The following is a 72,089-nucleotide window of genomic DNA, read 5'->3' as shown; positions in this document are numbered from 1 at the left end:
ACACCACCTCTTGAAATCACATGTCCAAGAAAACTAACCTCTTCTAACCAAAATTCACACTTGGACAGTTTAGCAAATAACTTCTTTTCTCGTAGGACTCCTAAAACCACTCTCAAATGTTCAGCATGCTCTTCTTCAGATTTCGAATACACCAAAATATCGTCAATAAACACCACAACAAACTTGTCTAGGTACGGATGGAAAATCCTATTCATATACTCCATAAATACCCCAGGCGCATTAGTCACACCAAAAGGCATTACAGAATACTCATAATGTCCATACCTTGTTCTGAAAGCAGTCTTCTGAATATCCTCAGTTTTCACACGTATCTGATGATACCCCGATCTCAAATCTATTTTGCTGAACACACTCGCACCAACCAACTGATCCATCAAATCATCAATCCTCGGCAAAGGATACCGATTCTTGATCGTCACTTTATTCAGTTGCCTGTAGTCCACACACAACCTCATAGTACCTTCTTTCTTCTTAACCAATAACACTGGTGCACCCCACGGTGACACACTCGGACGAATAAATTTCTTATCCAACAGATCTTCCAGCTGACTCTTCAATTCAGCTAACTCAACAGCAGACATACGGTACGGAGCCATCGACATCGGCCTAGTACCAGGTACTAAATCAATCGAGAACTCAACTTCACGCTCTGGCGGTAATTCATTCACTTCTTCAGGAAACACATCAGGAAAATCACACACCACGGCTAGATCGCAAATCACCAGTTTATCTTTAGCCTCCAAAGTCGCTAACAGCATAAACAACTCTGCCCCATCTGCTACTGCCTCATTCACCTGCCTTGCTGATAGAAACAAACTATCTCCTTCCTCAATCTTAGGAAAGATCACAGTCTTATCAAAACAGTTGATATAAACTCGGTTAAACACCAACCAGTTCATACCCAGGATAACATCAATCTGCACTAGTGGAAGACACACGAGGTCCATCACAAAGTCTCTACCAAAAATACTCAAAGGGAAATTTAAACAAACTGAAGTAGTAGTCACTGAACCCTTTGCAGGAGTATCAATCACCATACTCCCATGCATCTCAGATATCTCTAATTTAAGTTTCAGAGCACAATCCAAAGATATAAAGGAATGAGTCGCACCTGTGTCAATAATAGCTACAAGAGGAAAGCCATTAATATAACACGTACCTCGGATCAAACGATCATCTGCAGAAGTCTCAGAACCCGATAAAGCAAAGACCTTGCCTCCCGACTGGTTCTCTTTCTTCGGCTTAGGACACTGTGGGCTAATATGACCCACCTCTCCACAGTTGAAACAAGTCATAGTCTTCAACCGGCACTCTGCGGCCAAGTGACCACCTTTGCCACACTTGAAACACTTCTTCTCAGCACTGGTACACTCATGGATACGATGTCCAGCCTGACCACATCTGTAACACTTAGCAGGGGCACTGGAGTCTCCCCCACTAGGTCTCTTCATCCCACTCTGTCTCTGGAAACCTTTGCCAGCTGCATACGGTTTCCCACGATCATTCTGATTCTTGCCTTTCCTATCAACCCTCTGCTGATAGCTCTCCGCTCTGGCCTTGGTATCCTGTTCAAAAATCCTGCAACAGTCAACCAAGTCAGAAAACACTCTAATCCGCTGGTACCCAATAGCCTGCTTGATCTCGGGACGTAACCCGTTCTCAAACTTCACACATTTTGAAAATTCCCCAGTAGCCTCATCATAGGGAGTGTAATACTTCGACAGCTCAGTGAACTTAGCAGCATACTCGGTAACAGACCGATTGCCCTGCTTCAATTCTAAGAACTCTATCTCTTTCTTTCCTCTGACATCCTCTGGAAAGTACTTCCTCAGGAATCTCTCTCTGAACACCGCCCAAGTGATCTCAGCATTCCCAACAGCTTCCAACTCAGTGCGGGCAGCAACCCACCAATCATTTGCTTCCTCTGACAGCATATGCGTACCGAACCTGACCTTCTGGTTATCGGCACACTCAGTCACTCGGAAGATCCTCTCGATCTCCTTCAACCACTTATGAGCACCATCTGGATCGTATGCTCCCTTGAACATTGGAGGATTGTTCTTTTGGAACTCACTCAGTTGACGAGCAGCTCCCAGTCCCACAACATTCGGATTTCCTCCAAGTACTCCAGCTAGCATACCCAGAGCCTCAGCAATCGCAGCATCATCTCTACCTCTTCCAGCCATCTCTATTCTGAAAGCCCAACAAGCTAAAACAATAAGTACTGATAGGGTTACACAACACCTATCACGTACAGGGAAACAGAATAATTACGACTCGACTCGACCGACTATGCTCTGATACCACTAATGTAACACCCTTCTAAAATACCCCAATAATTAATTAAAACAACAAATATTAATCAAAGTAGATATGCAATTTAAGGGTGTCACACTTGACACTTCACACCATTCATCAAAATAGTTTGTCATGCTCATTTATTAATCAAAATAAGACATTGCACAATACGTAGCGGTTAGAAATCTAACAACATACAAGCCATGTAACACATTACATGTAAAGTTGTTCAACAACCAAATGAAAACAAGTAAAACATCCCGTCCCGATGTTACATCTACCAGAGCATGACTCACTAATGAACTACGCTAGAAACCAATCACTAGCTTCTACTCAATCACTGCTCGTTACCTGAAAACATAGTTGTAAGGGTGAGTTCCTCAATCGATATAATAAGCATTATAAAATATCATGTAATGCTAAGTAAATTAACACATTTCATCACCCTAATCAGATCACACATTCAGTAACGGCAACACCAACTCATAATCCCAATCATATTCAACACAAACACAAAACACACGTATAATATTGGAATACATCCATTCATATTATACGCCATACATACATTATGCAATGAGACTCCATGCAAGTCCAAGAAAACTCCTTATCTCAGAAACTGACTTCGGAGCTTCCCACTTGGATACCGCTTCTATCTTAGAAGGATCAACAGCAACACCACCTCTTGAAATCACATGTCCAAGAAAACTAACCTCTTCTAACCAAAATTCACACTTGGACAGTTTAGCAAATAACTTCTTTTCTCGTAGGACTCCTAAAACCACTCTCAAATGTTCAGCATGCTCTTCTTCAGATTTCGAATACACCAAAATATCGTCAATAAACACCACAACAAACTTGTCTAGGTACGGATGGAAAATCCTATTCATATACTCCATAAATACCCCAGGCGCATTAGTCACACCAAAAGGCATTACAGAATACTCATAATGTCCATACCTTGTTCTGAAAGCAGTCTTCTGAATATCCTCAGTTTTCACACGTATCTGATGATACCCCGATCTCAAATCTATTTTGCTGAACACACTCGCACCAACCAACTGATCCATCAAATCATCAATCCTCGGCAAAGGATACCGATTCTTGATCGTCACTTTATTCAGTTGCCTGTAGTCCACACACAACCTCATAGTACCTTCTTTCTTCTTAACCAATAACACTGGTGCACCCCACGGTGACACACTCGGACGAATAAATTTCTTATCCAACAGATCTTCCAGCTGACTCTTCAATTCAGCTAACTCAACAGCAGACATACGGTACGGAGCCATCGACATCGGCCTAGTACCAGGTACTAAATCAATCGAGAACTCAACTTCACGCTCTGGCGGTAATTCATTCACTTCTTCAGGAAACACATCAGGAAAATCACACACCACGGCTAGATCGCAAATCACCAGTTTATCTTTAGCCTCCAAAGTCGCTAACAGCATAAACAACTCTGCCCCATCTGCTACTGCCTCATTCACCTGCCTTGCTGATAGAAACAAACTCTCTCCTTCCTCAATCTTAGGAAAGATCACAGTCTTATCAAAACAGTTGATATAAACTCGGTTAAACACCAACCAGTTCATACCCAGGATAACATCAATCTGCACTAGTGGAAGACACACGAGGTCCATCACAAAGTCTCTACCAAAAATACTCAAAGGGAAATTTAAACAAACTGAAGTAGTAGTCACTGAACCCTTTGCAGGAGTATCAATCACCATACTCCCATGCATCTCAGATATCTCTAATTTAAGTTTCAGATCACAATCCAAAGATATAAAGGAATGAGTCGCACCTGTGTCAATAATAGCTACAAGAGGAAAGCCATTAATATAACACGTACCTCGGATCAAACGATCATCTGCAGAAGTCTCAGAACCCGATAAAGCAAAGACCTTGCCTCCCGACTGGTTCTCTTTCTTCGGCTTAGGACACTGTGGGCTAATATGACCCACCTCTCCACAGTTGAAACAAGTCATAGTCTTCAACCGGCACTCTGCGGCCAAGTGACCACCTTTGCCACACTTGAAACACTTCTTCTCAGCACTGGTACACTCATGGATACGATGTCCAGCCTGACCACATCTGTAACACTTAGCAGGGGCACTGGAGTCTCCCCCACTAGGTCTCTTCATCCCACTCTGTCTCTGGAAACCTTTGCCAGCTGCATACGGTTTCCCACGATCATTCTGATTCTTGCCTTTCCTATCAACCCTCTGCTGATAGCTCTCCGCTCTGGCCTTGGTATCCTGTTCAAAAATCCTGCAACAGTCAACCAAGTCAGAAAACACTCTAATCCGCTGGTACCCAATAGCCTGCTTGATCTCGGGACGTAACCCGTTCTCAAACTTCACACATTTTGAAAATTCCCCAGTAGCCTCATCATAGGGAGTGTAATACTTCGACAGCTCAGTGAACTTAGCAGCATACTCGGTAACAGACCGATTGCCCTGCTTCAATTCTAAGAACTCTATCTCTTTCTTTCCTCTGACATCCTCTGGAAAGTACTTCCTCAGGAATCTCTCTCTGAACACCGCCCAAGTGATCTCAGCATTCCCAACAGCTTCCAACTCAGTGCGGGCAGCAACCCACCAATCATTTGCTTCCTCTGACAGCATATGCGTACCGAACCTGACCTTCTGGTTATCGGCACACTCAGTCACTCGGAAGATCCTCTCGATCTCCTTCAACCACTTATGAGCACCATCTGGATCGTATGCTCCCTTGAACATTGGAGGATTGTTCTTTTGGAACTCACTCAGTTGACGAGCAGCTCCCAGTCCCACAACATTCGGATTTCCTCCAAGTACTCCAGCTAGCATACCCAGAGCCTCAGCAATCGCAGCATCATCTCTACCTCTTCCAGCCATCTCTATTCTGAAAGCCCAACAAGCTAAAACAATAAGTACTGATAGGGTTACACAACACCTATCACGTACAGGGAAACAGAATAATTACGACTCGACTCGACCGACTATGCTCTGATACCACTAATGTAACACCCTTCTAAAATACCCCAATAATTAATTAAAACAACAAATATTAATCAGAGTAGATATGCAATTTAAGGGTGTCACACTTGACACTTCACACCATTCATCAAAATAGTTTGTCATGCTCATTTATTAATCAAAATAAGACATTGCACAATACGTAGCGGTTAGAAATCTAACAACATACAAGCCATGTAACACATTACATGTAAAGTTGTTCAACAACCAAATGAAAACAAGTAAAACATCCCGTCCCGATGTTACATCTACCAGAGCATGACTCACTAATGAACTACGCTAGAAACCAATCACTAGCTTCTACTCAATCACTGCTCGTTACCTGAAAACATAGTTGTAAGGGTGAGTTCCTCAATCGATATAATAAGCATTATAAAATATCATGTAATGCTAAGTAAATTAACACATTTCATCACCCTAATCAGATCACACATTCAGTAACGGCAACACCAACTCATAATCCCAATCATATTCAACACAAACACAAAACACACGTATAATATTGGAATACATCCATTCATATTATACGCCATACATACATTATGCAATGAGACTCCATGCAAGTCCAAGAAAACTCCTTATCTCAGAAACTGACTTCGGAGCTTCCCACTTGGATACCGCTTCTATCTTAGAAGGATCAACAGCAACACCACCTCTTGAAATCACATGTCCAAGAAAACTAACCTCTTCTAACCAAAATTCACACTTGGACAGTTTAGCAAATAACTTCTTTTCTCGTAGGACTCCTAAAACCACTCTCAAATGTTCAGCATGCTCTTCTTCAGATTTCGAATACACCAAAATATCGTCAATAAACACCACAACAAACTTGTCTAGGTACGGATGGAAAATCCTATTCATATACTCCATAAATACCCCAGGCGCATTAGTCACACCAAAAGGCATTACAGAATACTCATAATGTCCATACCTTGTTCTGAAAGCAGTCTTCTGAATATCCTCAGTTTTCACACGTATCTGATGATACCCCGATCTCAAATCTATTTTGCTGAACACACTCGCACCAACCAACTGATCCATCAAATCATCAATCCTCGGCAAAGGATACCGATTCTTGATCGTCACTTTATTCAGTTGCCTGTAGTCCACACACAACCTCATAGTACCTTCTTTCTTCTTAACCAATAACACTGGTGCACCCCACGGTGACACACTCGGACGAATAAATTTCTTATCCAACAGATCTTCCAGCTGACTCTTCAATTCAGCTAACTCAACAGCAGACATACGGTACGGAGCCATCGACATCGGCCTAGTACCAGGTACTAAATCAATCGAGAACTCAACTTCACGCTCTGGCGGTAATTCATTCACTTCTTCAGGAAACACATCAGGAAAATCACACACCACGGCTAGATCGCAAATCACCAGTTTATCTTTAGCCTCCAAAGTCGCTAACAGCATAAACAACTCTGCCCCATCTGCTACTGCCTCATTCACCTGCCTTGCTGATAGAAACAAACTATCTCCTTCCTCAATCTTAGGAAAGATCACAGTCTTATCAAAACAGTTGATATAAACTCGGTTAAACACCAACCAGTTCATACCCAGGATAACATCAATCTGCACTAGTGGAAGACACACGAGGTCCATCACAAAGTCTCTACCAAAAATACTCAAAGGGAAATTTAAACAAACTGAAGTAGTAGTCACTGAACCCTTTGCAGGAGTATCAATCACCATACTCCCATGCATCTCAGATATCTCTAATTTAAGTTTCACAGCACAATCCAAAGATATAAAGGAATGAGTCGCACCTGTGTCAATAATAGCTACAAGAGGAAAGCCATTAATATAACACGTACCTCGGATCAAACGATCATCTGCAGAAGTCTCAGAACCCGATAAAGCAAAGACCTTGCCTCCCGACTGGTTCTCTTTCTTCGGCTTAGGACACTGTGGGCTAATATGACCCACCTCTCCACAGTTGAAACAAGTCATAGTCTTCAACCGGCACTCTGCGGCCAAGTGACCACCTTTGCCACACTTGAAACACTTCTTCTCAGCACTGGTACACTCATGGATACGATGTCCAGCCTGACCACATCTGTAACACTTAGCAGGGGCACTGGAGTCTCCCCCACTAGGTCTCTTCATCCCACTCTGTCTCTGGAAACCTTTGCCAGCTGCATACGGTTTCCCACGATCATTCTGATTCTTGCCTTTCCTATCAACCCTCTGCTGATAGCTCTCCGCTCTGGCCTTGGTATCCTGTTCAAAAATCCTGCAACAGTCAACCAAGTCAGAAAACACTCTAATCCGCTGGTACCCAATAGCCTGCTTGATCTCGGGACGTAACCCGTTCTCAAACTTCACACATTTTGAAAATTCCCCAGTAGCCTCATCATAGGGAGTGTAATACTTCGACAGCTCAGTGAACTTAGCAGCATACTCGGTAACAGACCGATTGCCCTGCTTCAATTCTAAGAACTCTATCTCTTTCTTTCCTCTGACATCCTCTGGAAAGTACTTCCTCAGGAATCTCTCTCTGAACACCGCCCAAGTGATCTCAGCATTCCCAACAGCTTCCAACTCAGTGCGGGCAGCAACCCACCAATCATTTGCTTCCTCTGACAGCATATGCGTACCGAACCTGACCTTCTGGTTATCGGCACACTCAGTCACTCGGAAGATCCTCTCGATCTCCTTCAACCACTTATGAGCACCATCTGGATCGTATGCTCCCTTGAACATTGGAGGATTGTTCTTTTGGAACTCACTCAGTTGACGAGCAGCTCCCAGTCCCACAACATTCGGATTTCCTCCAAGTACTCCAGCTAGCATACCCAGAGCCTCAGCAATCGCAGCATCATCTCTACCTCTTCCAGCCATCTCTATTCTGAAAGCCCAACAAGCTAAAACAATAAGTACTGATAGGGTTACACAACACCTATCACGTACAGGGAAACAGAATAATTACGACTCGACTCGACCGACTATGCTCTGATACCACTAATGTAACACCCTTCTAAAATACCCCAATAATTAATTAAAACAACAAATATTAATCAGAGTAGATATGCAATTTAAGGGTGTCACACTTGACACTTCACACCATTCATCAAAATAGTTTGTCATGCTCATTTATTAATCAAAATAAGACATTGCACAATACGTAGCGGTTAGAAATCTAACAACATACAAGCCATGTAACACATTACATGTAAAGTTGTTCAACAACCAAATGAAAACAAGTAAAACATCCCGTCCCGATGTTACATCTACCAGAGCATGACTCACTAATGAACTACGCTAGAAACCAATCACTAGCTTCTACTCAATCACTGCTCGTTACCTGAAAACATAGTTGTAAGGGTGAGTTCCTCAATCGATATAATAAGCATTATAAAATATCATGTAATGCTAAGTAAATTAACACATTTCATCACCCTAATCAGATCACACATTCAGTAACGGCAACACCAACTCATAATCCCAATCATATTCAACACAAACACAAAACACACGTATAATATTGGAATACATCCATTCATATTATACGCCATACATACATTATGCAATGAGACTCCATGCAAGTCCAAGAAAACTCCTTATCTCAGAAACTGACTTCGGAGCTTCCCACTTGGATACCGCTTCTATCTTAGAAGGATCAACAGCAACACCACCTCTTGAAATCACATGTCCAAGAAAACTAACCTCTTCTAACCAAAATTCACACTTGGACAGTTTAGCAAATAACTTCTTTTCTCGTAGGACTCCTAAAACCACTCTCAAATGTTCAGCATGCTCTTCTTCAGATTTCGAATACACCAAAATATCGTCAATAAACACCACAACAAACTTGTCTAAGTACGGATGGAAAATCCTATTCATATACTCCATAAATACCCCAGGCGCATTAGTCACACCAAAAGGCATTACAGAATACTCATAATGTCCATACCTTGTTCTGAAAGCAGTCTTCTGAATATCCTCAGTTTTCACACGTATCTGATGATACCCCGATCTCAAATCTATTTTGCTGAACACACTCGCACCAACCAACTGATCCATCAAATCATCAATCCTCGGCAAAGGATACCGATTCTTGATCGTCACTTTATTCAGTTGCCTGTAGTCCACACACAACCTCATAGTACCTTCTTTCTTCTTAACCAATAACACTGGTGCACCCCACGGTGACACACTCGGACGAATAAATTTCTTATCCAACAGATCTTCCAGCTGACTCTTCAATTCAGCTAACTCAACAGCAGACATACGGTACGGAGCCATCGACATCGGCCTAGTACCAGGTACTAAATCAATCGAGAACTCAACTTCACGCTCTGGCGGTAATTCATTCACTTCTTCAGGAAACACATCAGGAAAATCACACACCACGGCTAGATCGCAAATCACCAGTTTATCTTTAGCCTCCAAAGTCGCTAACAGCATAAACAACTCTGCCCCATCTGCTACTGCCTCATTCACCTGCCTTGCTGATAGAAACAAACTATCTCCTTCCTCAATCTTAGGAAAGATCACAGTCTTATCAAAACAGTTGATATAAACTCGGTTAAACACCAACCAGTTCATACCCAGGATAACATCAATCTGCACTAGTGGAAGACACACGAGGTCCATCACAAAGTCTCTACCAAAAATACTCAAAGGGAAATTTAAACAAACTGAAGTAGTAGTCACTGAACCCTTTGCAGGAGTATCAATCACCATACTCCCATGCATCTCAGATATCTCTAATTTAAGTTTCACAGCACAATCCAAAGATATAAAGGAATGAGTCGCACCTGTGTCAATAATAGCTACAAGAGGAAAGCCATTAATATAACACGTACCTCGGATCAAACGATCATCTGCAGAAGTCTCAGAACCCGATAAAGCAAAGACCTTGCCTCCCGACTGGTTCTCTTTCTTCGGCTTAGGACACTGTGGGCTAATATGACCCACCTCTCCACAGTTGAAACAAGTCATAGTCTTCAACCGGCACTCTGCGGCCAAGTGACCACCTTTGCCACACTTGAAACACTTCTTCTCAGCACTGGTACACTCATGGATACGATGTCCAGCCTGACCACATCTGTAACACTTAGCAGGGGCACTGGAGTCTCCCCCACTAGGTCTCTTCATCCCACTCTGTCTCTGGAAACCTTTGCCAGCTGCATACGGTTTCCCACGATCATTCTGATTCTTGCCTTTCCTATCAACCCTCTGCTGATAGCTCTCCGCTCTGGCCTTGGTATCCTGTTCAAAAATCCTGCAACAGTCAACAAAGTCAGAAAACACTCTAATCCGCTGGTACCCAATAGCCTGCTTGATCTCGGGACGTAACCCGTTCTCAAACTTCACACATTTTGAAAATTCCCCAGTAGCCTCATCATAGGGAGTGTAATACTTCGACAGCTCAGTGAACTTAGCAGCATACTCGGTAACAGACCGATTGCCCTGCTTCAATTCTAAGAACTCTATCTCTTTCTTTCCTCTGACATCCTCTGGAAAGTACTTCCTCAGGAATCTCTCTCTGAACACCGCCCAAGTGATCTCAGCATTCCCAACAGCTTCCAACTCAGTGCGGGCAGCAACCCACCAATCATTTGCTTCCTCTGACAGCATATGCGTACCGAACCTGACCTTCTGGTTATCGGCATACTCAGTCACTCGGAAGATCCTCTCGATCTCCTTCAACCACTTATGAGCACCATCTGGATCGTATGCTCCCTTGAACATTGGAGGATTGTTCTTTTGGAACTCACTCAGTTGACGAGCAGCTCCCAGTCCCACAACATTCGGATTTCCTCCAAGTACTCCAGCTAGCATACCCAGAGCCTCAGCAATCGCAGCATCATCTCTACCTCTTCCAGCCATCTCTATTCTGAAAGCCCAACAAGCTAAAACAATAAGTACTGATAGGGTTACACAACACCTATCACGTACAGGGAAACAGAATAATTACGACTCGACTCGACCGACTATGCTCTGATACCACTAATGTAACACCCTTCTAAAATACCCCAATAATTAATTAAAACAACAAATATTAATCAGAGTAGATATGCAATTTAAGGGTGTCACACTTGACACTTCACACCATTCATCAAAATAGTTTGTCATGCTCATTTATTAATCAAAATAAGACATTGCACAATACGCAGCTGTTAGAAATCTAACAACATACAAGCCATGTAACACATTACATGTAAAGTTGTTCAACAACCAAATGAAAACAAGTAAAACATCCCGTCCCGATGTTACATCTACCAGAGCATGACTCACTAATGAACTACGCTAGACTCCAATCACTAGCTTCTACTCAATCACTGCTCGTTACCTGAAAACATAGTTGTAAGGGTGAGTTCCTCAATCGATATAATAAGCATTATAAAATATCATGTAATGCTAAGCATTATATAATCAGATCACACATTCAATAACGGCAACACCAACTCATAATCCCAATCATATTCAACACAAACACAAAACACACGTATAATATTGGAATACATACATTCATATTATACGCCATACATACATTATGCAATGAGACTCCATGCATGCGGTACCGACTATTCGTGAACATATAGTTCAACCTCACCGATCAAATCCAGATACGGCTACCAAGCTCACTAGTCCCACTCATTTGAGACCTAGTGACTCACATCACTAATTCCTCACCATGGGAATTAGCTACCACCCCAAGGGCTATGCTATGCACGCTAAATCACCTAGCATGCAAACATCAACAACAATCCACAATAACTCACTCACTAATTCCTCACCATGGGAATTAGCTACCACCATAAAGGCCATACTATGCACACTAAATCACCTAGCATGCAACCATCAACAATCCACAATGGACATATGCTCACACTCTAAGCCATAAACAGTCCATTCACAATAGCATACATAATAGATATATTCACAACATTATGCACACCATCATACATCATCAATACAATTATCATAGAATCATATTATGTCATGCCACATAATCAATCACAGTATTAGCACACTCTACTAATACCTACACTGCTCAAAACAACGGGAAATTGATCCCTCCTATATCATACACCAATATAGGCCAATCATCAATTGTTCACAATATTTAAAATATCAGTTTTTCTACCTTTCGAACAGTGTTAACCGGTTAACGCCCTGGGTTAACCGGTTAACGCAAACAGAACACGCTTCCTGGCACATTTTAACAGTGTTAACCGGTTAACACCCTGGGTTAACCGGTTAACGCAAGACAGACAGCAATATTTCACAATTCATAACAGTGTTAACCGGTTAACACCCTGGGTTAACCGGTTAACGCAAGACAGAAAGTTGTTCCTGCGCTAACACGAAGCAGAATGCAGAATTCTCCGCATTTTCCGCCGTTGGAGGACTTCCGGACCTCCGATTCCAATTCCGTAAAAAGCTACACGTTCGGAAAATCACAACTCACCCAAATATAGATTCAATTACAGCCTTAACATAACTTATTCATCACAATTTTTCAGCACTCATCATCCCAATTAGGGTCAATTCAACGGCTTATCACTACCCATTACATGTTAACCCATAATACCCATTAAACGACGATAAACCCCCCCTTACCTGAGTTAATCCGGCAAATCTTCTTTAGCTTCAAGCTTTTCCTTTCTTCAACCCTTGCTCTCTTGCTCTTCCTCTTTGCCCTTTTCTCACTTTCTGTCGCTTCTCTGGTTTTCACGTGAAAAACCCTTTTTACCAAATGGAACTCTTATATATATTCCAACTTTATTATTCCAATTTATATTATTCCAATAATATTCCAATTATTTAATTAAATTAATAAATATACTATTAACTTAAATTAAATAATTATCATATTTTATCGGGGTGTTACAGGTATCCCAGGTGTTCCTCCCTTTCTGCTCCCTATTATGACTTTTATCCCCTGTGGAGTCAGATTTCCCTGAGTGGAAATATACCTTTTAGGTCTTCCTCATATGTTTCGGAGTTTTGGTATCTCTCACTCTTATACCGGTTTTAGATATTCATTTCTTCCCGAGCATGTTGTATCTTTGACCCTTATGTCGGTGTTCAGATCACATGTCTCATTGAGCTTGTTACCCAGTAGCCGGTAACACCTCATCTCGTTGCTTCCCCAGGAGGGTCTTTTTAGACATCCCCAGCGATCTTTGGGTCAGCCTGAGTCTTTCCATTGGTTTATCCCCTCTGGAATTCTGCTCCCCAAACCTTGTGGCGTGCCCTGCTCACGCATTTCTTTCTTATCCCCACAGGAGTCCCCAAGATGTTTGGTCCCGCGGAACATTTTGCTCATGTGGATTGTCGGTGTCTCATGTTTGTCTTTACTCCTTTGTGGATACATATCCCCACAGAGTGTTACCCTTTTGCATACATACATTTGCATCATGAGGTCTCTTAGGGACCAAAATTCGTCTCTTTGTTATTATTTAAGCCCATTCTACCTCGTCGAGACGAAGATTTTAACCTTCCCTTCTCCGGCTAGAATGACCTTAAATAGGGGCATCTGTAAGACCCAAATTTTGTCCCTAAGATCCCTCATGGCATCATAACATTGCATTTGCATAGCCTCAAGGATCTTTGAGCATCTTGGTTCCCCTTGCCTTTGGGTGGGACTCTTTGTGAGTGGTTTGTGATCACCAAGCATGCTTGAATTGTATATCATTGCTTTTGTCATTTTTATTCACTAACCAAAGCACAAAAATATGTTACTAACATCTTTTCATTTGTAGCTTAAGCAATCACCAGGTCAAAAGCTTCAAGGAGGTCACTGGTACAAATGCATGGCCAAGAGGAGATGATAGCAAGCATGGTAATGGTTCCCAAAGATCTCATCCATCAAATATGCCCCCCTAATATCCCAATTCATCATGTTTGATCAAAGTAAGTCAAAGGGTTTAAGGTTTGTTCCCCAGAGAAACCCTAATTCATCTGTGCACCACAATGCCTTGCCCTCTCAATTCTTCAACCTGAAGGCGCCTGAACCTCTGCTGAATTGAATCCCCACCCTCACACCAAAGGAACTCTCTCTTTTCTCTAAAAATTTCAGATCTAGAATTCAGTTTCCTCGACTGTTTTCTTTGATCTAAAAGTTCCTAGACCTCTTCACCTTGATCCATAGAACTTCTGTTTTAGCAAGGCAAGCAAGGTTTCAAGCTCAAATCACCAGAACTCAAACTTGAACTCCAACTGGTATTTGCTTCGATTCTCTTCATCCTTTGACCTATTGGCTGTGATTTTGTGTTGGCTGAGTCCTCTCAATAGAGGCATCATGTTTATGCTCTTAATTTTTGCAATTCATTGAGTTCATGATGAACACCAGAATTTTCAACTTCTGATTTCTCAAATCATAGAGATCTAGAATTAAAATGGATGGTATAGGGATGATGTACATCGTCCCAGCTTTCTATTGATGTATAGATCGCACGTTTTTGTTGCCTTTTTCATTTCTACAACTTGGCCGGAACCTGGGAAGCTCACCGGAGAAGACGGTGGCTCCTGTGGCTTCATCATTGCCAGTTTAAATCCTGGCCGTCTGATCCATTCTCCAGATTGAATCTCGTCCCTTGTTTGTTATGACTTTTAATTGTTTCACGTGTGCACGCATTGAATTGGATCTACCATACACGCGCGCTTCCTGGCCTCTTGATTTGCCAGCTCAATTAATGAGCTTAGATCAGACGGTCCACGCTTTTTCCAATTTCTATTTTCTGTTTTATTTTCCTTTTATTTTCTTTAATTCCATTTTATTTCAAAAATTAATATCTTCTTCATTTTTAATCCAAAAAATATGGGACCAATTGCGTTATTTCCCAAATAAATTCTAGTTTCTATTTCTGATTCTTAATATTTTTTATTTTGTCACTTGATATTTTTTTGGGAATTTTCTCTTTTCTGGTTATTTTTAATTCATTTTAAATAGTTTTTTATATTCAAAAAATGCAAAAATATTTTCCTAACCTATTTGAATGATGATGGATCTATGAAAAATATTCTCATCAATTTTTGAATTGATTTGAGATTTATTTGAGATTTTAGTTCAATTAGGTTATTTTTATTCATTTTTTATTGATTAAAAATAGTTTCTGACTTTTAAAAATGCTGAAATTTTTTGTCAAACTTTGTTTGACCTTGTTGGACTTAGGATACATCATTTGGACCTTTCAAGGTTGATTTGAAGTGATTTTGAAGTTTGACCTTTCTTTAATATTTTAATTCAAGTTTATTTTTAATATTAAAAAAATGCCAAAAATATTTTATTCTTTTCTTGACTTCCAATCTTCATCTCACTTCTGTTTTTGATTGTTTAACCTTGACTTTCAATGTTATTGGTCAACATATGAGGATTGATACATTTGATTCCATTTAATGCATTTTATTTTGTCATTTCCTTTTCTCTTATCCATCTCCTTCTTCTTTTTCCTCTTCTTCTTTTTTCTATTTGATCAATGAGTTGAAGGTTGATAAGTTAGCATTGATTAGAGGGATTTAACCTTCCTTGATTCAAATCTAATTCATCTTGATCAATTGATCAAGTGAATGGCTTTGCATTAAGGAAGGGTTGTCTTTTAAATCATGCATAAGGCTTAAACCAATACAAGATCAATTCTCTTCTCCTTTTGGCATGGCAAGTTGTTGGGACTTGGTTCACTAATCAAGACTCCTAACTTGTGTTTGTTGCCTACATTATTATTGACCGGCCTCAGATAGTTGTGACTTCTACATAAGTTCAATTACGATTGTTTAACATAGCGCTAAATTTGCCTTATGGCACACTAACTACTAACACTAACTATTGAAAATTAACATTTACTTAATGCAATTTACTTTATGCAATTTACTTTAAGGCAATTTACTATTCTTGCACATATTACTCATTTGCTTTTCCCTTTGCTCATTTGAGCACATGTTTATGTTAATGCCATTTGCCTTTTGCTCACTTGAGCCCATAACTGTGTATATATTATTTTGCTTGTGTTTTGTTTTAATTGTGGTGAACCAAAATGCAAAGAAATGGACTTAGTTTCTAGGACTTTCCCTATGCATAAAAATGGAGAATTGGACTTAGTTTCTAGGACCTTCCTTATGCAAAATTGGAGTGAAAGGATCTTAATGATGAAAATGGAATTAGAAGGACCAAGTCTCTAAACTCTCTCTTGTCCATTCTTGTTTTACTTCATGGAACTTTTGATGTGTGTGCTTTTGTGCTAGGAGTTTCCATTTGAGCTTAATTGGAGGACCATTGCCATGTTCATCTAAGTGGAAGAAACAAGATGCATTGAGGATCTCTTTTGAGACTTGTCTGATTGCTTATACTTTGTGGTTGCTTATTCCAAAGGATGTGAGCTACTTGGATCATCAATATGATCTCAAAAGAGGGACTCCTAGTGTGGTTTTATTTCTTTCCCTTTCCCTTTTATTTTCCTTAGGACTTAGCCATTCTTCTTCTTCTCTCCACTCTAACCCAGGCTAAAACTCTTTGTGCAAACATTTAACCATTATTTTTTTTAAACATTAGAAACCTAAGCCTTATGCTTTTGATTTTTCAACTTTCTTTTCATAACACTTATTTTGAATTGAACTTTTAAGTTAACTTTGACCATTTTTGTATATACTTCTAATTGGTGAATATAACCCATTCAAATTCTTTTTTGTGGTTCCAATGGCCACTTCCTTAATCAAAATTTTTCATAACCTTTATCTATTAGGTTTGAGTTATCCTTGTGGTAGATGTAATACTCACCTATATCCTTAATGATGGACAATGAGTCTTCCATGCTTATTATAGGGTTAACCCCTCACTAGCATATTGAAGCTATCCTCACATGGTGGATTTGTGGTTTGGTTGAGTTTTCTCCCTTTGATAACAAAAGACCTTAAGGCTTTTGGACCAATCAATTCACCAACTTGTTTTTGAGATTTTTACCCCGAACTACGAGGTTTTGATCCTAATCTTTTTTAAAGACGGTACGTAGGCAATGGGTTTATCCATCCAAACATAAAATGTAAACAACTTGTACATTCTCTTCTCATCTCTTCAATCATGTTAGCACAAACAAAAATTTCACAAAAGCAACAACTTTCACAAGTATGAAAAGGGCTCCCTAGGAGTACCTAGGATGTTTTGGGTGCCTAACACCTTCCCATTGCATAACCAATCCCTTTACCCAGATCTCTGTTCCTTTTACTAGTTTTTGTTAAAACTTTTAGGTTTTTGTTCGCTTTCTAACCATTCCTTTGGATAAATAGAAGTGCGGTGGAGACTCGACTTGTATGATTTACCTTGGATTTAGTCAATATCTCTAATGGTAACGAATACCCCGCTATAGGAAGGACCTCTTTGGTAAGAGTGCTGCTGAGTTGTGCCTCGTGTCCAACATGAAGATCCCTATTAAATTCAAAGTACCTGACTTGAGAAGTATAAGGGAAACACATGCCCTCTCAGCCATCTTGTGATGTATGCTCGCAAGATGTCAACCCAAACTGATAATGACCAATTGCTCATCCACTATTTTCAGGACAGTTTGTCCGGTGCCGCTCTCCGGTGGTACATGGGTCTGGAAAGTTCGAACATCCGCTCTTTCAACGATCTTGGTGAGGCCTTCGTCAAGCAATATAAATACAATGTGGATATGGCTCCTGATAGGGACCAGCTGAGGGCAATGTCCCAGAAAGAGAAAGAGACCTTCAAAGAATACGCCCAGAGGTGGCGCGAGTTGGCAGCTCAGATAGTGCCACCCCTTGAAGAGAAGGAGATGACCAAGATCTTTTTGAAGACCTTGAGTTCATTTTACTATGAGAAGATGATAGCCAGTGCTCCCTCAAACTTCACCGAGATGATGAATATGGGAATGAGACTGGAAGAGGGGGTCCGTGAAGGACGTTTGACTCGAGAGGAAGGCTCTTCAGCAGAGGGATATGGAAGCTTTGCAAAGAAGAAGGAGGGAGAGGCACATGTTGTGTATTCCCATGTCAAGAGAAGACCCTCTGTGAAGAGGAAGATTGCTCGCCCAGTCAACAACCAGCATCAGGTGGCTCATATAGCACCTGTTTTCAGGGAAGCTCAGCATTATCAACCACAACCATCTCAGCAATATCAGCAACAACAACAACGTCCACAACAGCAGGCCTACCAGCCTCGAAACAACAACAACAATGCTAGCACTAGCTACGAGAGGAAGAGGGTCACTTTTGATCCCATTCCGATGACTTATGCTGAACTCTATCCATCTCTGATTGATAGAAACTTAATTACTCCGCGATACCCTTCCGCTGTACCTGCTAACCCCCAGTGGTGGTACAAGCCAAAACTTCATTGCATATATCATTCTGGTGCTCCCGGACATGATGTGGAAAATTGTTATCCCTTGAAGACCAAGGTGCAAGACCTTGTAAGAAGTGGGATTTTGTTTTTCGAGGACGTAGGTCCGAATGTGAATAAGAACCCATTGCCCGAGCATGGGAAATCTGTCAATATAGTCCAGGGCTGCCCTGGCAAGTATAAAGTCAAATATGTCAGTCATATTCGACAATCGCTGGTTGAGATGCATCGTTTTCTATGTGACTATAGCCATTATGAGCATGACCACGATAGGTGTCGAGTTTGTTCTGTTAATCAGAGAGGTTGTCGCCAAGTGCGCAAGGATGTTCAAGAAATGCTTGATGAAGGAGTCATTGAGATCCTTCAGAACAGAAATGTTGACGAAGATTCCGGATACTCGAGCCTGTTGTCATCAAGTATGATGGTAGCAAGCAGAAGGTTGCTCCTGCTCTGACTATCAAGCCAGCCGGACCTGTACCGTACTCCTCCGAGAAGGCGGTTTCTTATCGCTACATTGCTGTAGCAGTGGAAATGGGAAAGAGGTGTCTTTACCCTCTTCATTTGTCGTTGATATTACTGACGTTAGTGGCTTGACCCGCAGCGGTCATGTTTTTTCGGCCCCGCCGAAACCTCAAGCTGATGTTCAAGGAAGTGTTGATACTGGTTTTGTTGAACGCCCAATTGGGAATGCTACGAGCGCTCCGAATCCGGCACTTGTTGCTAAGCCCTCCTCTACGTTGAGAATTCTTGCTTCTGCTGGCCCGAGTGGCAATATGAGAGAAGATTGCGATGAGATCTTGAGGCTCATCAAAAGAAGCGAGTACAACGTTGTAGATCAGCTTCTACAAATGCCATCCAAAATATCTGTGTTATCATTGCTATTGAATTCAGAACCACACCGAGAAGCTCTGCAGAAGGTGTTGGATGTGGCGTACGTAGATCACGACATCACGATAGAACAATTTGACAGTATTATTGCAAACATCACCGCTTGTAACAATTTAAGTTTTTGTGACACTGATCTCCCCGAGGAGGGAAGAGACCACAAATTGGCATTACATATATCGATGAGCTGCAAAGATGATGCCATGTCCAATGTGCTGGTGGACACTGGGTCATCATTGAATGTATTGCCGAAGTCCACTCTTACGAAGTTATCATATCAGGGGCCTCCCATGAGGCAGAGTGGAGTAGTTGTGAAGGCTTTTGATGGGTCTCGCAAAACTGTGATTGGTGAGGTTGATCTTCCAGTCAAAATTGGACCAAGTGATTTCCAGATTACCTTCCAGGTTATGGACATTCACCCATCGTATAGTTGTCTCCTAGGCAGACTATGGATTCACGAGGCTGGCGTCGTGACATCCACCCTACACCAAAAACTAAAATTTGTAAAGAATAAGAAGCTGGTGGTGGTAGGGGAGAAAAGGCTCTCCTGGTAAGCCATTTGTCTTCCTTCTCTTATATAGATGTTGAGGATGAAGTTGGAACTCCGTTCCAAGCTTTATCTATTACTAAACCTGTTGAGAAGAGAACTCCTTCTTTGCTTCCTACAAAGATGCAAAGTTGGCCATTAAGCATGGTGCAACTGCCGGTCTGGGGCAAATGATTGAGTTGGAAGACAACAAGTCTCAGGCTGGCATAGGCTATTCTTTTTGGGTCTTCAACAAACAAGGGTTGTTCAAGAGTGGTGGATTTATCCACACCGGTCAAGACGAAGAGGCTACTGCCATTTTGGAAGAAGACGAAGAGGATTCTGGCAATTTCATCATCCCTGGAGGGGTCTGCAATAATTGGGTCGCTGTAGATATTCCAACAATTATCCATAAGTCGAAGTAATGTTCATTGTGTTTAAAAACCCTTCTCCCATGCCAAAAGAAGAAGTGATGACATTGTTGGCACATAAATACAATGATGTTTTCATTCAATAAATTCATGTTAAATGTTTGTTTTTCCAATTATTTTCCCTTTTTGCTTTTGCATAAAATTGGTGATCACATAAAACCCTAAAAAAATAAGACTAAAATCAATCTTTTCATCTGCATAATGATTTGCTTTGTTTGAATTCTAAAGTCTCTTTTATATCCAAAATCATTATGCAGGTTGATCAAACCCATTGAACATAATGATCCAACACCATCTCCCAACTTTGAATTCCCTGTATTTGAGGCAGAAGAAGATGATGTTAAAGAGATTCCTGACGAGATTACCCATCTACTTGAGCATGAAGAGAAGATCATTCAGCCGCATCTTGAGAATCTGGAAGCAGTCAATTTGGGGTCTGAAGATTGTGTGCGAGAAGTGAAGATTGAGGCACTCCTGGAAGAATCTGTTAAGAAGGGGTTGATTGAGTTGCTACGAGAATATGTTGATGTCTTCGCTTGGTCATATGAAGACATGCCTGGTCTAGATACAGATATTGTGCAACATTTCCTGCCTTTGAAACCTGAGTGCGTGCCTGTAAAGAAGAAGCTCAGAAGAACTCATCCCGATATGGCAGTAAAGATCAAGGAAGAAGTTCAAAAGCAAATTGATGTGGGGTTTCTGGTGACTTCTACGTATCCTCAATGGGTGGGCAATATTGTTCCTGTGCCTAAGAAAGATGGAAAAGTCTGAATGTGTGTGGATTATAGAGACTTGAATAATGCTAGTCCGAAAGATGATTTCCCTCTACCACACATTGATATGTTGGTAGACAATACAGCTAAATTCAATGTCTTCTCATTTATGGACGGATTTTCCGCATATAATCAAATTAAAATGGTACCCGAGGATATGGAGAAGACAACATTCATCACACTTTGGGGAACATTCTGTTATCGAGTGATGCCCTTCGGTTTAAAGAACGTCGGAGCCACGTATCAACGAGCCATGACTACCTTGTTTCATGATATGATGCATAAGGAGATCGAGGTATATGTTGATGATATGATCTCTAAGTCAAGAACGGAAGTTGAACATGTAGAGCACTTGTTGAAACTGTTTTAGCGTTTGCGGAAGTATAAGCTTCGTCTGAATCCCAACAAGTGTACATTTGGAGTCCGTTCCGGTAAGTTATTGGGCTTTATCGTTAGTGAAAGAGGTATTGAGGTTGATCCTGCCAAGGTCAAAGCAATACAAGAGATGCCTGCGCCTAAAACTGAGAAGCAAGTCCGAGGTTTTCTTGGCCTCTTGAATTATATTTCCAGATTCATATCACACATGACTGCCACATGTGCACCAATATTCAAGCTCCTCCGGAAAGATCAGTCTCATGATTGGACCGAGGATTGCCAAAAGGCTTTTGATAGCATTAAAGAGTATTTGTCTGAACCTCCGATTTTGTCTCCTCCTATGGAAGGGAGACCATTGATTAGGTATCTGATAGTTCTTGAAGACTCAGTGGGTTGTGTCCTTGGTCAGCAAGACGAATCGGGAAAGAAAGAATATGCTATCTACTACTTGAGTAAGAAGTTTACTGATTATGAGTCTCGATACTCAATGCTTGAGAAGACATGTTGTGCTTTGGCATGGGCTGCTAAGCGCTTACGCCAGTATATGTTGAATCATACGACTTGGTTGATATCCAAAATGGATCCAATCAAGTATATCTTTGAGAAGCCTGCTTTAACAGGGAGGATTGCCCGTTGGCAGATGTTGTTATCTGAATATGATATTGAGTATCGGGCTCAGAAGGCTATTAAAGGTAGTATTTTGGCTGACCACTTGGCACATCAACCGATTGAGGATTATCAGTCAGTTCAGTATGACTTTCTAGATGAAGAGATTCTGTATTTGAAAATGAAAGATTGCGATGAGACTACCCTCGATGAAGGGCCAGAGCCTGGTTCCCGATGGAGCATGTTGTTTGATGGCACTGTAAATCAATACGGAAATGGTATTGGGGTAGTGATTATTACTCCTCAAGGCATACATTTTCCTTTTACAGCAAGGCTAACTTTCAAATGCACGAATAATATGGATGAATATGAGGCATGTATCATGGGATTGGAGGAATGCATTGATCGTAGGATCAAATATCTTGATGTTTATGGTGATTCGGCCCTCGTTGTTAATCAGATTAAGGGTGAATGGGAAACGAATCAGCCCGGCCTCATCCCATATAGGGATTATGCGAGGAGGATTTCAACGTTCTTTACTGAGGTTGACTTCCATGATATTCCTCGAGATGAGAATCGGATGGTAGACGCTCTTGCTACACTTGCTTTGATGATTGTGGTCAGACTTTGGAATGATGTCCCCAATATCACTGTGATGCGCTTGGATAGACTAACTCATGTATTTGCAGTAGAGGAGGTGCAAGATGATAAGCCATGGTATTATGATATCAAGTGTTTCCTTCAGAGCCAGATTTACCCGCCTGGGGCATCTGTGAAACATAAGAAGACTTTAAGGAGATTGTCAGGCAGTTTTTACCTCAATGGTGATGTGCTTTATAAGAGAAATTTTGACATGGTTCTGCTCAGATGCGTGGATAGACACGAAGCAGACTTGTTAATGACTGAGGTCCATGAAGGTTCATTTGGTACTCATTCCAATGGACACGCCATGGCTAGAAAAATATTGAGAGCAGGCTACTATGGGCTGACAATGGAGTCTGACTGTTGCAAATACGTGAAGAAATGCCATAAGTGTCAGATTTACGCGGATAAGATTCATATTCCTCCGACACTTCTGAATGTGATTTCATCACCGTGGCCTTTCTCCATGTGGGGAATCGACATGATTGGCATGATAGAGCCGAAAGCATCCAACGGTCACAAATTTATTCTCGTAGCAATTGATTACTTCACCAAATGGGTGGAAGCAACATCATATGCAAACGTGACCAGGCAGGTGGTCGTGAAATTTATCTAGAATCAACTCATATGCCGGTATGGTGTGCCAGATAAGATCATTACTGATAATGGATCTAACTTGAACAACAAGATGATGAAAGAGTTGTGTAGCGAGTTCAAGATCGCACATCATAATTCTTCATCTTACAGACCCAAGATGAATGGGGCTGTTGAAGCTGCTAATAAGAATATCAAGAAAATTATCCAGAAGATGGTTGTTACGTACAAAGATTGGCATGAGATGCTACCATTTGCTTTACACGGATATCGTACGTCTGTCCGCACTTCAACAGGGGAAACCCCTTTCTCTCTTGTTTATGGCATGGAGATTGTGCTCCCAGTAGAGGTGGAGATCCCATCAATGAGAGTTTTGATGGAAGCCAAGTTGACTGATGCTGAATGGATTCAGAGTCGTTATGACCAGCTGAATTTGATAGAAGAGAAGAGATTGACGGCCATGTGCCATGGTCAGTTATATCAACAAAGGATGAAGAAAGCCTTTGATAAGAAGGTCAAGCTTCGTGTGTTCCGAGAAAGTGACCTTGTGGTCAAGAAAGTCTTGTCTTTCGCGCCCGATTCCAGGGGCAAGTGGACTCCAAACTATGAAGGTTCATATGTTGTTAAGAGAGCCTTTTCAGGCGGTGCATTGATACTTTCAACTATGGATGGAGAGGATTTCACTCGTCCTGTGAATTCAGATGCAGTCAAGAAATACTTCGCCTAGAAATAAAAAATAATAATAAGCTCGCTAAGTTGAAAACCCGAAAGGGCGACTTAGACAAAAATGAGCGTCTCGGTGGATTGAAAACCCGAAAGGGCGATCCAGGCAAAAATTAGAGACATAAAAAAATGAATATATGTATCCCGCTAGATTGAGTACCTCACCCTGGGGCAATCTAGGTGAAAATAGGGATTTGGCAAGTAACTGCATCCTGACAAGATTTTGTTCTACAAACTGTCATCCGTCAGAGATTCTCGCTCATTTATCATCAACCGAAGTTTCAAATACATCGGATTCAGAGTTGGTGGAGAAATGGTCATTATGTTCAATGTAGCCCTTTCCAATATATATCACCATTTTCAAATTTATAAAGATCTATGGAGTCTTGCCATTTGCAGACTACCATTCCATCAAATAAATTTTGAGCCTTTATCCAATTATTTGCACTCTTATTTGTTTCTATTCAACAAATGTTTGCATGTTTTAATTGAGAAATATCATTGTTTTAAGTTTTCATAATTTGTTCTTTAAACAAAGTGAACATTCACAATGATGAAGGGATACTGGGGATGTCTTCAGTGCTCTCCCAAGGATGGTAAGATTCTCGACAGGGTAAGACATTTGTTCATATTCCTGGCATGTTTGTATCCTCTTCCTCCGAAACCTTTTTGTGGTTTCCTCTCCCGAGCAGAAGATATGCAACTCCCTTTTCTCCTCAGCAGATGAAATCCTGGGTAGGGATAATATTTGGATGACCCTTGGAAGTTTCTAGTTGGTGTTTTATCCCCACAAGGATCCATCATCTCCTTCGATAGTTTCCCCAGTGAAATCGTCATGATCATGTTCTCAACAGGAATGACTGATGCTCATTCCCCTGCAGAGACCATTGTTGTCCTGGCTTTCTCTCTTGAGATGTAGTACCGGATGTTGTTTATGGTTCATTGGACCTGTTTGTGTTAGAAATGTCTGTTTGTCAGCATTCATCATACATAAACCATGCATATATGCATAGTGATAACATTCTAATATTCATGTCTCATTATTTTCCATATATCTTTGTTTGTTATCTCTTGTTTGAGGGTATTATGTTTCCCCAAGCAGATGTTGGTGATTGATCTCTCCATATAGAGTCAGCCCCATAAGCAGAAAGTGTTTATCCTTTCCTCCATAGTCCCCACAGAGTTATGTCCTTGTGGATGATGGTCATTTTTGTTTCCTCCCAACAAATATACAAGGAGGGAGTTCCCCATTGAGTTATATCCTCATAGGGACAAGCCTTGTTTCATCGTGCCTATCTAGTTTGATCCTAGACTGGCTTCTTATGTTTACTTCCTGCACTTCCCCGTGGTCTATATGAATAGTTGCTCATTAACCGGTAATTATCCATCTTTTCCCCTGCGGAGTTTGTGGTTTTCTACCCTCATACCGGTAGTTGTAAACCCTGTTTTATCCCCTGGCAGAGTTAACCTTTCTGTTCATCCTAACCGATGACGGTTACTTTTCCGTGGTTTTCTACCCAGTATTCGATAGATATAATCCCCTCCTTGACGGTTATCTTCATCCAATATTCGGTATTGATATTCCTTCACCCCTTTTTGAGCATATCTCCCAGTAGCCGGTGATATGTCTCCTGGATCGTTGCCTCTGTCAATGTATCCCCAGTCAAGCATCTCTCATTTACCCTTTGATGGTAATGATTGTTTCTCCCATGGATTGGTCATCATTATATACCTAGTATTCGGTATCCCTATGTCTTTTACTTTCGGTCGATTTATCCTTTATTAATCCAGTAACTGTATGTGGATAATCTTCCATGCGAGTATGTTATCTACGTTCTGACGGTAATAAATAGTATATCTCATGCACTCTTTGGTCGAAGTCTTTTGTTCTTCCCCAGTCGAGTAAGATTCGTATCCCTTTTGTGGAGTCGAATGTCCATCCTATAATCGAGTTTGCTTTTAGCCCTCTTTTGGATGATGAGTGTCTTGGTATTATTTCCCAATTCACGCTTTGGTTGGTCACCTATTATATGCCCAGTAACCGGTATCTCTGGTGTTCCTTCCCCTCTGCTCCCTATTATGACCTTTTAGTCCCCCTTGTGGAGTCATATTTTCCTGAGTTGGAATATACCTTTAGGTTTTCCTCAGATGATTTTGGGATGTTTGATATCTCTCACCCTTATACCGGTCTTAGATAGTCATTCTCCCCGAGCATGTTGTTTTCTCACCCTTATACCGTTGTTTTGATCGCATGTCTCCTTGAGCTTATTACCCAGTAGCCGGTAATGCCTCATTCTGTTGTTTCCCAAGAGGAATCCTGTTTGGATGTTCCCCAGCGAGGTCCTTTAGTGGATTCTCTCCATCTGAGCCCGGACTTTCGTCTGATGTGTCCCTGGGTTGATAATTCCGCTGTATTGGCATATTCCCAATACATGCATCTTTGAGTCAGCTCAAGTCTTTCCATTTGATTTATTTCATGGGTTTCCTTCGTGTCTCTCAGCAAGCTTCAAGTCGTGACCTGCTTACGCATTTTTGTCCCTTTACTCCCCAGTAAAGTCCTTATAGTCTCTGTCCCACTTATGAATATGTTACTCCAGTGGATTTTCAGTCATTTCTCATTTCTTTCTTCCTTTGTGGACATATATCCCCACAGGGTGTTACCGTTTTCATACATACATGTGCACCGTGAGGTCTCTTAGGGACCAAAATTCGTCTCTTTGTTATTATTTAAGCCCATTCTACCTCGTCGAGACGAAGATTTTCACCTTCACTTCTCCGGCTAGAATGACCTTAAATAGGGGCATTTGTAAGACCCTAATTTTGGCCCTAAGATCCCTCATGGCATCACAACATTTCATTTGCAAAGCCTCAAGGATCATAAGCATCTTGGTTCCCTTTACCTTTGGGTGGTACCTCTTGTGAGTGGTTTGAGATCACCAAGCATGCTTGAATTGTATATTATTGCTATTCTCATTTTGTTTACTAACCAAAAGCACAAAAATATGTCACTAACATCTTTTATTTGTAGCTTGAGTAGTCACAAGATCTAAAAGCTTCTAGGTGATCCTTTGTGCAATAATATGGCCAAGAGAAGTCAATGCCTTACTCATGAAGCAACCTCAACCCATGGTCAGATACAATCAAGGGAAGTTCTTTAATTCATCAATTCATGCATATTTGAACTTATTTGAGTATCCTCAATTATCAATTCATCAAGATATGAGTTGTGGAGTTGAGAAGTTGATCAGTCAATTCATCTGTATATTTTGAAATGCACTGAGACCTAACTTTGTGTATGTTGGTCAAATGGAGATGATCCCAAAAGAACAAAATGTTCTTAAGGACCATATGAACAACTTTCATGTTCATCAAAATTTTATTTGAAGCTTGGAAGGTCATCATCCATTCCAAGACATTACAGGTCATTTTGAATGAAACCCTAATTTTGGGTCAACTTCCCAAGAACATAACTCATTCATTTTTTATGATTTTGAGGTGGGACCAAATTCATTGGAAAGCTTATTGTGTCTACTTAAAATGTTATGTTGAGCAAAATTCCAAAATCTCAAAATAAATACATGTGATAATGCAAAACATTATAGGTCACTTTGGGCCAAATGCATTGAAATGGAAAAAAGTCCAACTTCAAGTGCCCATAACTTCTTCATCAAAAATCCAAATGATGCAAAATTTAAGTCCAAATTTATTCTCTTGAAAAGATCAACAACTCTGATGTTGGAGGTTTTTTCATTTGGAGCTTACATCATCAAAACAGAAGGGCTTGAAGTTGGTTCATTTTGGCAAATTTCTCAAAGGCATATTTTGTGCATTGAACTTCATGGCCTGTTTTCATGAATTTCCACATTCCAAATGAGTTTTTGTTCAACATAACCTTTGTTCCTTATACCAAGACCTTTCCAACCATTACTCACATGCTTATGTTTGGATTTTTTAAATTGGACTTTCGAAGAGGTGAACATTTAGGCATAATTATGGAATTCATGATGAAACTTCATGCACAAGCCTTTGCCTTACCATTTGCACGTCCAAACCTCATTCATTTGTGTTCAGCATGCAAAACCAATTGAGTTTGGGCCTCACATGCGCCTGTACAGGCCCATGCATGGAGGACCCAAGCTCATGCACACACGAGTTCTCCACATCCTTACATCACCTTGTGCTATAAATAGATGCACTGCTTCATTTAATTGGCATCCCTGAATCAACCTGAAACTCTGCAGAAATCATTCCAAACCATACTCTAAAGGAATTTTGCGTTTTCACTTGAAATTTTCATATCCAATTCTCAACTTCCTTGGTTGATTATTGGGTTCTAATTCCTTAGCCTTGCCTCGTTTCCATCTCCAGAACAAGCTGCAAGCAAGTGTGTTGAAGGATCGTGCTCCATAGATCTGCATTTAGAAGGTTGATGTTCAAACTGATTTGCTTCGAAACTCTTCATTTATAACTTGTTTCTTGAGTTTTTTGGCCTGGTTGAAGTCCTCTCATTAGAGGCATTTGATTTGTGCTTTCAATTTTGTAAAAACATCAAGTTCAGTTTGAACTCCACCATTTTCTCCTTCTGATTTCTCTCCCTATGGAGATCTAGAAGAGAAACTAATGGTACAGGGGTGATATACATCACCCCAGCTTTCCAATGATATGAGGATCGCTCGTTTTCATTAAGATTTCATGACCTACAACTTTGGCCGGAATCTCCATGCTCGCCGGAGAAGACGGTGGTGTACACCACCGTCCGTTTTCCAGTTTGAATCCTAGCCGTTGATGATGATTTCCATATTGACTCATGGCTCTTGGATCTTATGACTTTTTTTAAATGCTTGTGTTGCTCAGTTGACTTAGGTACATGGTGCGCGCGCATGCCATAGTCGTTTGATATGCTAGATAATTTAATGAATTGAATCTAACGCGCCAGGATTTTTAGCATTTTTCATTTTCTGATTTAATTTTCATTTATTTTCTTTTATTTCATTTAACTTCAAAAATTCATAACTCTCTCATTTTAATTCCAAAAAATATGGGACCAATTGCATTATTTCTCTTTTTAATTCAAGTTTCTAAAAATGATTTTTAATATTTTTTATTTTATCATTTGATATTTTTTGTGAATTTTCTCTTTTCTGGTTATTTTTAATTCATTTTAAATAGTTTTTGATATTCAAAAAATACAAAAATATTTTCTCAAACTATTTGAATGATGATAGATCTATGAAAAATATTCTCATCAATTTTTTAATTGATTTGAGATTTATTTGAGATTTTAGTTCAATTAGGTTATTTTTATTCATTTTTAATTGATTAAAAATAGTTTCTGACTTTTAAAAATGCTGAAATTTTTTGTCAAACTTTGTTTGACCTTGTTGGACTTGGGATAAATTGCTTGGACTTTCCAAAGTTGATTTGAAGTGATTTTTAAGTTTGACCTCTCTTTAATATTTTAATTCAAGTTTATTTTTAAATATTAAAAATGCCAAAAATATTTTGTTCATTTCTTGACTTCCAATCTTCATCCTACTTCTATTTTTGATTGTTTGACCATGATCTTCAATGTCATTAGTCAACACTTGTTGATTGGTATATTCCATTTTATTTTAATGCACTTTATTCTTTCCATTTCCATTATCTTCTTCATCTTCTTCTTCTTCTTTTCTTTTTGGATCAATGAGTTAAAGGTTGATAAGTTAGCATTGATTAGAGAGGTTTAATCTTCCTTGATTCAAATCTAATTCATCTTGATCAATTGATCAAGTGAATGGCTTTGCATTAAGGATAGATTGCTTTCTAAATCATGCAAAGGACTTAAACCAATACAAGATCATTTCTCTTCTTCTTTTTTGGCATGGCAAGTTGTTGGAACTTGGTTCACTAATCAAGACTTCTAACTTGTGTTGTTGCCTACATTATTATTGACCGGCCTCAGATAGTTGTGACTTCTACATAAGTCCAATTACGATTGCTTAACATAGCGCTAAATTTGCCTTATGGCACACTAACTACTAACATTAACCATTAACCATTAACATTTACCTTTTGCCCTTTACATTTATGCAATTTACTAGTCTTGTACATATTATTCATTTGCTTTTGCTCTTTGCTCACTTGAGCACATGTTTATGTTAATGCAAATTGCCTTTTGCTCACTTGAGCACATAATTGTGTATATATCATTGTGTTTGTGTTTTGATTGTTGTTGACCAAATGCAAAGAAATGGACAAATGGACTTAGACTTTAGGACTTTCCCTATGCAAATTTGGAGTCAAAGAGCAACTAGGCATTGGGCCTTTAGAGTGCTATAAAAGTCAAAGAGCAACTAGGCATTGGGCCTTTAGAGTGCTATAAATGTTGAAGAAAACTTTGGAAGGACCAATTTTTAAACTCCTTCTTGTTCATTCTTTGTTTGCTTGATGGAACTTTTTCATGTGTGTGTTCCTGTGCTAGGGATTACAACATTGAGCCTAAGTGAAGAACCATTGCCATGAGCTTCTAAGATAGAGAGAGAGAGAGAGAGATCTAAGAGTCATTGAAGAACTTTCCAAGAGCTAAATTGATTGTTGATTGCTTGAGCTCACTATTGTCGCAACGTGAAAAATACAGTGTGCGAAAAAACAACCGGCGAAAGAAAATGATAGAAGAGTCGCCACCGTGCGTTATTTATCCCAAAGGAGGGAAAGGAAACTCTCGAAGTAAACCTGAAAAGAGGAAAGGAAAAGACAAGGTCTCGCAACCAAATCTTGGGTTCAGGAGTCGGTTATGCGAAGGGAAGGTATTAGCACCCCTACGCATCCATAGTACTCTACGGGATCCACTTTTGTAGTTCTTGTCTAAAGGGTGTGAGTTTATCTTATGTTGTTTACTAAAAAGGGGTTAAATGAAAATTACTCGCGCGGATGTTGCATCCACTGCATACGTATCTCATCTGAATATGAGAATTAGAGTCTTCGTAGCTCGGCTGACCTATGGGTTGGGGGGATGTGTGCTCGCTAAGACATCGCGTCTTATGCCTACGTATCTCATCTGGAATGAGAATCAGAGCAAGCCGTAGTTCGGCTAACTACGGGGTTAAGGATTATGTTTTAGGGGCGGACGACGTTACTACGCAATCTACCGGATGCTCGACCTTTGGAGATTTACTCACCTGTAGTAGAAGGAGTAAACGTATGTTTAGGAGAAGAAAAATCAATGAAGGGTTAGGGTTTGGGATGCTCATGCAAAAAGGCAGTCCTTGACGAAGGAACCGCGCTACCTACGGGGATACGAACACATACAAAACAAACATGTATAAAGTAAATGTGCCAACAAGGCAATCAGAATAAATCTCCGAAATGGTATCCCACAAGCAAAGTGGAATATCCAGCGAGCTATCCCTGCAAAAGTCATGTGAGCCTTCACAAAAACTCAACAAAAGGGTTAGTGAAACAAGATAAGGATTATGAGAAAACATGTTATGACAAACATAAGTCAGATTAGAGCAAAACAGTATGGTTTTTCATGGATAACAGTATGGTTTCAAAAACCTCAAACCCTGTGGCATACACTTCAGAAATTAAACGATTAAGCATTCAAGGCATTTTCTATACATTCATACATAATTATGAACCCGTGGGCAAAAACCTAATGAAATTCATCCATCATACCTCAAACATTCAGAGTATTCAACTTCAAAGCACAAAGGTAATGGGAATAAGGGAAAACCTGATTGGAGAGATCGATTGAAATCAAATGGCACGGCTGGATTTGCAGACCAATGTTAGGGTTGGCTTGAGTTGAAAGTGTGTGAGTCAGTATGAACCTTTCAGAGTTGCCTGGAGGTTGCTCTGAACTCTGGTAGCTCTTCTCTCACTATCTTTTTCCCTAGGGTTCTTCTCTCACTATCTTTTTCCCTAGGGTTCTTCTCTCACTATCTTTTTCCCAGACAGGGTAATAGGAATAGAATGGCCTTTTGTTTCACTAAAACTCTGAATTTATAACCTGATTTTTATGGACCTGTGGGCTCAAATGAAAGAGGTCCAAGTCCAAGATTTTTTCTTTTATTTATTTATTTATATCTTTATTTATTTATTTTTCGTTTTTCGTTTTTTTCTTTTTCGTTTTCCGTTTTTTTTTCAAAACACGTGGGTTTCGCCTAGCGAGCATGACAGCTCATGAACAAACCTTTGCTCCTTCAAGATTAACGTTTTGACTGACGAATAGACCCCTGTTGGCAGTAACTCAAGTCTTTCCCTTGTGTTGACTGATCATCTAAATAGAGCCCACAAAGTGTCCTGGATGATGTTCAAGCTTCTTGGATCCGATTCCGATTGCCATGATGAAATGCAAATGCTAAATGACCTAAAAATGAATGCATGCATGAGGTGTAAAGCGTATGCTTCCAGGGAAAATGAAGGGTAAATTTTGGGGTATTACAGTTGTCCCTATTCAATCAACTAGAGACTTGGAAAGAAGATAGCAGTGGCTTTCGTGCTTTCGAGGTATCAAGGGATTGAATACAATAAAAGCCCAAAATTTTGCACTGAAGTGAAGTGAAGTAACAATGCCTGTCAGAATCGGCAAAGAGGTGGTCTTGAAAGAAGAATCTGTCTGGTACTGTGAGAGTCAGTCTGAATACCGAAAAAGAATGTTAACCTGGATACCAAAATAAATGGTAACACAGAAATAACCATGGCCTGAATGCCGCTCATCAGTCTGAATACCGAAAAAGAATGTTAACCTAGATACCAAAATAAATGGTAACACATAAATAACCATGGCCTGAATGCCGCTCATCAGTCTGAATACTGGAAATAACTTTGATCTGAACATCGGGAGATATGAGATTGTTAATATCGGTCTGAACACCGAGAGGCTGGCCTGAATGCCACAAGTTGCGTCGACCTGAACGTCAGAAACTTCTTCGATCTGAACATCGGAAAATTGGCCTGAATGCCACAAGTTGCATCGACCTGAACGTCGGAAACTTCTTCGATCTGAACATCGGAAAACTGGCATGAACGCCACAAGTTGCATCGACCTGAACGTCGGAAACTTCTTCGATCTGAACATTGGAAAACTGGCCTGAACACCACAAGTTGCATCGACCTAAACATCGGAAACTTCTTCGATCTGAACATCGGAAAACTGGCCTGAACGCCACAAGTTGCATCGACCTGAACGTCGGAAACTTCTTCGATCTGAACATCGGAAAACTGGCCTGAACGCCACAAGTTGCATCGACCTGAACGTCGGAAACTTCTTCGATCTGAACATCGGAAAACTGGCCTGAACGCCACTTCGGTCTGAATACCGGAAACTTCATGCCTGTCAGCATCGGCAGAAATAGGGAATGATAATAGAGGCGGCGCATGGGCCAATGACACTTGCTGGGGATAACAAAGGTAAGTCATGAACAATCTTCAGTCTGAGTACTGGAAACAACTTCTGGCTTATCACTTGGGATACCGAGAATGTTTTATGCTTACATGCGTATGTTTGAATTTTTCAATGGCGTAATGCTCCATGAAAATGGAAATGCTACGCGATTTGGGAGGATGCAATGCAATATGATTTTACATGCAGGGATGCGAAATGCTAGGTAGAATGCCAAGCTGAGGCAAGGGGATCTGCTGGGGAAATGATCACCATCTTCTGGACCCTGGCAAGGCTGTTGGAGATGCACAGCGCAAAGAATTCTGTGGGGAAATGACCCGCCACACGGTGTTCTAGCAATGACGAAATACCGAGATTCTGACTGGGGAGAGAACGGCACTGAAAACCTGCTGTTGGGGAAAGCGATAGTGGTTCTGGCAACCACGATCTGCGAGAGATGACTCAGCAGGGGAAGCAAACACCGATACGGTACCGAGGTTCTGCTTCAAGTAAAAAAACCATGGATCTGGCATTGGGATTATCGATATGGCCTCGAACTCTGAGGAGCAGCCGCTTCTGCTGGGAAGATACAGTCTGGCACTGTCAACTCCGTTGGGGGTATATAGTTTGACACTGTCGACTCTACTGGGGAGTGTATAATCTGAAACCACCGCTTGGGGGGAGGTACAGTGGTGAGAACCTGCTGGGGATTGAAGAATCCAACGCTCTGATCAGCTCTGCAGGGATAAGATACCGAATTCGTCTGTCGGCGACTTCACTAGGGAAAACATTCACGATCATCTGCAGGGGATTTTAAGGAAATGCATCGAGGGTACCTGTTCTGAATAGACGATCCAAAGCACTTAAAATTTACAGCAATTTTAAATGTTTATTAAGCATGTACCTGTAAAACTCTTATGTGTCATGATGCAATGTTTATCAAAAATTCGGACGTCATTTTTGCAAACAACACAGAAAAATGAAAATGAAAACAGAGATATACTGAATAACATGATTTTATTGATTGAACGGCCTCTGAATAGGCATTTACATCAGGAAGCAATCCCTGGAAAGAGGTAATCGCACAACAGATAAAAACAGACATTAATCTAATGGCAATGTGAAATGGATTTCTATTGGGTTCCAATTCTGCTATGACTTGCTCGTCTTCAAGATCCTCCAGATGATCAGCTTTCTGAAAGAGTGATTGGACTGTTTCCTATCCTTCAAAAGTTTCCAGTCATTGACACGAGATGACATTCAAAACTACTCAGAACGCAGTCATTCACTTAATCCCTAACTTTTGCCTGGATCACCCTTTTCGGGTTTTCAATCCACCGGGATACCCATTTTTGCCTAAGTTGCCTTTTCAGGTTTTCAAATTACCGGGTGTACAATCTTTTCACTTTTAATCCCTAATTTTTTCCCGAATCTTTTTCATTTTCTTGGTTCGCCGGGATGCCCATTTTTGCCTGGACTACTCTTTTTATTGTCCAGCGGGTCTATTTCATGCGAAGTATTTTTTAACTGCGTCTGAGTTCACCGGGGAAGTGAAGTTTTCACCATCCATCGTTGCAAGCATTAAGGCCCCACCATCAAAAACCTTGGTGACAATATACGGTCCATCATAGTTAGGAGTCCACTTGCCCCTGTGATCTGTCTGAGGAGGAAGGATCCTTTTCAACACCAAATCTCCGACCCGGAAGCATCGAGGACGCACTTTCTGATCAAAGGCTCTCTTCATCCGACTCTGATACAACTGCCCATGACAAATGGCTGCCATTCGCTTCTCTTTGATAAGACTCAACTCTTTGAACCTTGTCTGAATCCATTCAGCTTCGTCTAACTTGACATCCAACAGGACTCTTAGAGAAGGAATCTCCACTTCAACAGGTAGGATTGCTTCCATACCATACACAAGGGAGTAAGGGGTTGCCCCGGTCGATGTACGTACTGAAGTATGGTACCCATGCAAGGCGAAGGGTAGCATCTCATGCCAATCTCTGTACGTAACGACCATCTTCTGCACAATCTTCTTTATGTTCTTATTTGCCGCTTCAACAGCACCGTTCATCTTAGGGCGGTAAGGGGAAGAATTGTGATGCTGAATGTTGAACTTCTGGCACAACTCCTTCATCATTTTGTTGTTGAGATTAGAACCATTATCAATAATGATTCTTTTGGGAATCCCATAGTGACAAATGATTTCTTTCTTGATGAATCGGGCAACCACATGTCTGGTGACCTTCGCAAATGACGCTGCTTCGACCCACTTGGTGAAATAGTCGATGGCAACAAGGATGAAGCGATGCCCATTGGAAGCGGTTGGCTCAATCTTTCCAATCATATCGATGCCCCACATAGCGAAAGGCCACGGCGAAGACATCACATTCAAAGGATTTGGAGGCACATGTACCTTATCAGCATAAATCTGGCATTTATGACACTTCCGAGCATATTTGAAACAATCAGATTCCATGGTCATCCAGTAATAACCTGCTCTCAACAATTTCTTAGCCATTGCATGTCCGCCGGCATGAGTACCGAAGGAGCCTTCATGAACTTCCTGCATTAACATGTCCGCTTCGTGTCTATCCACGCATCTGAGCAAAACCATGTCGAAGTTCCTCTTATACATCACATCGTCTTTGTTCAAGAAGAAACTGCCTGCCAATCTTCTCAAAGTCTTTCTATCATTGTTGGATGCCCCTGCAGGGTACTCTTGATTCTTCCGAAAGCACTTGATGTCGTGATACCAGGGCTTGTCATCAACTACCAGTTCAGCAGCAAACACGTACGCGGCCCTATCAAGGCGCATCACGTCGATCTTGGGAGCATGGTTCCAACGGATCACCGTGATCATGGAGGATAGAGTAGCAAGAGCATATGCCATCTGGTTCTCATCATGAGGTATATGATACAACTTTACTGTTGTGAAGAAAGTCAACAGTCTTCTCGTGTAATCTCTGTAGGGGACCAGAGTAGGCTGGAGAGTATTCCAATCACCATTGACTTGATTGATTACCAGAGTTGAATCTCCGAAGATGTCCAAAGTCTTGATTCTCAAATCAATGGCTTGCTCAATACCCAAGATACAAGCTTCATACTCAGCTTCATTATTGGTGCACTCGAAAGTCAGACGAGCGGTGAAAGGCATGTGGGCACCTTTCGGAAATGTAATGACAGCACCAATTCCACTTCCTCTGGCGTTGACGGCCCCATCAAACATTAAAGTCCACTTTTCGTCTGGATCAGGTCCCTCTTCAACAACTGGCTCTTCATAGTCTTTCATCTTAAGGAACATGATGTCTTCATCTGGAAAATCAAACTTCATTGGCTCATAATCTTCAACCGGTTGTTGAGCAAGATAGTCTGACAGAATACTCCCCTTGATGGCTTTCTGGGAAGTATACTGGATGTCGTACTCTGTCAGTACCATTTTCCAACGAGCAACTCTTCCGGTGAGAGCTGGCTTCTCAAATATATACTTGACTGGATCCATTTTGGAGATCAGTAAGGTTGTGTGAGACATCATGTATTGTCTCAATCGCTTAGCAACCCATGCAAGTGCACAACATGTTTTTTCAAGCATCGAGTATCTCGACTCGCAATCTGTGAATTTCTTACTCAGGTAGTAGATGGCATGCTCTTTCCTACCTGTCTCGTCGTGTTGACCGAGAACACAACCCATGGAATTGTCTAGTACTGTCAAATACATAATCAGCGGTCTCCCTGGGACCGGAGGCACAAGGATAGGAGGATTCTGCAAATACTCTTTTATCTTCTCGAACGCCCTTTGACAATCATATTTCCACCTGATAGCCTGATCTTTTCTCAACAATTTGAATATTGGCTCACACGTGGCTATTAGGTGAGAGATGAACCTTGCAATGTAGTTCAACCTCTCTAAGAAACCACGGACTTGTTTCTCTGTTCTTGGCTCAGGCATTTCCTGTATCGCTTTCACTTTGGCCGGATCCACCTCAATCCCTTTTCCGCTAATAACAAAACCCAGTAGTTTTCCAGATCTCACCCCAAAAGTACACTTGTTCGGATTAAGCCTCAGCTTGAATTTCCTCAAACGCTCAACCAGTTTCTGCAAATTCACCAAATGTTCTTCTTCTGTTTGAGATTTGGCAATCATATCATCAATATAGACCTCGATTTCATGATGAATCATATCATGGAACAGAGTCACCATCGCTCACTGATATGTTGCTCCGGCATTTTTCAGACCAAACGGCATCACGTTGTAGCAGAAGGTGCCCCATGGGTTATGAATATTTTCTTCTCCATGTATTCTGGTGCCATCTTAATTTGATTATAGCCAGAAAATCAATCCATGAAGGAGAATACCGAGAACTGAGCCGTGTTATCCACCAAAACGTTAATGTGAGGTAAGGGGAAATTATCTTTAGGACTAGCCCTGTTCAAATCCCGGTAGTCAACACACATTCGTACCTTTCCATCCTTCTTAGGTACCGGAACGATATTTGCAACCCATGGAGGATAATTTGTGACTGCTAGAAACCCTGCATCCAATTGTTTTTGCACTTCTTCCTTTATCTTGACAGCCATCTCTGGTCTTGTTCTTCTGAGCTTCTGCTTGACCGGAGGGCAACCTTCTTTGATGGGAAAGCGATGTACCACGATGTCTGTGTCAAGCCCTGGAATGCCCTGATAAGACCAAGCGAAGATTGGATTTTCAAAGTCGAAGCGAGCCATAGCAGAACCGTTATCAATAGGATCCGGTGATGTGCATTTGCATGAGTGATGGTATGTGCTTATGAGTGTGAAAGAAAAAAAAGTGGAAACTAAACAAAACATTGCCATTTTTTTTTGAAAAACTGCAAAAATAGAAAGACAGGGAACGAAATATTTGAATGCAAAAAGACGTCCTTTATTTATGATAAAAAATGCAAGTGTCACTTAGATGAGCCCTACAATGAGTCATTACGCTCTGGCGGAACGTAAGACTTGGATATGCATGAATAAACGAAGAAAATTACTCCTCTAGACAAGTGGCTTGGACAATCTCCTCAGAAGACCAATTGTTGAGAACTTCACCCGGGATCCTCGGACGCACCCAGTTATCGATGTCGCAATCACTATCCCCATCTTCATTGTTGACCGCAGAGACTAATTTGACTTCTCCTTCAACCATGTTAACGTTGGCTCCACCATGCTGGGGCATGGGATTGTTGACGACATTAGGAGTTGGTGCAAAGTTAACGGCCTTTGAATCAATGAGGTCCTGAACTACGTGCTTAAAAGCTTTGCAGTTCTCAATATTGTGGCCAGGTGCCCCAGAGTGGAAGCTACACCTAGCGTTGGCGTCATAACCCACCGGAAGCCTACCAACGGGAGGAGCCAAGGTGCGCAACTGCACAAGTTGTAGTTGTTGAAGACTAGAAAGCAACTGAGCGTACGACATTGGAAGAGTGTCGAAACGCCGGTCCATCGTCCTTGGCCTCGGTTGATAGGCGGGTCTGTTACCCGGTTGTTGTGGTTGGTACTGAGTTAGTTGACGTTGTGGTTGTTGTTGTTGTAGTGGTGTTGCAGCTGGAATGGTCACAGCCGCAACATACGGTTGCTGATGATAGTTCTGAAAGTTATTCCTCCGGTTATCCCTGTTCTGATAAGAAGATATGGCACTTGCATCCCCTTCTCTCCTCTTCTGTCCTTGAATGAACGGCTTCTTCACCCCTGATGAGGATCCACCTCCACTCTGGGTCTTGTATGTCCTCAGGTAATTCTCCACCCTCTCTCCGGTAGAGACTACATCAGCAAAATTGGAGGCATTGTAACCCATCAGGCGCTCCAAATAAGGTCCTGGCAGAGTGTTCATGAACATGTTAGCCATTTCCTTCTCCAACATAGGAGGTTGAACACGGAAAGCTATTTCTCTCCAGCGTTGAGCGTATTCTCTAAAGCACTCATTGCTTTTAAGAGACAGATTTTGAAGTTGAGCTCTGTCCGGAGCCATGTCTGCATTATACTGATACTGCTTCACGAAAGCCTCAGCCAAATCCCTCCAGCAACGGATGTGGACTCTGTCCAGCCTCATATACCATTCCAGGGATGCCCCATCTAGGTTGTCCTGGAAAAAGTACATAAGCAACTTTTCGTCATCGGAGTATGCAACCATTTTACGGAAATAGGCTTGCACATGGGTCTTCGAGCAAGAGTTGCCATTGTATTTGTCAAATATCGGGACCTTGAATTTCGGTGGCACTCTCACACCTGGGACCAGCCCCAAGTCAGCAACATCTACTCCCAGAGGATTCTGTCCTTCCACTGCCTTCAACCTCTCTTCCAATCTTCTAAACATGGGGTCCACACCATGACCCATACCAAAGTCTTCCTGCAACAGGGGGAACTGATCGTCTTGATCATCATGAACGGGCTGTTGGCCGAAGGTGACATGTAGGATTGGGATAGGCCCCGGTCCATTGGGTCCATTAGCCTCTCCAGCTGGAGGATCAGTCACCGTCTCTGGTTGAGCAGGGGATTCCTCTGTATCATCTGCCTGAGCTCTTGTTATCCCTGAGCCACCCCTTGAACCACATCCATGAATTGATTCATGCGGATTTTCATCTCGGCGAACTCTGCCTGTAGGCTTTCCATTACTCTCTGTTGGTTTCTGCGGGTACCGTACCGGTGAATGCCTGGGTCAGCTATCCTGCTGATTGAACACCAAACAAACTGAGAAACTGTGGCGGTACCTGTTATGCAAGACATGCTAATGAATATGTAAATGCAATGACATGTTTATCAATTCCAAAGGTATTCTACCCCCTTGATTCCAGTCTCTCAATAGATAAACGATGTAAAAAAAAAGACTAAGTCGTTGATGAGAACCAAGAAAATTCTGACTAGAATCAAGTAGAAGATTTAAACCCCACAGAAATGGATAAACATGTGTGAATGATTATGAATGCAAAATGATGTGATGTAAAATGATGTGAATGCAGTGCAGTGGCATGGGAATCAGGACCGCTGTATCTGCTTGAACATCTGTCAGGTTGCACTGTCTGGAGAGAAATTAAGAGCACACCAAACAAAGGTCATGGGATGGATCATGTTATCCTTAATATCAACCACCCATTTTGGTGGATTATGGTTTACACCTTATCAACACCCAAGTTTCATTGATATTAAGGATACCTGATCGGATCAACCATGAATCAAGGGTTTGTTGCAAGTCACGAGCATGGAGTTTAGGTTAAGAACCACCCAAAAGGAGTGTACTAAGGTTTAAACCTGCCAAACATGTTCTACAAAAGGTTCCCATAGTCATAATCCCATCTTTCGGATATTATCGGAGGAACGACTACTCGAATTCCAAAAATATTCTCAAGAGAGACTCTTATGAGTGTAGTATCGCGTAACAATCGTATCAAATCTTACACTTGAACGACTTTCGCACTACGTCCTACGAATAGGACAAGATGGGTTTGGTAAACTAAGGTCCTCGGCTTCTAAGGTCTATATTGGAAAAAGTAATGTCTAACCACAACTTACTTGTGTGACATTATTGATCTCAACATGACCTCCATCAAGTGAATGGGCTTGCAAGTCAACTTGCTAAGGAATAACTCCACACAAGTCGACAAGACTATGCCATTCTCCTATCCTAAGTGCACTCGAGTTCGGGTATAGAACTCATCTCACAAAGATCACCAAGCAGCCATAGCCAGCCAACAGATACAGCAATGATATGTACACAATGCAATAAGGTAAAGCAGGTAAATAAATAACTGTACAAAAGCATGAACACCCAATAAACAAACAGACTACAAAAGCTAGGAGGGACTCGCTTAGGGAAACCGGGTCCCCAGCAGAGTCGCCAGCTGTCGCAACCTGAAAAATACAGTGTGCGAAAAACAACCGGCGAAAGAAAATGACAGAAGAGTCGCCACCATGCGTTATTTATCCCAAAGGAGGGAAAGGAAACGCTCGAAGTAAACCTGAAAAGAGGAAAGGAAAAGACAAGGTCTCGCAACCAAATCTTGGGTTCGGGAGTCGGTTATGCGAAGGGAAGGTATTAGCACCCCTACGCATCCGTAGTACTCTACGGGATCCACTTTTGTAGTTCTTGTCTAAAGGGTGTGAGTTTATCTTGTGTTGTTTACTAAAAAGGGGTTAAATGAAAATGACTCACGCGGATGTCGCATCCACTGCATACGTATCTCATCTGAATATGAGAATCAGAGTCTTCTAGCTCGGCTGACCTATGGGTTGGGGGGATGTGTGCTCGCTAAGACATCGCGTCTTATGCCTACATATCTCATCTGGAATGAGAATCAGAGCAAGTCGTAGTTCGGCTAACTACGGGGTTAAGGATTATGTTTTAGGGGCGGACGACGTTACTACGCAATCTACCGGATGCTCGACCTTTGGAGACTTACTCACATATAGTAGAAGGAGTAAACGTGTGTTTAGGAGAAGAAAAATCAATGAAGGGTTAGGGTTTGGGATGCTCATGCAAAAAGACAGTCCTTGACAAAGGAACCGCGCTACCTGCGAGGATACGAACACATACAAAACAAACATGTATAAAGTAAATGTGCCAACAAGGCAATCAGAATAAATCTCCCAAATGGTATCCCACAAGAAAAGTGGAATATCCAGCGAGCTATCCCTGCAAAAGTCATGTGAGCCTTCACAAAAACTCAACAAAAGGGTTAGTGAAACAAGATAAGGATTAGGAGTAAACATGCTATGACAAACGTAAGTCAGATTAGAGCAAAACAATATGGTTTTTCATGGATAACAGTATGGTTTCAGAAACCTCAAACCCTGTGGCATACACTTCAGAAATTAAACGATTAAGCATTCAAGGCATTTTCTATACATTCATACATAATTATGAACCCGTGGGTAAAAACCTAATGAAATTCATCCATCATACCTCAAACATTCAGAGTATTCAACTTCAAAGCACAAAGGTAATGGGAATAAGGGCAAACCTGATTGGAGAGATCGGTTGAAATCAAATGGCACGGCTGGATTTGCAAACCAATGTTAGGGTTGGCTTGAGTTGAAAGTGTGTGAGTCAGTATGAACCTTTCAGAGTTGCCTGGAGGTTGCTCTGAACTCTGTTAGCTCTTCTCTCACAATCTAGTTCCCCAGGGTTCTTCTCTTACTATCTTTTTCCCAGACAGGGTAATAGGAATAGAATGACCTTTTGTTTCACTGAAACTCTGAATTTATAACCTGATTTTTGTGGACCTGTGGGCTCAAATGAGAGAGGTCCAAGTCCAAGATTTTTTCTTTTATTTATTTATTTAGTTATTTATTTATTTATTTATTTTTCGTTTTCCGGTTTTTTCTTTTCGTTTTCCGTTTTTTTTTTCAAAACACGTGGGTTTCGCCTAGAGAGCATGACAGCTCATGAACAAACCTTTGCTCCTTCAAGATTAACGTTTTAACTGGCGAATAGACCCCTGTTGGCAGTAACTCAAGTATTTCCCTTGTGTTGACTGATCATCTAAATAGAGCCCACAAAGTGTCCTGGATGATGTTCAAGCTTCTTGGATCCGATTCCGATTGCCATGATGAAATGCAAATGCTAAATGACCTAAAAATGAATGCATGCATGAGGTGTCAAGCGTATGCTTCCAGGAAAAATGAAGGGTAAATTTTGGGGTATTACAACTATTATTTTGCTTGCTTATTCCAAAGGATGGGAGCTACTTGGATCATCAATATGATCTCAAGAGAGGAACTCCACTAGTGGTCTTGCTTCTTTTCCTTTATCTCTTGTATGATTAGGACCTTAGCCATTCTTCTTCTTCCCTCCACTCTAACCCAAGCCAAAACTTTTGTGCAAACATTTAAAACTTGTTTTCAAACATTAGAAACCTAAGCCTTATGCTTTTGATTCTCAAACTTTCTTTTCATAACACTTATTTTGAATTGAACTTCTAAGTCAACTTTGACCATATTTTGTAAATACTCTTCATGGGTAAATATAACTCATTCAAATACCTTTTGTGGTTTCAATGACCACTTCCTTAATCATAACTTTTCATAACCTTTAGCTATTAGGTTTGAGTTATCCTTGAGGTAGATGTAATACTCACCTATATCCTTAGTGATGGACAATGAGTCTTCCATGCTTATTATAGGGTTAACCCCTCACTAGCATGTTGAAGCTATCCTCACATGGTGGATTTTGTGGTTTTAGGTTGAGTTTTCTCCCTTAGATAACAAAAGACCTTAAGGCTCTTGGATTAATCAATTCACCAACTTGTTTTGAGATTTTTACCCCGAACTACGAGGTTTTGATCCTAATCTTTTTTTAAGATGGTACGTAGGCAATGAGTTTATCCATCCAAACACAAAAATGTAAATAACTTGTATATTCTTTTCTCATCTCTTCAATCATGTTTGCACAAATCAATTTTCACAAAATACCAACCTTACAACAAGTATGAGAAGGGCTCCCTAGGAGTACCTAGGATGTTTTGGGTGCTTAAAACCTTCCCATTGCATAACCAACCCCCTTACCCAGATCTCTGACATTTTTACTAGTTTTTTATTCGATAAAACTTTTAGGTTTTTGTTCGCTTTCTAACCATTTCTTTGGATAAATAGAAGTGCGGTGGCGACTCGAATTGTATGATTTACTTTTAATTTAGTTAATAAATCTAAAGGTAACGAATACCCCGGCAGCGACTCTGCTTGATCCTCAGCAGTGATTGGTGTTTCCTGGTATTTGTTGCTCCCCACCAGATTGGATTTTCTCCCGTGGGCCTAGCCTTCTCTCGTGAGATGTTGTACCGGATGTCTGTCCATTGATTCTTGGACCTGTTTGTGTTAGATATGTCGGTTCGTCAGCATTAATCATACATAAACCACGCAGATACATGCATAATCATAGCATTCAGATATTCATGTTGTATTCTTTGCCATATATCTTTTCTTGTTATCTCCTGCTAGTCGTGAAGTGTTCTTCCCCAAGCTGATGTTTGTGTCTGATCTCTCCATATAGAGTTAGCCCTATAGGCGGAAAGTGTCTATCTTTCCTTCATTATTCCCCACTGAGTTATATCCTCGTGGATGATTATTGTTTCAGTTTCCTCCCAAAATATGTATTGTGATGGAATTACTCCCCTGAGTTATATCCTCATTGGGTTGAATTTTGTTTCATTGTGTTTCTCTAGTTTGTTCCTAGATTGACCCCTTTCTTGTTATTTCCCCTGCACTTCCCTGTGGTTCAGGTGATCAATTACTCAGTAAACAGTAATTGTTCATTTTCTCCCCAACGGATTGTTGTGGCCTTCTACCCAGTAGCCGGTAGTTGTAAGTCCTATTTCTGTGGTGTTCTACCCAGTAACTGGTAGTTGTAAACCCCACTTTGTCCCCTTGCAGAGTTAACCCCTTGATATTGTTCATCCTAACCAATAATGGTTACTCTCACCCTTGGTTTTCTACCCAATAACTGATAGATGTAATCCCCTCTTTGTTGGTTATCTTTATCCAATATTCGGTATTGATATTCCTTCGTTTTGAGTATATCTCCCAGTAACCGGTAATATATCTCTTGGATAATTGCTCTGATCAAGCAATTTATCCCCAACAAGTCATCTTTCATTTACCCTTGTTTGGTAATGATTGTTTCTCCCCTTGGTTGGTTATCATTTTATACCCAGTACCCGGTATCCTGATGTCCTTTCTTTTCGGTCGATTTATCCTTTATTAACCCAGTAACCGGTTGTGTATAATCTTCCATGCGAGTATGTTATCTATGTTTTGATGGTAATAGATAATATATCTCATGCGCTCTTCAGTCGACTTTTTTTCTTCCCTAGTCGAGTAAGATTCGTATTTCCATGTGGAATCGAATGTCCATCCTATAATCGAGTTTGCTTTTCAGCCCTCCTTTCGGATGATGAGTGTCTTAGAAATATTCCCCAATTCACGTCTGGTTGGTCACCTATTATATGCCCAGTAACTGGTATCCCTGGTGTTCCTTCCTTTTTGCTCCCTATTATGACTTTTTGTCCCCTGTGGAGTCAGATTTCCCTGAGTTGAAATATACCTTTTTAGGTCTTCCTCAGATGTTGTGGATGATTGATATCTCTCACCCTTATACCGGTCTTAGATATTCTTTCTCCCTGAGTGTGTTGTTCTTTCACCCTTGTACCGGTGTTTTGATGACATGTCTCTCTTTGAGTTTGTTACCCAGTAACCGGTAATATCTCGTTGTTTCTTCCTCAGCTGAGTCCTTTATGGACGTCCCCGTCTGAGTCTTGATTTTTGTCCAAGGTATCTTTTATGGATAGTTTTGTTGTATTGGCATATTCCCCAATACATGCATCTTTTGCGTCAGCTCGAGTCTTTCCATTGATTTATTTTCATGGAATCTCTTAGTGTCTCCCAGCAAGTTTCAAGTCGTGACCTGCTCACGCATTTTTATCCTTATTTCCCCCCAGAGTCTCGGTCTCCCTAGTCAGTGTATTACTCCTTTGGATCTTCAGTTTCTCCTGATTTCTTTTTTCCTTTGTGGATATTTATCCCCACAGAGTATTAACTTTTGCATACATACATTTGCATCATGAGGTCTCTTAGGGACCAAAATTCGTCTCTTTGTTATTATTTAAGCCTATTCTACCACGTCGAGACAAAGATTTTAACCTTCATATCTCCGGCTAGAATGACCTTAAATAGGGGCATCTGTAAGAACCTAATTTTGACCCTAAGATCCCTCATGGCATCATAACATTACTCATTACATTTGCCTCAAGGATCATAGCATCTTGGCTCCTTAACCCTTGCGTTGGGACATGTGTGAGTTGGTTTGAGACCACCAAGCATGCTTGAATTGTATATTATTTCTTTTCTTATCTTGTTTACTAACCAAAAGCACAAAAATATGTCACTAACTTGTTTTGTTTTGAAGCTCAAGCAGTCATGTGATCCAAGGCTCCTAGGAGGCCCCTATACTCAAAGAAATGGCTAGATGAAGATGAAAGCAAGCATGACAATGGTTCACAAAGCTCTCAATAATCATACATGCCTCCCAAGTATCTCAATTTGTCAATTTGATCAAGATAAACCAAAGGGCTTGAGGTTTGTTTCCCAAGGAAACCCTAATTCAACTGTGCATTGACTGTGCCTTGCTCATGAAGCAACCTCAACCTATGATCAAATTCAATAAAGGGAAGTTCTTTCATTCATCATTTTATGCATATATGAGCTTATGTGAGTTTCCTCAATCATTCATTCATCAATATTTGAAGTTTGTCTTTGAGAAGTTGATCAGTCAAATCATCTGACTATTTTGAAATCCACTAAGACCTAACTTTTGATGTGTTTGTCAAATGAAGATGACCCCAAGAGCAAAAAATGTTCTTAATAACCATATGAACAAATCTCATGTTCATCAAAAATTCATTTGAAACTTGGAAGGTCATCATTCATTTCAAAACATTATAGGTCATTTTGACTGAAACCCTAATTTTGGGTCAACTGCCCAAGGACCTAACTCCTTCATTTTTTATGATTTTTAGGTGAGACCAAGTGAATTGGAAATTTTAACATGCCTACTTAAAATTTTATGTTGGACAAAGTTTTATAATCCTAAAAGAAACACATGTGATAATACAAAACATTATAGGTCACTTTGGACCAAAGCCATTGAATCTTGAAAAAGTCCAACTTCAAGTGCCCATAACTTTCTCATCAAAATTCCAAATGATGCAAAATTTAAGTCCAAAATTATTTTCTTAAAACTATCTACAACTTTGATGTTGGAGGTTTTGTCATTGGAGGCCTGCATCAGTGAAACAGAAGGGCTTGAAGTTGGTCCTTTTTCACAAAATTCTCAAATACATGTTTTGTACCTTGAACTTCATGGCTAGTTTTCATAAATTTCCAAACTCCAAATGGATTTTTGTCCAACATAGATTTTGTTCCTTATGTCAAGATCTTTCCAACCATTACTCACATACCTATGTTTGGATTTTCCAAATGTGATTTTCGAAGAGGTGAACTTTTATGACCATTTATGCATTTCATGTTAAATTTTGATACACAAGCCACTGCCTTGCAAAATGCACGTCCAATTCAACTTGGTTTATGTTCAGCATTCATTTGAAATTGATTTTGGGCCTCACATGTGCCTGTACAGGCCCATGCATGGAGGACCCAATTTCATGCACACGAGTTTGCTCACACATTCCTTGCAGTTGTGGCTATAAATAGAATGCTTGCCTCACTCAAATCTCAACCTGAAGGTGCCTGAATCCCTGCTGAAATCATTTCCCAACCTCTCACCAAAGGAATTTGAATTTTCACTTTCATTTTTCAAGTTTGATTTTCAACAACATCAGTTGAATTTCAATACTAATTCCTAAGCCTAGCTCTCATACCAAGCATCAAGATCAAGCTGCAAGCAAAGGATTGGTTGGATTGAGCTCATAAAAGCTGCATTACCAAGGTTTATACCTCAATTGTTTTGCTTCGAATCTCACTGATTATTGTGCATTGCTTGTGTTGGTTTGGTGTTCTAAAGTCCTCATGTGAGAGGCAAGTCAATGGTGGCTTTAATTTTGTGAATTGTTGAACTTCAGATTGAACACCTAGTTTTTCAACCTCAGATTTCTTCTTCCATTAGGATCTTAAGTAAAAACTAAGGTTACAGGGGTGATGTACATCACCCCGGCTTTAATTTGGTATATGGATCATGAGTTTTGGTTGAGGTTGTAAAACCTGCAACTGGTGGTCGGATTATTGAGCTCGCCGGAGAAGACGGTGGTTTCCACCACCGTCCCTTACGTGGAAGCCTCGTGTCCATTGGATCCAAGTGTTATGATCTAATCCTGGCCACGCGTTATGTTTACTTTTTTAAATACAATGTGTTATGTTGTTGACTAGGGAACATCATGAGCGCGCCTGAGAGCCTTTGGATGATCCACGTCAATTAATGAATCTGGATCCAACGCTCCCTGATTTTTCCTATTTTCTTAATTTCTGTTTTATTTTCTTTAATTCCTTTTATTTTCAAAAATTCATAACTTCTTTATTTGGAATCACAAAAATATGGGACCACTTGCAAAAAATTTCTCTTAAATTCTAGTTTCATAAAATGATTTTTAATTATTTTTGTGATTCCATTTAATATTTTTTGTGAATTATTTCATTTCTGATTGTTTTTAATTCATTTAAAATACCATTTGATATTCAAATATGCCAAAAATATTTTCTTAACATCTTTGGATAATGATAAGACTATGAAAAATATTCTCATCAATTTCTTAATTGATTTGAGATTTATTTGAGATTTTAGTCCAATTATGTTATTTTTCTTCATTTTTTAAGTGTTTAAAAATAGTTTCTGTTTTCAAAAAATGTTGAGAAAATTTGTCAAACCTTGTTTGACCATGTTAGACTTATGATGATCCAATTGGACTTATCCAAGTTGATTTGAATTGGATTTGAAGTTTGACCTTTATTTGTTCATTTCATTTTATGCATTATTTTAATTCCAAAAAAATACCAAAAGTATGTTTTACCTTTCTTGACTTCTAATCTTCATTTCACTTCTGTTTACCATTGATTGATGTTGATTACATTCATATTTGATCAATGTGTTTTGGTTATGTCATTTGAATTTTCATTTTGTACATTCCATTTCCATCTTCATCTTCTTCTTTTTCTTTTGACCAATGAGTTAGTGATTTGTGGTTAGCCTTGACATATGAGAGACTTAACCTTCTTTGATCCAAATCAAATTCAACTTGATCAAAGATCAAGTGAATTGCTTTGTGTCCAAGATAGGTTGCTTCTTGGTCAAGCAAAGAACCTAAAATCCATACAAGGTCATTCTTCTTTTCTTTTGGCATGGCAAGTTCTAGGAGCTTGGCTTACTAGTCATGGTCTCTAACTTGTGTTTATTTGCCTATAGTTTTATTGACCAGCCTCAGATAGGTGTGACTACTACATTAGTCCACTTACGATTGCTTAACCTAGCGCTAAATTGCTTTATGGCACACTAACACTAACTACTAATTACTAACTTTTAATTCAAGCATTTAATTCTTGCAATTTACTTTAATGCAATTTATTTTCTTGCTCATTTATTCATATTGTCTTTTGCCCTTTGCTCACTTGAGTTCATGTTATGTTTATGCCATTTGCATTTTGCTCACTTGAGCACATTATTATGTAAATATATTATTGCCTTGTGCTTGTTTTGTTTTGTTTGTGTGAACCCAATGCAAAAAGGAGAAAGGACTTAGAATTAGGACCCTACCTATGCTTAATGGAGTTTCAAGAGCAACTAGGCCTCATGCCTTTAGAATGCTAAAATTGTTGAAGAGCAACTAGGTCTCATGCCTTTAGAATGCTTAATCTTGAAGATTGACTTGAAAGGACCCCTAATCTAAACTCTCTCTTTGTCCATTTCCATTATTGCATTATGGAATTTTTTGATATGTTTGATCTTGTGTGATAGGGATTCCAAACTTAAGCTAGTTAGAAGTACCATTGTCATGAGCATCCAAGTTAAGAGAGACAAGCCAATTGGAAGATCCTAGGAGCTTGATTGGATATTTGATTGATTGCTTAAGTTAATTGCTAAGTCCAAAGGAAAAGAGCTCTTGGATCATCTTTATGATCTCAAGAAAGGAACTCCAAAGGGTTTTATTCTCTTCTCTCATCTTTGCATGTTTAGGACTAGCCCTTCTCTTCCTCTCTCCACTCTAACCCAGGCCAAACTCATTTTGTGCAAACATTGACATTGTTTTCAAAATTAGAAACCTAGGCATTATGCCTTTGATTTTTTCCAAACTCTTTTCTTAATACTTATTTTGAATTGAACCTTAAGTCAACTTTGACTTTATTTTGTGAATACTTCTAATTTATAAATAAAACTCACTCAAGTTTGTTTTTGTGGTTCCAATGGCCACCTTTGCCAAAGCTTTTCATAAACAGTAGCTATTAGGTTTGAGTTATCATAGTGGTTGATGTAAACCTCACCTCATCCTTAGTAATTGGACTATAAGTCTTCCATACTTATTATAGGGGGGATCCCTCACTAGTATGTTGAAGCTCTCCTCACATGGTGGATTGTTGGTTTAGGTTGAGTTTTCTCCCTTTGATAACAAAAGACCTTAAGGCTTTTGACAACCAATTCACCAACTTATTTTGAGATTTTTACCCCGAACTACGAGGTTTTAATCCTACCTTTGTGATGGTACGTAGGCAATGGGTTTATCCATTCAAACAAAGAAATTGTAAATAGTTTGTATATTCTTTTCTCATCTCCCCAATCATGTTTGCACAAATATTTTCATAAATACCAACCTACCATACAACATTTTCAAAAAGGGCTCCCTTAGAGTACTAAGGATGTTTTGGGTGCTTAAAACCTTCACATTGCATAACCAACCCCCTTACCCAGATCTCTGACATTTTTATTAGTTTTTGATTTGATAAAACTTCTCGGTTTTTGTTCGCTTTCTAACCTTTCCTTTGGATAAATAGAAGTGCGGTGGCGACTCGAATTGTATGATTTACTTTTAATTTAGTTAATAAATCTAAAGGTAACGAATACCCCGCTACAGTACCAACTCAATATTTGGTTCTCTCAGGAACCGGGTCCCCTCTTCTGAACCTTGAGCCCCCTTCTGAGCTTGGGAGAAGCCACTGGTCCCCCCTTCTAAACTAGTAAACATGCCTCTTTCAACGAAACAACACAATGATGCATTTCCATACAACTCAATGCAAGAAAAATAATAATACTTACGACCCCCCTTCTTACCATAAACATCATGCATTGGCACACGATAGTAATCTCCCATTCTGAATTACTATCCACCAATAACAACAATAATGCACATCAAAAATACATAATTAATCACCATATAATCATGCATTTCATACACAATACAAATCATATTTAGACCATATACCATCACCAAACAACAACAACACATCAAATACATATTCATATAATACTTAATCATGTTAAATCATCTTAACATCATTTCATCATTAGTTCATTTGTTTGCATAGATTAATAAATTATTCATAACACTTCACATAATTCCAAATAGTACATGACACTATCCATTAGTCACTAACATAGTACACTGTCACACAAAACAACCTAAAACGATTCAATTATTCACTATCACTCTCACTATGCGACATACATCTTGTTGGGCGAGCACTCTCTAAGTGATATTTTCCCTCGTTGGGAGAGCATCCCTGAAACCAAATATTATTTTACTCTAAATATCTCGCACTATGTGAGACATGGCTCGCTGGGCAAAGTTCGTCCTTGCTGAGCGAGATCGCTCATACCAGAAACTTTGAAAACAAGATTTTCCAGCATTAAAGCTCTATCAAAGCTCTGATTTCAACCCCAATATATCCTAAACGTCAAAACAATTATATCACATGTTATAAAATCATCGCATAATGACAATTCACAGAAATTACATAATTGATTTACTAAATTCATCAAAATCATGTTTATGTTCAAACCTTCAACAACTCTAATAATGGCATAAACACATATGTACATAAACATAATATTACACCTATAATTCAGTCATGAAATTGAATAATCATATAGCAATTGATCAATTTTCACAATCACATAAATCAACAATAACTCATCAACAATTCCCACAATCTCTAAAGAGAGTAAGGACCTCTCTTCTCTACCCTTTCATGTTATACACCCATAGAGAAAACCATTTCTCTCCCTTATCTTAGGTTCCTTGCAAGAAAATCTGAATTGAATTGATGGTCTTCCCTCTTCAAGCTCTAGCCTCCACTTCTCTCAAATTCTGCTTCCTGTACTAATCCCTCGAAAGTTCTACTAACCTATATTTAACTCTAAAACTTAGTTTAGTCTTTTGGTAATTATCCTAAGGTCCAACTTATCTCATAACTTCCACCACTTTCCTCATATTCTCTAATTTCCTATTTTCCACATAAAAACTTATATTTCTATTTATTTTAAATAATTAGTTGAGAACAATTATCTCTTCTAATTATTTTAATCATTCTAATCCTTCTACTTCCACATCTCGCTATACCTTACACACACATACAAATCCATATACATATTTAATTAAAAACACACAATATATTAATTAATTGAATAAAATATGAATAATTTGATTAAATAAATTAATCAAATTTTGGGGTGTTACACTCTGTTTGACTTAGTTTCTCCCTCCATGTCAAGAATATAAAAATCTTCTAGAAAAATCAAGTCATTAACTTGAACAAGGACATCTTCAACTATTCTGGCAGGGAAGGCATTGCTCTTGTTCACTTGTTAAATGGTTAAATCGGTATTCTATAAGGGACCAAGATCAAGATCAAGATTGTTATAATAGAAGCAGGCATAACATTAATGGAAGCGCCTAAATCTAGCATGCAAATTTTGAATTTACTATCCCCAATCGTACAAGGTATAACAAAAGTTCATGGATATTTGCAATTTTGGGGCATGACCTGAGTGAGAGTTAAGACATTCCGCTTGGTGATAGTTGATGTTGATACAAGTTTGGGATGAATGAGGGTTGAAACATTTCTTCACATATTAACTCTTTCATTTGTCTCCAATCTCTTCTTGTGAGTGCACAAGTCTTTCATAAACTTGGCATACTTTGGAATTTTCTTAATCACGTCAAGAAGTAGAATGTTTACTTCCACCTTTCTAAATATTTCCAATATCTTCTTATCGTTATATTCCTCGTCCATATTTTTATTTTTCACTGCTCTCTACAGGAAAGGAAATGGTGGTACATGCTCTTTCTCTTTCTCAGTATCAACAACAACTTCAAAATCGAGATTAGGTGTGGGCTCGACAACTTTGTTACTTTTTTATGGGGATGGTTCAACCGGTTCAACACTCTTTTTGGATCTCAAGGAAATTTCACTCACATTAGGTCCTTTTGGATTCACTATTGTTTGGGAAGGTTATTGGTTGGATCCTTGAGCTTGCATGGCATTCATTCAAGTGGCAAGTTGTCCGATATGTGTCTACAAATTTTGAATACTAGAATTTATTTGTTGCTGAAATTATAGATTTTGTACAGGAATTTGCTTGACAAGTTCCTCTAATAAAGGTTCAGAAGGCGCATAGGTGGTTATTTGTGGAGTGTTCTTTGGTGGTGGCAGTGGTAGCATCAATTGTTGTTGACTAGGTTGTTGTGTGGATGAATTCCTATACCAAAGGTTTAGATGGCTTCTCTAGTTGGGATGGTACATGTTAAAGGATAGGTCAGGAGTGTTGTTCCTATACTGGTTGTTTCTCCAAGGGTTGTAAATGTTTGTTGTGTATCCTTGAGGAAAATCAGAAATTACACCCACTTGCAAGGTAGGACATGCATTTTTTGGATGTTCAAGAAAGGTGTAAATGCCACATAACCTTTATGTTTGAGTGTTTCCTATTGCCAATTGTCTCACCAATGAAGTAAGCTCATCAATTCTGGTTTCTAAAGCCTTGTTGGAAGAAGAAGCTTAAATCTCATTCACTCATTTTGTCATAACCAAAGAGTTATTTCTGGTTGTGAATTGTTGTGAGTTAAGTGACATGTTTTTAATTAAGGTCTTAGCTGCATCTAGGGTCTTATTAAAAAATTCACCTCCACTAGCAGTATCCAAAATATTTCTTTACATAGGTAGCAATCCCTCATAAGAGTGTTGGATTAATAATTGCTTAGAAATTTGATGTTGTGGACAACTCGAAACTAACTACTTGAATCTCTCCATTTATTCAGCCAATGATTCCTTGTCAACCTGTCTAATATCACATATTTCTTTTCTGGTCGAAGCAGCTCTTGAGGCAGGGAAAAAAAAATTTATGAACACTCTTTTCAGATCATTTCAGCTTGTGATAGAATTCGGCTCAAAATAATATAACAAATCTTTTGTAGCACCTTGTAGTGAGAATGGAAAGGCTCTGAGCTTGACATGATCTTCAGTGATTTCTTGAGGCCTCAATGATGTAGAAGACATAACCTGGAATTCTTTCAGATGTTTATGTGGATCCTAGCCTGCAAGACCACTAAACCATGGAAACAAGTGTATTAAACTAAATTTCAATTCAAAAGGTGTAACAACTTTAGTATACTCAATACAAAGTGCATTATAATTCACATCTGGTGCAACAAGTTCTCTTAGAGCTCTTTGTTTAACCATGTTATGATAATTAAACTCAAAATCAGGATCAAACAAATTATGGGAGAACACATAATCACTGTCACTAACGGCTACACTAGTAGTAGCCCGATTGACTCTACGACGTGCATGAAAAGTTTTATCTATTTCAGGATCAAAATCAAACAAGTCATAACAGCCAGACCTACTTCAGCAATGCAACAACAATTATGAAAATACTAACACTGTCCCTATTGACAAAATCAACTAAAACAAATGAAAAACGATTAAAATAAAATAAAATTTGGAAATATCAGTAAAAAATATTTTAAAAAAAGAGACACCACACGTTTTTTTTGGATTTTTTCAAAAATATGAAAATGGAAAATAAATAAAATAGAAAAAAAAGGAATTTGGGGGTTTTAGGGGTGAAAATTCTTATTCGAACCCGATTTTTCAAAAAACTGGGTTTTTGAAGCTAGATCGCGTAAATCCCAAACAACTAGAACAAAAGGGACAGGACGCATAATCGCAATTCCTATGACTTTAATATTGGTTAAAATCGCCAGAGAGTCCCCGACAACGATGCCAATTTGATCTGATGTCGCACACGGGTCAAAAACGAGTTTAAAAATGTAGTAAACCGAATAAGACACATCTAAAATCATATTTGAATAAAGTCTCTAACTCTTAATCCAAACCATAATAAAATTTAACTCATTCAAATTTTTTCATTCTTTTTAGTTTCATTATTTAAAATTAAAATTTTATTATATAATTATTTCATTTAGAATTAGATTTTTGACATATAAGTTGTATGATGCTCCTTCGTACTTTATATCTGAATTTTATGTTTTTTGGATCAGTTGTTATTAGGGCTCGATTTCCATTATAATATTTAAATTAAAATACAGTGCTACTACTAGGGTATTGAGCATTCACGAAATTACATTAGACGGCTATGGATTCGATGGATAACTAGTCACATAGGTTGATTTATTGGTTTGTGTTCCACTGATACTTTGAGGTTATATAATTTTAAATTCAATTTCCATTTCCTTTTAGTTCTGCCTGTGAATTCGATTGCTTTTGTTTGCTTAATTCAATTGCTTCTTATAAGTTAGGTTTGATTAAATTCGATTGTGTTCACGATCCTTATCTTTAACCGTATTTGACGTAGCTTTTTCGTTAATTTGTGTGACCTTTAACTGTTTGCTTAATTCGGAAAATGGGATCATAAACTATATAGTATCAATTGTGGTTGTTTAATCGATGTTGTAATTGAATTGGCTCGAACCCGCATAAGGAATTGAAATTATAATAATCGATATGTTGGGAAATCAAAACAGTAGATTATCTTGTTTCTTTTATTCGTAATCAATAGCATAATTGAAAATGTTAAGCCCCATATTTAAAAAAGTTTTTGTCCAAAGATCAAGTCGCATGTAATATCTTTTAGGAATTCTTTTTTAATAATTTGAAGGTATTTATCCATGAAAAATATATATTTATCCATAAATAGAGGGGTATGACAATTCGAAAAATAGATTTATCCACATATTAGCCGCCGATAAATTTACGAAAATAGGGGTGAAAAAATTATATATTTAAAAAATATAAATTTGACATTATTAAATTTTGTAAGGGTAAAAATATAAATGTAAGAGTATGGAGTAAAATCTTCCTAACATAAAGATAGAGAGATAAAGAAAAAAAATACAGCCAGGTTGAATACAAAGAGAATTTCTCCAGACACTTCCTAATTTTTCATAATACCTAAAATATTCTTGTTAAAATTTAATTAAAAAAAGAGCGCACATCAAAATTTGGTACTGTAATTGAAAAATTCGATATGAATAGAAAAATATAATAGTGTATTCTAAAAAATCCGATATGTATTTTTACCAATTATTTTTTAAAATCGATAGGTGGAAAAACTTTCCGTATTTTTCAAAAAAATAACGATAAAAATATAATGTTACACTGAATTTTTTAAAATATCGGTAAAAATTCATAGATTCTTCAGAAATCCAGTAAAAATTCATGAAATCACATAAAAATCTATTAAAAACTCAAAAAAATAAATCAATAATCCGATAAAACACAATTTTTAAAAAACATAAAAAAATCACATGGTAAAAACACACCATTTGAGATTGTGTCAGGTTAAAGTGTGGGAGTTATTATGGTAAAAGCACACCATTTGAGATTGTATCATGTTAAAGTAGGGGGTGTTTGGAAAAATTCTCCAACATATCTAGGCTTGCGTTTGAAATCCATAACATTCAAAGCACTGGGCTTCGATAAAAGGTACCGTAGATTGGGCTTCATAGGCCTAGAAACATAAGAACCTCAACTTAAGTTCTCATCTTATTCATTACTATATTTTACTATCTTACATGATTTTTGTCTACCAAAAGTAAGACCAAGTTCAATTTATTTGCACATCATATGGACCATCCTCGTGGCAATAGATGTAGAAGCTTAAAGAACTTGTCTTTATTATTAGGGCTTACAAATTACTCATAAGCACCACCTAAAAAGGGTTCTAAAAGTGGGCGCAAATTAAGGAAAATTCCTCAATATTCCCCAAAAGTGAAAGAAAAACGGCCTTTGGTCAAACCACAAAAAGATTATCAAGGTAAGGCAACAATATATATATATAATTCATACTAGTATAAGTTATCACGAGAATGATGTATTTTTCTTCAATTGTTTATAGAATTGGCCAGAACCACTAGTTTTGAAGCATTGGGAAGCCAGCACTAATGATGGGGATGTTGAGCTGGATCATGACAACAAGGTGAATAATGTATTAGTTCAACATATGTGTTGATTTTGAGGTGCAATTCTTTTTTACTAGTAGTATTCACAGCTCCAATCCAATTATTGAAAATGGTTCATAGGCGGGTTCTTTAAAATAAGGGCAGAGCACAAGTTAAGAAACCTAGTTATAGAAAATTTGTATGGGGAAAAATAATTAAAAGATTAATTTTATATTTTTATTAAAATCAAAGCACAATTTCCAACACAATATTATTTTCTTTAGTTCTTAACTTGTGTCCTTAGGGCACAAGTTAGCATTACCCTTAAAATAAAAGTGCAATTAAAGAAACACACAAATAATAGTTGTTGCTTGATTGATATAATTCTATAATAAATAAACACATCCATGTAAATGTATATTGTATAAATAGATTTATCATGTTGAATGTAGAGTTGGACTAGAGCACACCTCTGGGAAATAAAAAACATGAATTTTCAGCCATGGATGTATGGAGTTATTGGCGAACTTCTAAGAAAAATATTGGTTACAAGGCTTTGAAAACTCAGCTAAAGGAAATGTGGGTAAGGATAATAATCATGTGGATTATTTATTTGGTTAGAAGTTGTAATTCGATGTTTTGTTGAAAGTTAGTATTCGACTATGTATAAATAGGTAGTCGAGGTGTAGGAGTCACTTGTATTCGACTGAGTCGAATATAGCATATAGTTGTTATGTCGAAATGTAACTTTTAGTTTTGTAATTTGCATTTTGTATATTTTGGACTTGGGTCGATTTATATTGTTTTGGGTTTGGCCTTTAGTTGCCTATATAAAGGGCATGGTATAATGTAAATAGGTATTACTACCATAACAATTTCACTCGATAATATTTCTCTTTTATAATTTAGTTTCTATCTCTTTTCTCTCTTCTTCTTCTTCCACCTTTCTTGAAAACCTTTTTGTTCCAAATAATTGGTATCAAGGAGTCCGTGTTGTGATTCAGAAAGAAACTGTAATGGAAAATGGAAACATAACGTCAACGCAATTTTCAGCGAATCTATAGGTTTTCAAAGTTGAGAACCATGAGAGGTGGGTTGCGCAAATGAAAGTTATCTTGAGATTTTAAGATGTGGCTGAAATTGTAAATGATGGAGTACTTGCATTGGAATAGAATGTGAATGATGTTCAGCAAGCTGCACACAAGGAACGAAGAAAGAAATATAGAAAAGGTATGTTCTTAACTCATCGGTGTATGGATTCTAATGTGTTCGAGAAGATAATTGAAGAAGAAACAGCCAAAGGAGCGTCGGACAAGTTACAGAACTTGTACAACATAGATGAAAAGTTAAAAAAATGTTAAGTTGTAGAAGTTGAGAAAGTTATTCGAGATGACTCAGATGAAGAAAGATGAATCAGTCTCGGAATACCTTTCATGTGTGGTGTTGTTAACAACTCAGATGAAGGCGTGTGGTGAATCAATCAACGATTTACAGAAGATTGAGAAAGTGTTGAGATATCTGACTGTGAATTTTGACTATCTTGTAGTGTCAATTGAAGAGTACAAGAACCTCGCTGAGATGAAGTTAGGTGAACTTCAAGATTCATTAGAGGTTCATGAGATGAGGCTTAAGTAGAGGAACTCGGAGAGGGAGAAGGTGGTTGAACATGCACTAAAAGTAAGATTCATCAAGAAATCTGGGAAAGAGAAGGCGAAGCAGGAAAAGAATTTTGCTAATGATGAGAAGTCAATCAAGAAATCAAAGAATCATTATGATTCGATCAAGAAAGGCATGGGAAACAAGTATTCTAGGAAGAAATTTGACATGGAGGAGGTGCAATGTTACAACTGTCAAGGATTTGACCATTATGCTTGATATTGTCAAAAAAAGAAGGAAGCGCAAGAGAAAGATAGCGATGAAGTGCAGTATACACATGCTAAAGATAATGATTATGATGATGTTCTACTCATGACCAACACTCGGTCGAACACTGAGCAAACAAACATGTGATACCTGGATTCATGATGCAGTAACCACATGACTGGAAATAAAAACTGGTTCACCAGGTTAGATGAATCAGTTGAGAAAGTGATAAAATTTGCAGATGGCAGGCACATCACATCTGGTGGAAAAGAGATATCTCTATTGTCGGGAAGGATGAACGAAAAGCCAGCATCATTGGTGTAACACTCCGATTTAATTAGCCTTTTATTTAATTATTTATTTGATTAGAATGATTAAATTATTTTAATAATTATTATATGTGATTTATGATGTGTTTGGTCGATGACGACATTTGTGGTAAAATGTGTTGATTTAATTAGTTTTGGTGGGATTTAATTAATTAAATTAATAGAAAATTGGTAGAATATATAGAGTTTGGAAGATTTTATGAATTAAGAGAAGTAAGTGGTGAGGGGAGAAAAGCTGAGTTTTAGTTGGGTCAAAAACTGAATTATGAGAAGTTAATTAGAATATTATATATTCAGAAAGTTAGAGAAAATAAGGGTAAATGAGATTTTTGACGGTACGTGAAAAATAAGAGAATAAAGAGGAAGAGAAGAGCTAGGGATTTTGGGAGAGAAGACCATAAAAGTTTGCTTTTGTTGGAATTACAAGGTAATGGGGGGAGATTATTCATCTAAGGGTGCATTAATCATGAAAATTGTAGGTTTTCCTTAACCTCCGATAGGTCTTTCTTCATTTTTCTTTTGATTGGTTCTTTGATGCATTTCATGAATGTGATGATGTGTTATGCAATAAATTGGTTGTAATTTGTGCTATGTGACTATGATGATTATTGATTGAGTTAAACTGATCATAAACATGGTGTTTGATTTGAAATTGAGGGTTTTATAACATTTACATAATTCTTTGTGATTAATTGATGGAATACATTATTAATCTATGTAGTGTGATGTGTTTAATGGCATGTAATTGATGTATGTTGTTGGGTTCGTGTTATGAGATGCTTGGACATGTTAGAACACAATTTGGTAGGGTTTAGAATGGATAGAGGATGTAGAAGACGAGTTAAACGTGAAATTCTGGAAAACTTCCAGACAACAATCTATTGGTTCCCCTGGAACAATTGATTGGTTCACTTGTTAAAACTATAATTTTTGGGATAGAAAGCTTTGACTAATCGATTGGTTCAAGCATGTAATCGATTTGTTCCTTTCAAAATTCGGATTTTTGCCAGAATGCAGGGAACAATCGATTGAATACCTAGTGTAATCAATTGGTCCCGTTTGAAATATGAAAAATCAATGAAACAGGTAGTCCGGAATAGTAGATTGGTTCATTGGTATAATAGATTGGTTCACTTATTATTTTTTCCATAACTTGAGTTTCATGACTCAAATTAAGGCGCGGTTTTAAGCGTTGGAAAGCTAATGCATAAAGCTACATTTTGGTGGTGCCTTGTAAGATGAATTGACATGTTTGAATGATGTGTGGATGTATCTTAAATGTGTGAATATATGAATAATTGTGTGAATTATTATACATGCTTAATGATGAATCAATGTTAAGATGATTTAACATGATTGGGTGTTTTGTGTGAATATGTATTTGACGTGGTGTTGCTATTGTAAATGCAAGTTTAATTACATGATTTATTATACATCCTTGCTGATTGTTAATGAGATGAGTAGTTTGAGTGAGAACTACTGGTGATGCATTGAATGCATGATCGTTTACAATCAGAGTGGGGCCGTACTCGTTGCTATGTTGTTGTTGCATGATTGTTTACAGTCAGAATGTGGATGTATTAATTGTTGTGTTGTTGTTATTGCATTATGATATGACATGTATCATATGTTATTGTTTTTGTGAAAGAGGCATGTTCTCTAGTGCATAGTGGGTACTAATGATTTGTTCCAAGCTCAGAGTGGGGGTTTGGAGCTCAAAGTGGGGGCTCGAGGTTCGTAGTTATTTGGAACCCAGTTTGTATGAAGAACCAATTGTTGAGTCGGTATCGTATACATATAGAGTTGTGAGTCTGGTTCAGAGTGCAGATTGTGACGAGCATGAGTTGAGTCAATGTTGCATTGCATTACATAATGATGAAATTTTTATGGAATGATAAGTAATCTTGTATGATTTGTGTGCGTTTGACCATGATATGGATAAGATATGAATACATGATATTAGGGTTCGTGTTTGATATTTGTATGACTTTGTAGTGTGTGAATATATCCTTATTATTTTGGGGATCGTTTATCATTTGAATGTATTCTCACCCCCTTTTGTGTTGTTGTGTATATGGTCCTCTGAAGTACAGACAACCAGGTACCTTAGTAGGAGCTCGATGTAAAGGATGGTATTGTGCCTCTTTACTTACACGTCGATCGAGTCTATAACTGGAGTCGCTCTGATATATAAAACACGAGGGCAACAAACTACTCTTTTATTTGTTTTCTTATGTTGCATATGTTTTTATTATTTGGATATTTAACCACTTTTTCAAACTTTTTATTTTAGAGGCTTTTTATGGCAACTATTTCATAATTTTTCTACTTGTCAAATGAATCAAGGTTTATTATCATGTGGTTCATGTATGTTTTATTGCAGTTGAGTAGCATCCTGCTTGGAATATATGTGTGTTATACATGTTTTATTTAATTATTTGTCGAGTAAGGAAGTAGAGTGTTACAAATGACGTGTTGTATGTACTTTCGATGACAAGTAACATGATATGTGTAGGTTACCTGCAAAAAGATGCAACATGAAGCTAGAAAAGAATTTGATAAAGGTGTATCATGGTGATGGAAGAATGATTATGAAGAGGCCATTGGTAGAAAACAGGGTATTCAAAGTAGAGATCAACCTGGTTGATCACAGGTGTTTTGCTTCCATTGCAGAAGAATACAAGAACTAGCTATGGCATCATAGGTATGGACATCTAAACTTCAGAAGCTTAGGTATGCTTAACTATAAGAAGATGGTGTATGGTTTACCTCAGGTAAAGAAACCAAGTCAGGTATGTGAGGAATTTTGCAAAGCCAAGCAGGCTAGGAATGCATTCAAATATGACTTGTCCATGCGGTCGAAAGAAAATCTTGAGCTCATTCACTCTGATGCGTGTGGGCCATTTGAAGTAAGGTCGAATCACTACGCCAAAAATGACTTTTAACAGCGCATCTTAGACAGCACTTTTAAAAGAAAGCGCTGTCTAAGGTTAAAATTAAAATAAAACACGGAAAATGTTCCAAAAAAATAATGAAAGCGCTGTCTAAGGGGGGGTCTTAGACAGCGCTTTCTAAAAGCGCTGTCTAAGACCCCCTCTTAGACAGCGCTTTTAGAAAGTGCTTTTAAATATAGACCTTAGTCAGCGCTTTTGATAAAGCGCTGTCTAAAGTCTTTAAATTAAAAAAAAAATTAAAACCAAAAGCGCTGTCTAAGGGGGGGTTTAGAAAGCGCTTTTGGAAAGCGTTGTCTAAGGCATACCTTAGAAAGCGCTTTCCACAAAAGCGCTGTCTAAGGTCTAATTAAAATAAAATTTCAGACTCCATTTCAATTTTCGTTCTCTGTTCTTTTGTTTTCCCTCCTGCGAACGTTGAAACCCTATCAGCGAAAACCATAACAGCGAACACGAATACACTTCCATTTTTCGGTTTCAATCATTGAACGTGTTTGAAGAATCGTACGTGTCTCGACATTTGGGTGTTGACTTCGTTTTTCGTTTCTACTGTTCTTCATTTCTTGCGGTATGTTCTTCAATATTTCTTCATTTCTTCGTTTCTACTGTATAATCTTGTTGAGAATGTTGAGAATGTTTATAATCTTGTTGAGAATGTTTATAATCTTGCGGTAGTTTACTAATGTTGAGAATGTGCATAATCTTGTTGACTGAGTTTAGTGTATTATTCTTGTTGAAGTTGTTTTGATTCATAAAAACTGAGTTTAGAAGTTGACAATAGAAAAATGTTGATGTTTGTAAGGAAAACAATAAGGTACATTGTTGTTGTTATGTTTGATTAGAAAACTGAGTTTGTAAAAACTGAGTTCATAAGGTACATTGTTGTTGTTATGTTTGATAAGTAATAATGTTGATAATAGAAAAATGTTGATAATAGAATAATGTTGATAAGAGAAAAGTAATGGAAGAAAAAGTTTGATTCTTGTAATAGAAAAAATGAAAGTGATGAGGTAATAGAAAAAATAATTGTTTACTTTAATAAGTAGGAAAACCATGGATAAAACATGGATCTGTGCCGATCGAATGACCAAAGAGTACGAGAGTGGGGTTGCGGAATTCGTTAAGTATGCTGTTCAACACGCTGAAAACCCCAGACGAATGCATTGTCCTTGCTTGCGTTGTTGTTATATTGGTAAGGTTGACGCACATGGATTGAAATCGCATTTGCTGAGGCATGGAATTGATCAAAGTTATCAGTGTTGGATATTTCATGGTGAGAAAATTAACGAGAATGTTGAATCGAGTGGAAAAAGTAATACGACCTATGCTTCATACGACAAAGACACGGAAACATACGATTGTGATCGAGTTGAAGAGATTGTAGAAGCACTGGAAGAAGATCTTCATGATTGTCCTGAAATGTTTGAGAGGATGGTAAGCGATGCAGAGAAACCGTTGTACAAAGGTTGCACTAAATTCTCAAGACTTTCTGCGGTATTAAAGTTGTACAACTTAAAGGCGGGCAATGGATGGTCGGATAAAAGTTTCACAGAGTTGTTGGCCCTTATGAGAGAAATGCTACCGGATGATAATATTCTTCCTAATCGAACCTATGAGGCAAAAAAAATGTTGTGCTCTATTGGCATGAGCTATGATAAGATACATGCTTGTCCTAACGATTGCATTTTGTTTCGTAACGAATATGCAATGTTAACTGAGTGCCCTAAATGCGGTTTGTCTCGATATAAGAAAAGATTATCTCCCGCAAAAGTCTTATGGTATTTTCCGATAATTCCGAGATTTAGGTGCATGTTTCGTAGTGAAACCGATGCAAGACATCTTACTTGGCATGCAGATGAAAGAATTATTGATGGAAAGTATCGGCATCCGGCTGATTCACCACAGTGGTCGAAGATTGATAATGATTATCCTGAGTTTGGATCAGAAGCAAGAAACCTTCGATTGGCATTATCTACTGATGGAATGAACCCACATGGTCTTCAAAGTATCTCACATACCACATGGCCTGTGATTCTTATGATTTATAACCTACCTCCGTGGCTATGTATGAAGCGTAAGTACATGATGTTATCTATGTTAATCTCTGGGCCTAAACAACCAGGGAATGACATAGACGTATACTTGACACCTCTGATCGAAGATTTAAAGATTTTGTGGGAGAACGGTGTGGAGGTTTATGATGGATATAGGAAAGAAAGTTTCAATTTGAGGGCGATGTTGTTTGGCACAATTAATGATTTTCCAGCATACGGGAATCTATCTGGGTATAGCATTAAAGGTCAACATGCGTGTCCTGTTTGTGAAGACGGAACCGATACGATTCGATTGGAACTTTGCCAGAAGAATGTGTTTCTCGGTCATCGTAGATTCTTACATTCTAAACATCACTACCGTGGGTGGAGAAAAGCATTCAATGGAGACACCGAACATCGTAGAGCTCCACCCGCATTGTCAGGTGAACAAGTTTTTGAAAAGGTGAAAGATGTGCGTACTGAGTTTGGCAAGCCTTTTGCACATAAGATTGTGAAAGGTGGGTGGAAGAAAAGGTCGATATTTTTTGAATTGCCATATTGGAAGTCTTTGTACGTGAGACATTTTCTCGATGTTATGCATATTGAAAAAAACGTATTTGAAAGTGTTATCGGTACATTACTCAATATAAAAGGCAAGTCTAAGGATGGCCTTAAAGCAAGGGAGGACATGTTAAAAATGGGAATGAGAACTGAATTAGCACCCGTGAAGAAAGGAAGACGAACATATCTACCACCTGCTGCTTTTACTTTATCTAGAAAGGAGAAAAAATTTTTGTGTAAGTCTCTGAGTGAAGTTAAGGTTCCAGAAGGATACTCATCTGATATCAGAAGACTTGTTTCTATGAAAGACCTCAAGTTGAAGAATTTGAAGACACATGATTGCCATGTTATAATGGAACATTTTCTACCGATAGGTATACGTTCTATTTTGCCAGAAAAAGTAAGAAGTGCCATAACTAAATTGTGTTTTTTCTTTAGGTCAATTTGTAGTAAGGTGATCGATCCCGAGATCTTACCAACACTACAAAAAGAGATTGTAATTACCTTGTGTGAGCTTGAAATGTATTTTCCTCCGTCTTTTTTTGACATAATGGTTCATTTAGTTGTTCATCTTGTGAAAGAGACACAGTTGTGTGGACCAGCTTATATGAGATGGATGTACCCTGCTGAACGGTATATGAAAATATTAAAAGGGTACGTGAAATCCCGAAGTCGACCAGAGGGTTGTATTGTTGAACGATACATTGTTGAAGAAGCTGTTGAGTTTTGTACTGAATATTTGTCTAACGTTCAATCGATTGGACTCCCCAGAGCTCAGATTTTCGACAAAATGGAAGGTAAAAAATTAATTGGGAATAAAATTGTGACAATATCAAGGGATGAACGGGATCAAGTTCATTTGTATGTTCTGCACAATAATAATGAGGTTGAGCCATATGTTGAAATGCACAAGGATGTACTCCGAAGGTTAAATCCGAACAGAAATGAAAATTGGATAGTTATAGAGCACAATCAAAGTTTCATACAATGGTTGAAGGATCATATTTATTTGAAGCGCTCTTCAGATCCTTCTTCGGTAACAGAAAGGTTGAGATGTTTGGCATATGGTCCAAGTTTGCATGTGTTTTCTCATAGCGCATATTCAATTAATGGATACACATTTTATACCAAAGAACAAGATGATAAGAGTACTATGCAAAATAGTGGTGTCACCGTGCTAGCTGAAGCAATGCATATATCAAGTATGAAGGACTTAAACCCCAAATATGCAAATTTGTCATATTTTGGAGTTATTGAGCACATTTGGGTGTTTGATTATGAGAAGTTTCAGATTCCCATCTTTGGTTGCAAGTGGGTGAATAGTAGTGGCATACGAATGGATAAGTCTGGATTTTTGCAAGTTGATCTTACTAGGGTGGGGTACAAAGATGAACCTTTTATTCTAGCATCTCAAGCTAAACAAGTGTTCTATGTGAATGACCCGAAGAGTACAAAATGGTCTATAGTGCTTTTCTCTAACAAAGTGACTGATGATAGCGGTGTCGATCAATGTGATATTGATGTTGAGAATGAGTCATGCATTAGACGGAATGAGTTGAATAGAAATGATGAAGTTGAGGATCTTATACCGGATGAGTCATATATAAGAAACGATCATAATGAGGGAATTTGGATCAATTCATCTGTACGCATTGCTAAGAAACAAGTGATTAATATTCCAACAAAGAAAAGAAAGAGATGTTAGTGACTTAGGTAAATTATCCATGGTTTCTTTATTTTTTTTTTCAATTGTTTTGATTATAAGTTATATGTGATAATGCATGATTTCATTATATTTTTGTTTTCAATTGCTTTGATTATAAGTTATATCTGATAATGCATGATTTCTTTATTTTTTTGTTTTCAGTTGCTTTGATTATAAGTTGTATCTGATAATGCATGATTTCGTTATATTTTTGTTTTCAATTGCTTTGATTATAAGTTATATCTGATAATGCATGATTTCTTTATTTTTTTGTTTTCAATTGCTTTGATTATAAGTTATATTTGATATTTGATGGTTTCCTTGGTTTATTACAGGTTAGACATGGCTGATGACCAACATGAGGAAGTTAGTAAAAAAGTATCCGCGGAAGAAGAAATTCGAAGAGGCATCACAGTAATGAGAAGGGTGGTCCAAGGAAGATCTCGAGGCATCATACTAGATGTCTATTGGAACAACCAGGGACAGCTTATAGAACCTAATGGGCATACCTTAACTAGTTTTATCGGTGCACTAGTAAGGAATGAAATTCCCATTACATGTGATGATTGGAGAAACAAAGAGATGAATGAGTCCAAAGAAAAAATTTGGAGTGAGATAAAGGTACAATCATTTGGCCCTTAATTATACGGTATCAATTATGTTTTTTCAATTACCGATACTAACTATCAATCTGTATGTTTTTCTTAGCGATGTTTTAACATCGAAGAAGAAAGAAGAGGTTTTTGTATGAAATTGGCCGGAAAGCTTCTAAGAGGGTTTCGGACATTTTTATCATCCAAGTTCCTTAAGGATGCGGATGGTAATTTTGTGGATGCGGAGCTTCCTAAAAATATGAAAGTTTGATATCGGCTGAAGAATGGGAAGCTTTCAAATCCAAAAGACAAGACCCGGTTTTTCAAAGAATAAGTGCTACAAATCGGGAAAGAGCATCAAGTCCCGCATATCCGTACCGAAAAGGACGTGTCGGATATGGACGCTTAGAACAATCCATGGTAAGTATTTATAAATTGCGATAACAAATTTGTTCATCATATATTAGTTTTATCTGATCAAATTGTATGACTTAATGTGTAGCTGCAGAAGGAGGAAAGTTCAGAAACATCTCTTCCTGCACATGTTTTGTGGAAGGAAGCCCGTGTGGGCAAATCTGGAGTTCCTCAAGAAGAAGTTTTACACGTATACCAGAAATGTGTAAGTATAATATTTTTTCATTAATTGAATAACATTTTTATACACAAATATTTGACAAGTATACGATATTCATCTGATTTTTCAGGAGGAGCTATCTCAGTCTTTATCTCCCGATGATACTAAGGGCATACTTAGTCGGGCATTAGATGTCCCTGAGTATTCTGGTCGGGTGAGGGGTAAGGGATTTGGAGTCACTCCGACCTCCTTGAGTATTAAAAAAGGAAAGGCTCCTAGTAATCGGGAGCTTCATGCAAGATTGGAAGCCATGCAAGCTGAGCTTGATGCATTGAGGAGAGAAAGAGAGGCTAGCGCCTCAACAGTATACAGAGATGCTTCGGACAAAGACAGTATCAACTGTACCTTTCAGCCGAACATTCCAGAGGTAATTACATATAATTGTCTTAAATTGAACTATTTGCTTAAATTATGTATTTGACATATATACACATTAACGATTTCTTGTTATTATTGGTTTTAGGGCATTTCCCATTGTCAGCTGTATTTATCGTCACCATACTATCGGATGGTTGGTAAGGGAAAAGTGCATAACGTTAGCGGAGTATTACTCCATACTAGAGAGCTCCCTGCTGGATGTTTGAAGGTATCAGTTGATATTGCAGTTGAGCCGAATGCAGCATTACCATATCCTAGCGATGATTCGGATGCAACAACGGTGCACGAAGCAGTAGGTTCGTTTGTTGCATGGCCGACAAACCTCATATGCGTAGGATATGAGGTATGCTTAAAACTTATGTTAACTTTAATGTGTATATTCAAAGTTTAAAATTTATGCTTAAAATTTTACTTACATATTTTCCTTGGTTATGTTAAATAGACTCCCACAAAATCCAAATCAAAAGATAATGCGATTCCACGGCATACCGAGTCCACGGTTTCAAGAAAAGAGGTAATATACAATTATATGACATATATTCATGGAAGTTGTTACATTCTTAATTTGATCTAACTATTTATATGACATGTAGCTTCAACAAAATGAGGTTAGCAATGCCTCCGCACAACAAAAAAAGGAGGTTAGCAACGCCTCCGCACGGGTAAAAAGTTCTGGTGCTAAGAAGACCGTAGCTAGGAAAAAACCTACCACCAAGTATAGGTCGTGCCTCAGGACATTTCTAGAGATGACCGATATACCGACCGGAGGTGTTCGGACTGTACATATGGAGGTAGGGATTTTCGGCTTTGATTACGACCAAATGATTGGTAATGAAGACTTCATGCAAGTTTTTAGTCATGAAGAAATCGGCGTCACCGTTGTCAATACATATATTAGGTAAATCCGGTCTACTTTGTTTTATTAATTAAACAACTTATGTTAATGATGTTTACTTTATGTTAATCCGGTTTACTTTATGTTTCAAAAGAGGTGTTAATGATGTTTTTATATTAGGTTTTTGTATGACAAATTGATGCGCCCCAATGGTTTGGACGTGTCATTCGGATTCTTAGCACCCGTGACCGTCAACTTAGGTTTAATCTTAAGTAGACCGGATACCGTGACGGAGTACGTTCTTCGGATCCTCATGGACAATAAAGATGCGGAGAAGTTGTTTTTTATACCGTTTAATACCGGGTTAGCATTTCATTCTAAATTCATCTATTATAATTATTTTCCAAGTTACCATCTAACATTTGCCTAATCATTACAGTGGACATTGGTTGTTGCTCGCAATCAATCCTATCCGAGAAATTGTGTATTATCTTGACTCGTTAGGAAATGATTGGACAACATACCCGGATATGAAGGTCCTAATTGACACGTAAGTGAGAATGTTCAAAAATTTTCTTAGTTTATGTGAATTGTTCTAATTGCTTCATTTTTATTTTATTAGCGTCCTACAAGCTTTTCGGGCCCAACGAGATATCCAAACCTCAAGGAGGGGCGCCAACTCCATTACATGGATTAAAGTGGCGGTATATTTTTAATTACCACATTTTTTATTATATTAGTGATGACACTTGATAAAACTTAGGATTTATAATCCATATTTTTTTTTCATATGTAGTAGTGTCCTTAACAACGTAATCAAATAGATTGCGGGTATTTCATGTTGAGGTTTATGCGAGATACTCTTGCTTTGGGCCGATTAAAGATTCCCACCGATGTATGTATTTCTAACTTATGAGTTATTTTTATATTTACACATATCTCATATAATTAAATAGTTGGAATTAATTCAAAATATGTTATATTATTATGTAGTACTTTGAGGAATTCAAGTGTGCATTTTATACAAAGGATCAAGTGGACGAAATCAAAGAGGAGTGGTGTCAATTCATGATAGAGCTCAATGTTTGTTCATAAATTTGTGTAATTAATGTGTACATTTGTAGTATATGTAATGACTTGTAAATGTGTACATAAATTTGTATATATTTTGATACATTTAAGGCAAAATTGGTTGGAATTGGTATATATATATATTTGTTAGCCAAAAATTGGTAGAAAAAAGGCCAAAATGGCATATATAAAATGTGATAATTGTCTGTCAAAATCTGGTTGAAAACAGGTAGAAATTCTGGTTTATAAACCTGGAAAAAATGTGGTTTAAAACAAAAGCTTCAAAAATTTTCGTATACCTTAGACAGCACTTTTGTAAAGCGCTGTCTAAGGGGGGGATTAGAAAGCGCTTTAGGCAAAAGCGCTGTCTAAGGGGGGGGGGCTTAGACAGCGCTTTTTGAAAAGCGTTGTCTAAGGTATACCTAAAAAAATTAAAATAGGAGGGTCTTAGAAAGCGCTTTTGGCCAAAGCGCTGTCTAAGGGGGTGGGGCTTAGACAGCGCTTTTCAAAAGCGCTGTCTAAGGTATACCTAAAAAATTTAAAATAAGAGGGTCTTATAAAGCGCTTTTGGCCAAAGCGCTGTCTAAGGGGGGGGGGGGGCTTAGACAGCGCTTTTAAGATTTAAAAAAGCGCTGTCTAAACCTTTAGCAGCGGAGGTTTAGACAGCGCTTTAAAGCGCTGTCTAAGGCTAAAAAAAGCGCTGTCTAAGGTCTTGTTTGTTGTAGTGAATGGACGTAATTACTATTTCCTAACCTTCATAGATTTATATATATATATATATATATATATATATATATATATATATATATATATATATATATATATATATATATATATATATATGCATATACATATATATATATGTATGCTTAACTATAAGAAGATGGTGTATGGTTTACCTCAGGTAAAGAAACCAAGTCAGGTATGTGAGGAATTTTGCAAAGCCAAGCAGGCTAGGAATGCATTCAAATATGACTTGTCCATGCGGTCGAAAGAAAATCTTGAGCTCATTCACTCTGATGCGTGTGGGCCATTTGAAGTAAGGGCGAATGGACGTAATTACTATTTCCTAACCTTCATAGATTAATATATATACATATATATATATATATATATATTAATATATATACATATATATATATATATATATATATATATATATATGCATATATATATATATATATATATATATATATATATATATATATATATATATATATATATATATATATGGATTTACCTTATTGAAAGGAAGAGTGAGGTATTCACACAGTTCAAGAAGTTTAAATTGCATGTCGAGTAATAAAGTGGATGCAAGTTAAAGAAACTGAGAACTGATGGTAGTGGTGAATACAATTCACGAGAATTTTCTAGATTTTGCAATGAGGAAGGTATAGAGCATAAGGTCATTTCACCCTATATACCTCAGTATAATGGCATAGGTAAGAGGAAGAATCAAAGTATATTGGACATAACTAGGAGCATGTTGAAAGTTAAAGATATGCCAAAGATATTTTAGGGTGAAGCAGCTTCGACAATAATATACATTTTAAATAGATGTTCAACGAAGAAGATGGTCTAGAGGACTCCTTATGAGGCTTAGACAGATGTGAAGCAGAATGTTAGTCATCTTAGAATGCTTGGATCAATGTGTTTC

Source organism: Lathyrus oleraceus, chromosome 2 (genome assembly GCF_024323335.1).
Source record: "Lathyrus oleraceus cultivar Zhongwan6 chromosome 2, CAAS_Psat_ZW6_1.0, whole genome shotgun sequence".
Taxonomy (NCBI): domain Eukaryota; kingdom Viridiplantae; phylum Streptophyta; class Magnoliopsida; order Fabales; family Fabaceae; genus Lathyrus; species Lathyrus oleraceus.
The sequence above is the reverse complement of the archived record's forward strand: the minus strand, read 5'-3'. Positions refer to the sequence as shown.